Source organism: Lactuca virosa, chromosome 8 (genome assembly GCF_052849685.1).
Source record: "Lactuca virosa cultivar CGN04683 chromosome 8, Lactuca_virosa_CGN04683_v6, whole genome shotgun sequence".
In the NCBI taxonomy this organism is placed as follows: domain Eukaryota; kingdom Viridiplantae; phylum Streptophyta; class Magnoliopsida; order Asterales; family Asteraceae; genus Lactuca; species Lactuca virosa.
The window spans coordinates 109,626,019-109,698,107 of NC_136433.1; the positions used below are offsets into that span (position 1 = coordinate 109,626,019).

Genomic DNA, 72,089 nt, shown 5'->3' on the forward strand with positions numbered 1-72,089 from the left:
GATTTAATTGGGGGAAAATGCAATATTGTGTTGAATAATTATATACAATCTACTTTTCTCATTTAATTATCATCGTCTGCGCCGCTAAGCTTTTTTGTATGGTAAAGTTAATTCTTTTAAAGACTATATCCGAAGATCTAGGGGATATAACATTACTATGCATGATCTGTTGTACTCTATTAAGAAGCTCTACCGCATCCGGCGCAAGGAAACCAAACGTATCAAATGCAAATGGTATGAACACGTGTTGATTTTCCATGCACGATTTCTCATGTTTAGTGACTTTGCATGTAGCTGCTTTTAAAGCAGTCTGTCCCGCCGTGAAACCCCCAGCCCTCAAGCCCACGAGAGGGGATACCCCTATAAAGTCCACACATGCGTGTTTCCCTTCGACCCATATCTATAATTCTAAAAATATGTTGTTAATGTTATACATATGTATTTAACTGTATAAATACCTTTGATAATATATTTAAACGTTTCAAAAGCGTATTTATAAATGTAATTATACATTTAAAATGTATTTGGTATGAATCTTCCCTAATAAATAAAGAACTTTTTGCCACTTGTCAAATTTTTATGCATTTCGACACATGTAATTTTGTGGTTAATTCTTAGAAATTAATTTTCACTTGTCATTTTGTGATAATTTTTAATTTTCTTAATTAACTATCTAATTTTTAGGTTATAGAAAGTAATTAATGTGTTATTAATTTGTTTCCTTATATTTTCAAATTTTAATATGTTTCCTTCAATATATATAATTCAAAATTGTCATGATTCTTTTAAAATTTATTGTTATTTTAGACAAAATGGTCTCTATAAAAAAATAATCAAACTTTGTTGTTTTTTATTGACAAACTAAAAAAAAGTTATATGATCAAAATATAATTATTTTACTGTAGTTTATTTTATTAATATAAATTGAATTATTTATTTATTCATCATTTTGTTTGTATATATATTTTGAAATTTTATTTTAAAAAATACATAATGTTTACACTTTGATATTTAATGTTTTCTTAAAAAAAATATTTAAAGTTTATATCTTCATATATAACTTTTTTTAATCAACTCATGTAGCACACGGGTTTCACACCTAGTTTATATAATATATACGGAAAATACATATTTATGAGTTTTTGCATATAGAAATACATTTATACATAATAATACTTATTTAATATATGAATAATACAAATTTATACAATATACAAAGTTATATATATATATATATATATATATATATATATATATATATATATATATATATATATATAATGACAAAATCAATCCAAATATGAGACATTAATAGACACAAATAAACAACTTTGGGTAAAATCGTCAAAAAGTTGCAAACTTGAGGGCTTTTATGAAATTTTCCCTATATTTTATCACATTTGATCCTTACATTTAATAACATTTTATTTTATACCTTAATTATATAGATATTAGATTTTTTTATTAGTTGATCAACTGATTTATTAAAAAAAATATATAAATATATTTTATAAAAAATATCAAATATTATAAAACATTATAGTTACATAATATTTTATCGTTTTTGTTTTTCTATAACTATATATGTGATAATTTTATTATTTTTTATAGTTTCGTAAAAAAAATACCTGACAAAGTTATTTTTTTTAGTTTTATTATTTTTGGCATCAAGTGTCTATAAAATGATAAATATGACATATGTTAGTTGAACTATTAATACCCGACAAGTTTTTTTGGAAAAAATTACATGACAAACAAACGATAAATTAATATGAATAGACTTAATAAAATATTTAAGATAGATAAATGATAAATTAATTAATTTTAGAAGAAAAAAAACTTTTGAAAAAATTAACAATTTGGTATTTGATAAAAGTTTTTTGTTAGATTAAATTTAATAGAAAGTTAATGTGGCAAAAGCAATACGTTATTATGAGGCAACTCGTTAGTAATTATCCAACCTAAAAGCTAGCTTTTGAGCTAGTGTGTCACCAAGCAAGAAGGTGATGGATCTAGAGGGAGTCCATGTGGTACCTTTGGTAATTAGTTTTTAAAATCTTTTAGGAGCTTTTAGTTTTTTTTTTTTTTTTAAACTCAAATAAAGAAAATAAACATTGTTTGAGATTATGAATTTAAAACTTTTGTTTTATACAAGAACTTATTATTCAAAAATTACATAAACTAGCTTTTAATAGTTTTTAATTTTTTTCTTTTATGTTTTATGTTATTTCATATATTTCAAAAACTTACAAATATTTTTCTCAAATATTTATATACAAATAAAAGTTATGGCTTATGTTACAATCTCATACCGACCAAAAGTAAATTAAGTTGGTGACTTGTAAGTATAAGTGTCTCTTTCTCCTACAATGTAACACTTGGATATTGGTAAGTTTCTTATTTAGCCTCTTTTATCAAAAAGTTTGCAAAATGGTCCCTCAGCTAGTACGCAGGGCGTACTGGAGTGGTACGCTTAGCGTACTAGCCTTGCATGGACGCGGAGCTCATCCACGTACGTTGGGCGTACGTGGAGTACGCATGGCGTACGTGGGCAGATTTGAAACCCTAATTTTTGGGTTTGCACCCTATATAATCCATGTGATAGCCTCTTTTGGACATGTTTACTCAACCTCCTTGCCCTTAAAACCCTAATTCCGTCCCTTAGCCTTGTGTGTTGCCTTTGGAGCTCTTGTGAAGCATTTTTGGTGTGTTTTGTGCATTTTGAAGAGGATGGAGAAGGTTGAAGACTCATCCTTTGGATAAGAGCTTTGAGATCCAGCTTTAGCATCTCCATTTCGTGGCATTTGATGTATAAAGTTCAAAGCTTGTCAACTCATTTCATAGATCTATTCATTGGCTTGTTTTGGCTATTTTGGTACCTTTTGGTTTGCTCTTGTAAGCTAAGGTTGTTTATGGAGCTTAGCCTCTTAGATCTGGACATATTAAGGGTTCCTCAAGCTTAAAGGTGCAAACTTTATGGTTTTTATAGACTCACGCATGTGTTAAGTTTTTTATTAAGCTCTTTTCGAGCTCTAGAGCCCCATTAAGCCATGCATGCACGTAAAGTTGCCAACTTTACATGATAATCCACCTTAGGGAATTCAGATCTAAGTGTTGGAGTGAAGTCTTAATCGAATAAGTGTTGAATGAAGAAAAGTGGCTAAGCTGGGAGTACGTTGGGTGTACAAGCTGGTATGTCGAGCGTACAAGCCCCAAAGCAAGTATGCTTAGCGTACGAGCTGAGTACGCCCCGCGTACTCAACATATGGGCTTCGAATCGTTTAGGCTCACGGTATTGGGCCGTGTTTGGATTCTTGATGGTTAGGGCCTCGTTGGGCCATCATCATGTTGGTTTGAGCTAAGGATATTTATTGGACTCTTTGGTTGAAGGCCCATGAAGGGGTTTTGGGCCCAATTTGGAAAATTGGGCCATATTTTGGCCTTGGATGATTATTTTGGAAATTTGGGCTTTTGGACATTTGGTATAACACCCATAAAATTCAAGCCAAATTTAAACTTTTTAATACATTTTAAAACCATTAAGTTATTACAGTTTGTTTTCAAAATGGTTCAGACATCAGAGTATCCCCAGAATCAATCATGAAAATATGAGGAGGTGCACGATCACGCCTTCGCCTTCCCGCAATCATCAGAAGTGCCTGAAACAAATCAACAACTGTAAGCCCGAAGCTTAGTGAGTTTCCCCAAAATACCAACGCCATACAAACATAACCATATCATATAACCAATACAGAACAACATGCATAATGAGTCATCAGCCTGACTGGACCGCCTCACAGGCCTTCAGTCTATCTGGACTGCTCTTCGAGCCTTCAGCACGTCTGGACCGCCACGCAGGGCCTACAGCCTATCCGAACCGCTCGTCGGGTATGTTGGCCTACAGCACAAAGAAGGACCGCCTCAACCCAACCCCCAATCAAACCAACATGTGCACATAAATATCATACGCTAGCTCATTTCATATAACAGTCAAACCGATCTAACAAATCACCAATCATAGCAACATCCCAATAACAGGGATACAGACCTAACCGGTCACTAACATAGCATCATCCTATAACCAGGACAATCTTGTGCACATAGACATCATATAACACTAGCATGTATATATATATATATATATATATATATATATATATATATATATATAACAGTCAAACCGATCTAACAGATCATAAAGCATAACAACAATCCTATAACCAGGATATCGACCTAACATGTCACTAACATAGCATCATCCTATATACCAGGATACCGACCCAACCGGGTCACTAAAGCATAGCATATCACCATCCTAACTACCAGGATATAAATCAGTAAGCATAACATGCAATAATCCGAATACAATCCATAAAGGGCCGACCTTGGTGCCTTAGACCCTGTTGATATAGTGAGGAGAACTCACCTGGCACTGCTGAAGTCACGCCGATAAAAGTCCAGCTGCTGGTTGACAAATTTCCGAACTGTCAACATCAAACAACACCCAATTAATAATTGGGTTCCAAGCCCAAAGTCCAACTCACACACTAAAGGCTCAATAGTCAAGTAATGGGCCAAAGCCCAACATATGCCCCAATTTTCCAAATTGGGCCCACACCCTCATATGGGCCTTACCCTAAGCCCATCAACATATTCTAGTCCATTTGCTTGATCTTGGATGGCCCATTAAATAATCTAATCATCAAGGCCCAAGAGAAGGCCCAACAATAAACCCAAGTAAAATTAGGGTTTCTCATCAAATGGCGATTAGGGTTAAGTGTTTCTCACTTAACCCATTAAGGACTTAATCCATTAAGTCCATTATTGCCTTAGGTTAATTTACCAATGATTATTATTTAATATTTCAAGTTTATCAAATAATTCTCGCGTGTGTGTGTGTCCTGATCGATTTCCACAATTTAGGGTTTTATGCTCTTAGGGTTTTCCAACCCAATACTAGTTCATTAGTCCATTTGAGCCTTTAGGTCACATTGGGCCTTATTGGGCCCATTAGGGTTTGAGTAGATCAATTATGGTTTCCTTGGGCCCATTAGGGCTTCATTGGGCCCACTTTGGCCAAGCATTCCCCAAACGAGTCAATCACAACAAAGCAAGCACACCGCCACCCGACACGACGGCCGGTGGTGGTTAGGGTTTCTTTTCATTAACACAAATTCTAATTACACTTTACAAAGGCTGAATTTCAAATAAACACACACACAACCACTAAGAAACACACACCCATGGTGGTGCATGGCGGCAGCCACCACCTCACGGAGGTGGTGGTGGTTGTTCTTGGTTTTTCCCAGCCAGCAAATCCTTACACAACAAAACCATACACCTACATGCTCTTTATTTGCTCAAAAGGTCCAGGCACCATCCCCCCCACGGCTCACGGCGGCGACAGCAACACCAAAACGACAGTAGCAGCGGCGGCGACGACGATAGCCACCACCTCGCTGTGGTGGCGGCGTTTCCACCTGACCCCAACCCAACAGCACATCCACTCACACGATTACACGCCGGACTTGTGTCCAAACACAGCCACCTCCGCGGTGGTGCATGAAAATCGAAGAAAATGAAGAAGCAACCCCTCCCGATGGCGAAACCCGACTCCCGTCGTCTTCACGACGGCCTTCTGTTTACCCTCGACCTCCGGCAGCGAGGTGGTGATGGCGATGCTCGAACCCAACTGGCAGAGACGCAATCCTCCCTACTCGCGACTGAAATGGCGCACCTCATCGATTTTCGTCTTCAGCCTCCACTAAAAGATGACGGCAGTGGTTGTTGACATGGCCGTGGCTACGGTGGTTTCTGACTTCGACGCCAGCGATGCAACAATGGATCCGAGCTTGCGGTGGTTCACCATTAACGGTGGCTGGAGAGGGGTGTAAGGATGGTGAAGTTGGCGGCTGAAGTATTAAGGTAGGGTTAGGGTTTTAGGTGGTGACGGGTAAAGAGATTAAATACCTGATCCATTGAACCAATTTCCATAATAACACATTTAGTCCCTCTCTTCCCTTTTCTTTCAAAACAAAACCCTAATTTACCCTTTAAACCCTTGTTTCCAATAATCCTTTTCATTACAAGTCCAACATTTACAAAACAACCCCTTCCTCTATAAAATATTCTCAATTAAGATCTGTAAATTACCATTTAACCCCTCCTTCTGAAAATCCTTACAATCCAAGTCCAAAATGTTACCAATCAGCCCTTGACTTATGAAAATCTTTACAAATTAAGTCCCACAATCACACTTTAACCCCTAGAGATTCAAATCTTGTCGTTTGGCTTCCCGAAACCAACTCTCAGCTAATTATTATTTCTCGGGGTTCCCGAGTTTATTATTTAAATCCCTATATTTTAAACGGGATGTTACATTTGGATTGGGCTATGGCCTTGGGCCAAGTTAGGAAAGGGTAAAAAGGTCTTTTACCCTAGTTGGAACTCTTAGTGTGAGTCAGGATCCAATTATTAACTGGATGTTAATTTGTGATAGTGCAGGGATTTTAGCGGGCCAACAGCCATGGATTCTTTCTGTGAGATTCAGCAGTGCGAGGTGAGTTTCATCACCATGTTTAGCGGGTCTAAGGCACCAATGTCTGCCCATGATCAGTGAAGCTAGGATACTAGATGTTTGTGTGACTCTTGTATGTGTGTATGCTTATATGATTTGTATGTTGGGCGGGGCCCGTTATGCGAGTTTGGGCGGGCCCATTATACTCAGTGGGCGGGGCCTGTTATGCAAGTTTGGGCGGGGCCCGTTATGCGAGTGTGGGGGGCCCGATACACTCATTGGGTGGGGCCCATTAGGTGTTTATTTATGTATGGTATGTGAGTTTCCTCACCATGTTTAACGGGTCTAAGGCACCAATGCAGGCCCATGATCAGTGATGCTAGGATACTAGATGTATGTGTGACTCTTGTATGTGTGTATGCTTATATGATTTGTATGTTGGGCGGGGCCCGTTTTGCGAGTTTGGGAGGGGCCCGTTATACTTAGTGGGCGGGGCCCGTTATTCGAGTTCGGGCGAGGCCCGTTATACTCAGTGGGCGGGGCCCGTTATGCTAGTGTGAGCGGGGCCCGATACACTCATTGGACGGGGCCCATTAGGTCTTTATTTATGTATGGTATGTGGTATGTTGGGGAACTCACTAAGCTTTGTGCTTACGGTTTCATTTTATGTTTCAGGTAATTCTGGTTCCAAAGGGAAGAGCTCGGGATGATTGCAGAGCACACACCACTCGATTCCGCATTTTGTGACTTACTCTGATGATTGATGGTGTATTGATACAATTTGTTTACCTTAGTTTTATGACAATGATATGGTTACTATTTAATTAATCTAAAAATGAAAAAATTTCAGGTCTTATTTTGGGACGTTACATACAAGTTGATACATGGGAGTAAGTGTACACTTAAGTTTATGGCGTGATACAAACATAATATGAGATGAGTTTGTATTAGCTTCCAAATCAATTTTGCCAAACATAGGAATGTGTCATATTGTCTTATTCTTTAGATGGAAAGAGATATTATTCTTTCAATGGTAGTTTTGATTTGTTACCTTGGTTCATTTGATTGATGATATGCATGGGTGTTCCTTTTCAAAATGATGATTCATATTATAAAGAAATATAACTGAATAATCATATAGCTAATTCAAAGATGGGATATTTTCATATTATGGTAAATATTAACTTTTTATAAAAATGTTCTCTGTCAAAATATTATATTTTAAACATGTATTAAGGAAAAAAAATCAAAGAAAAAAAGTTTTCGTTGAACATTTAAAACTTGTTCTAAAATGACTTATAAGCCCAACGAAGTTTCCAAACCGTTAAAAAAATTTCAATTATGTTTTGTTTGTTCAAGAATACCCAACAAACTTAAGCTTTTGTCTAAAAAAAGCCCAACTAACTTACACTTTTGTTCAATTCTCATTATGGTCAACCGGCTAATGAAAGTCAACGTATGACATGGCATATGACGTGAAATTAAATATCGATAAAATGACTTGTAAGACCATCGAAGTTTCGAAACCGTTCAAAAAAGCCCCAATCATGTTTTGTATGTTCAAAAAAACCTCAATCATGTTTTGTATGTTCAAAAAAACCCAACAGACTTAACCTTTTGTCTAAAAAAGCTCAACGAACTTACGGTTTTGTTCAATTCTCATTAGAGGCAACCATATTCATTAGGTATACAATTAGTTGGAAAATGACATTAAATTATCTTTAATGACATGGAATAAATATATTAGAATTCCTTTTATATTTAGGGCTTGGAGAAGAGAAAAACGAACGACGTCTATGTTCGATCTCTTGTAATGGCTACTTCTTCTTTTTATTCTTCTTTTTCTTTTTCTTCTTCCTCTCAATCGTTGATGTCCAACTCAAGATCTACAATGAATATATTTTATTATGCAGACCCTTATGGATGTGGACGCCCTTCTCGGATTTGGACATCTAGAACGGAGGATCATCCAAAGAAAAAGTTCAAGGCTTATTTGAACAGATGGCTAAGTGTAATTGAAATCTCTATCATGTCCATCTTCTATCTATTTGTTTGTTTCCTTCAAAAACAAGAACTTATTAAGATAATCATCCAAATAGATAGAAGATGGACATGATAAAGCTTTCAATTACACTTATCCATTTGTTCGAACAAGCCCTGAAACTTTTTCTTTGGATGATCCTTCATTCTAGATGTCCAAATCTGAGAAGGGCGTCCACATCTACAAGGGTTTGCATCATCAAATATCTTCTTTGTAGATCTTGAGTTGGACATCAACGATTGAGAGGAAGAAGAAGAGGTAGCCATTACAAGAGATCGAACATAAACGTCGTTCGTTTTTCTCTTCTCCAAGCCCTGAATCGATATATAAAGGGCAATTCTAATATGTTTATTCCATGTCATTAAATATAATTCCATGTAATTTGCCAACTAGTTGTATACCTAATGAATTTGGTTGCCTCTAATGAGAATTAAACAAAAGCATAAGTTCGTTGGTTTTTTTAGACAAAACGTTACGTTCGTTAGGTTTTTTTGAACAAACAAAACATGATTTGAGTTTTTTGAATGGTTTTGAAACTTTGTTGATCTTATAAGTCATTTTCTCGATATTTAATTATACGTCATAATCCATGTCATTTGTTAACTTTCATTAGTCGGTTGACCCTAATGAGAATTGAACAAAAGTGTAAGTTAATTAGACTATTTTAGACAAAAGGTTAAGTCCGTTGGGTTTTCTTGAACAGACAAAACATAATTGAAGTTTTTTGAACGGTTTCGAAACTTCGTTGGACTTATAAGTCATTTTCCCTACGTTTTTTGGCTGAATTGAAAATATGTGATTGATTGAGGATGAAAAACAAAATTAACCATAAGGAGTATGAAATGTAAACATCTACTGATAATTAAGGACTAATATTATAAATTTACAAAAAGGAAGATTTGAAATCTCGCTCGTTATTGCTTACGGTTAGAAGGAACACACACCATATTCGTTTCATGCAACACAACAGACCGTTGGATTCCCGTCAGTTTCTCCGGTGTTATCATTGCCGAAAGATCGCCGGCCTAGCTACAACCCCAAAACACCAAGAAAAACGCGAAACATTACGAAGAAAACGAAGCGCACCATAGCTCCGCCTCCGCCCAGAAACCCTGTTCTTCTCGTCGTTGACCCTACAAGTCAACATAATTCAGAATGTCCGACGACAACTTCACGACGGGGGTCGAAGATGGCCTCAGGTTAGCAAAGCGTATATACTTTGGTAATGACCGGTCAGTGGCACCGCCCAAACATATAACGCCGATGGAGAAAGCTACACGATCGCTATACCCCACATCGCCTATGGTTTACGCCGTAATTTCCAACCCAGCCATCGTCGACAACCCTGACATGCCGAGTTACCAGCCTCACGTCCACGGAAGATGTAATCCGCCGGCGTTGATTCCTCTTCAGATGAACGGAATTTCGTTTGAGGTGGATTGTTATTTGGATACGGCGTTCGTGACAATGAGCGGTTCCTGGCGGGTTCATTGCGTCATGGGAGACGAAAACTGCAGTTGTCGAATTGCAGTTCCTATGGGAGAAGAGGTAATTAATTTTTCGACTTAGGGATTTCAATTAGGTTTTGGTTTGGTTGAATTAGGTTAATTTTGTACAATTCTGGAATAATATTATATGATTTGGCTAACAGGGTTCAATTCTAGGTGCGGAGGTGGAAGTACCAAGAATAACATACTCAACTCAACTAGCTCCAATGGAAGAAATTGGGGAAAGAGAAAGTGTAGCGCCACCTGAAGAAGGAGGCCTTCTGAAACCCCACATTTTTACTTTAACAGTGCCACATGTTGACGGTGGTTCGAATGTTTCGGTCAAAGTTCGATGGTCGCAAAAAGTAATGTATAAAGATGGTGAGTTCATATTAGATGTGCCTTATACCTTCCCGGAGTATGTCACCCCTGCCGGAAAAAAACTCCCAAAAAAGGAAAAGATACAACTCAGTATTAACTCTGGTCTCACAACCGAAGTTGTGTGTAACACAACTAGTCATCCACTAAAGGTATTATAGATTGTATCAATCTTTCATTATTCTATAATCCTACCATTAAACACTTGATTATTCTTTAATCCAGGAACGAAAGAGAGAACCAGGGAAGTTGGCTTTATTGTATGAAGCTGATGTTCTTTCATGGTCAGCTACAGATTTTGTATACAAATACCACGTAAGCTCGTCCACCTTGTATATTTTTATCATAAAAATAAAATCAAGTAACATGATATGTGTTTGTAATATGTTTTAGGTTTCTACAACGAATTCATTTGGTAGTGTCCTTCTGCAGTCTCCATCAACACTGGATATTGATCAAAGGGATATGTTTTCCTTGTACTTATTTGCAGGACCACATAAGGGTAAAAAGGTTGGTGATATATATAGTGAGAGTGGAAGTATATAATATAATAGTTGAGGTTAGAGTGGTGATTTTGTCCAATTTATATGATAGATGTGCAGGAAAGAAGTTGTTTTTGTTGTTGATACGAGTGAAAGCATGAAGGAAAACACAATTGAGGTTACAAAGAATGCAGTGATATCAGCAATCTCAAAGCTTGATGAAGAGGACCGTTTTGGTATAATGGCATTTAATGATGAGACTCATTTATATTCATCGAGTTTAGAGTTAGCAAATAAGGAATCGATTGGAAATGCAACCCAATGGATTGACAAGAATTTTGTGGCGGCTGGTGGTACAAACATTTCAATGGCTCTAAATCAGGTTATTGTTTCTTCACTTAATTGGGGTTGTTATTTGTTAATGATAATAATAAAAAAAAAAACCAGATTATCTGATTTCATGTTCATGTGATACTTGTTAGGCCATAGAGATGTTTTCCGGGAAAAGTAAATCAGTTCCAATGGTTTTCTTTATTACTGATGGATCTGTTGAAAATGAGAGACAAATCTGTGAAGTTCTAAAGAAACAACTACAAAACAAAGAATCAGAATTGGCCCCTCGTATTAACACGTTTGGTATAGGTATTGCTTCGCATTATGATTCCCTTCTTTACTATACATACTTATTTTATCTTTTTAATTGCAATTTAATTTTATTTACCTTTTTCTTAGATCCGAAAGATTTGATAAGCTTGCATGCCTTAATTGTGCAGGATCATACTGCAATCATTACTTCTTGCGAATGCTTGCAATGATTGGCAGGGGTCATTATGATGCTTCTTACGATGCAGGTACTTAATTCATATTTGTTTCAACACATTAAAATTTAAATGGAAGGGAAGCCAAGGCGTTTGTAGATATGCTTGCCTCAGCTGTTCCTCTTCTTTTTGTGTTCTATTCTTTTACCATGTGTATGAGAGCAACCTTGGCGTTTCAACCCTTACGGGTTTGGAGCATATCCACCAATCCCAAAATGGTTTACAGAACCCACAAAAGCCATATTAAATCACATAACCGGCTATACATTTCATTGTAAAACGATTTACAAAACCCGAAAACATATTTAGAGTATAAGATCATGCTAATTATCCAATCAAAATCCTCCACATTTGGACACCTTATGAGGAACCAAATATAGAAAACAGATATACACTCACAATGGAGATTCATTATATAAGTGACCAACATAAGGAAGTAGATTTATTTTGAACTTCACTACCAGTGGGATTATATTCATTAAAGTTAACAAACGAAATTAATACTCTTTGAGACGACAATGATGGTTTTTTGTTGGATTATATATGTGTTTGATTTTGATCAGAATCAATTGAAACTGGAATAAAGTCGTGGTTTTCCAAAGCTTCTTCTACCATGTTGACCAACATTGTAATCGACGGTCTAGATAGTCTTGATGATCTAGAAGTATGTTTCTCTGCATCTCTAATTTCCTCATTTTCTACTACAGTTCCTCATTTTCAATTACTCTATCTCTCTCTCTCTCTCTCTCTCTCTCTCTCTGTCTAAAATACCTAATTACAACTCCAACCCTACAGATCCACCCTTGTACAATTCCAGACCTTTCGTGTGAAAGGCCATTAATCCTATCAGGTCGATACAAAGGTGGTTTCCCTGAAACCCTAAAAGCCAGCGGCATTCTTCCCGATATGACCAACTTCACAATCGACATTCAAGGACAACGGGTCAACGACATACCTCTTCACAAAGTAGGTCTTTATTTACAATTTTACATCATCTCTTTCTAACCATGTCACTTACTTTGACCAGGTGTTGGCGAAAAAACAGATCGAATTCTACACAGCTCAGGCATGGCTTTCAAACGATACAGAGCTGGAGGTGAAGGTCAGTAAAATGAGCGTGGAGACTGGTATTGTGTCAGAATACACTCGTATGATCATGTTAAAAACAGGACCCCCTGCAAAAAAAATCGGGAAAAAGGACGCCGATCCTAAAACAGTAACGGAAAAAATTAAAGTTTTGCATCAATTAGGGCTTAAATTTGGCAACGTCACTGCGACAATTGAAAACATTCCTCCCGGTTTCTTACCAAAGTTGCCCACCCAAACGGAGATGCTGGCGGCAGCCGCCGGAAACTGCTGTGCAAATGTGTTTGGCAAGTGCTGTTGTATGTGCTGCGTTCAAGCTTGTTCGAGAATCAACAACCAATGCTCCATCGTTTTGACCCAATTTTGTGGTTTCGTAACGTGTTTTGGATGCTGTGGATGGTATGAGTAAACATGTTAATGAGAGTTTTACTCGCGAATTGATCTCAATTTGAACCTAAAACATGGTGTGCTTCATGTAAAAAAAAAATAGATGACATTGTAAAAATGTATACAGGCTAACATGTAGAAAAACAATCGGGATTGTAATATTCAAAGGTGTTGAGATTACTCTGCTAAAACAAAAGGTGGAGCAACTCCATCTCTTATAAAAGAGTCCCTAAGGCTTTGGTGTCGAAAGTGGAAAAATGGCCCCATCTATAATACAAGTTATTACAACACAATCACAAAGGTTGATTAATAACTTGGCTTTCTTTTAGAATTTGATACAGCATGCTTGTACTCTTCGATTGTAACTTCTGAATTTTCCCGGGTCAAATGAGTTCTCCCAAATTCTTCTTCGTCTTTTTCGACTCTTACTTCAAGCTTCTTGTCATCAGGCCCCACTTCTGTAACATCTTTTTTGTATTCATCAACTTCAACTTCTTGTTTCCCTTTCTCATCACCAACTGACAAATGATGGATCGTCTCTTGGATCTTTGTCATGCCTTTCCCAACAGGTTCGATTGCTTGATTTATAGTCAGTCTAACATCCTCTACAACCTAGAAAAAACCAGATAGTATAGGTTTTAGCGACGGGAAAGGGGATTTATTAGCGACGGTTTGAAAAGAGAACTTACATGTTGACCCCCTTCAACAACTATGTCCTGAACACTTTCTTTGACACTAGTCCCAGCAGCCTCAACCTGTGTCTCCATCTTCTCAATATGCGTGGGTTTCGGGTTTTCCTCATCTACTTCCACAACTTCTTTTGTTTTTTGGGTGGAAAGTTTTCCGTACTCGGATACTGACATATAATGATATTGTTTTGCTGAGAATACAAAAGTATGAGCCATGGCTGCAATGGCCATCTGCAATAAACAAATATAAATATAAAATCCAGACAGTTCATTCAGTTCAAAAAAGAGAAACACTGATATCATTTACTCATTCAACATAGATAAAAAAAAACGAGTTGAGTTGTAGCAAGGAAAGCTCACTTCAATACAAATCAAAAAGTCCTGCAATTCGGTTTGAAATCTTCCGCCATTAGGAAGAATTTCAAGGTAACATAACAAGGCAATCCCGACACCTTGCCACCAAGTTGCAAATACAATGGCTTTAAAACTGATGAACTTTGCAAGGGGTCTTATTGGTTTAAGTCTTTCATGAGTCACATGGTAGAATTTCACGAGACAGTATAACGCCCACATTTGGCTAAAGTTTATAACAAACGCAATATACGGGTACCTATACCAACAAGCCAACAACACAATATCCATTCTCATTTTTTTTCATCATTTTTTTTTAAATAAATAGAAACGTATTGAAATTTATACATACATACCCATAGTACAACTTGAACTCACCATCACCATATACACCAACAAGTGCTAGTATCATTGCCAAAAATGAACATAAGGTCTTCAATATCATCTAATGGAATTACACAGAAACAAGGATTATATTATCAAGGTATATACTAGTATATACTAAGCAATGGTTTTGTAACTCACGTATTGAACTAGTCCAAATTTCTCAATTTGTAACAATTCTTCCCCAAGGACACGTGGTTGTCTGAAGAATTTGCATAATGCTGTTCTATTTAAATCCAGTGTCACATCTTTCCCATCTAACAATGGCTTCTTCAGAAGCTTTTCTTTCTCATTTTCAAGTAATTCAACCACTCTTCTTTCACCACCTAACAAGATAATTATATTTAACACTTTGCACAAAAATTTAACAAAAAAGGATGGATTTTATGGTTAGTTGCTTACCAAGACAGGCAATCAAGTAACTTCCAAATGAATAAAGAGCAAATGCTTCATAGCAACTTCTTAAGATGTCACAAGCAAGAGCAAACTTGGGTTTCCACAATGACAGAATCTGATTAACAAGAAATCCAATTTTGGTCCTAAAGATGTGAATTGAATATGTAAGTTTGATCAAACTCATATTGACAGAAACAATTTACCGAGTCGGTGGCATAGACAGGAACCATAAAAAGAACTGCCACAATCCATTTTTGCTCCTGGAAATGATTTTTCTTTTAACAACATCCAAAATCTTGATATTATATATTACAAAATCAAAAATCAACTAACCTCTGGATTGGTATACCATTTGAGATGCTGAACAATTAGAACACTTGATAGAAGCAATGCTATTAGGACAAAACATGCTGCAATAATGACAGCTAGCGTGTGGGGGTCTTTATGTGTACTCTCATTCATATAACTACTCATCCCTTCTGCTAACATCTTCCTATACATCAAACACAGCTTCTGCAATTGTGTTTAGTTGTTATTGATTGTCAAATATCTAGTTCATAGATGATAAGTTCGGAACTCAGTTTCAGTGCCATGTAATCAGAATTAGGGCATAATGTTAGGTAATTAGATTAAAGTTCATACTCAATCAGCTTCCAGTTATAATTCTCACCAAGACTGCCTAAAATCGACTAACATAAAACAGTTCACCTAGCTAGTGTGTAGTATCCTCGTTTTGATTAGAACTGATACAAAATTGTTGTGATTTAGGGGAACCCGATAATAAACTAGTAACACACGAATAAAAGATGTGAAATTTGGCATCTCGAAAGAAATTGAATTCAAACATAAAAACTGACCGGGTATCGATTAAAGCGCGAAAAGCGGTATCTTCATGTTGTGGGAATTGAAACCCTATATTCAAAATGGAGAGTCTGTTAAGAACATCATTGTAGTAGGATATGCATCGAGTGAGGTACGAGGTAGTTCGACCTGAAATGGACGCGTATTGGCATGATGGGGATTGTGGAGGTGTGACACGTTGCGGTTATTTTGTCGTCTAAACCCACGAGGATGCCGAAGGCAGGTCCCATTGCATGCGTATACGTTTACGCTGTCGTCAGCACTTTTTATGAATATCAACGGGGAAAATGTGCAAAGAAGTGGCTAAAAGTTTAATTATAACCAAGTTTTTTAGTTTGACAAAAGTATTTTTGAACTTTACACTAAATTTATAGTCAAAATCGAGTGACATATAGTGGTTATTTGTTTTTGGTCATTTTGGTTGTATATGATATAAATGACAGCATTATAAATTTGCCTGATTTCGTTCGTTCTCATAGTTAGGTAGCCTATTCAATTACAAATAATAACAAATGGTTAAATACAAAAAAAGCAATGCATTTTCATTGTTTTGTTTATTATAGCATCACACTTCTATTTCTTCATACTACAACTTTAGGATATGGTATACAAGCACCAAAAGGAGAAGTGAGATGACGTGGCACCACGGTGGTGTGATGAACGGTGTGCAGTGAAACCCCCCACATGACTCCTTTGCCCCGTGCCTCTTTCTCCTTTCTCTTCCTCCAACGGCTATATTTCATTTTCTTTTTCTTTTTTTAATCTTTTACCACTATAAATATTCTTTTACTCCTCATTTCACACAACTTTCTACTATAACATTATTCAAACCTTCTTTTATCAAAACCAAACAACTCTCCCACCAATCTCACCGCAAGATCTGGTCGAAACAAATCGTATGGAAGTGGTTCAATGACACCAATTCAAAATGTTTTTTCCTTTCGATCCGCCGGTTTACTAGCCCCTCCTAATTTTTTCACCACTACCCTAATCACAACAATTTTCACTATCAAAATGTACCACAATATTACTCTGTGTTACCCGTAAATGCAACCTTATTTCACAATTTTGCCGCTCTCCCAGAATATGTTCCGGAAAGCCAACCCCCTTCCAAGCCAGAAATCGAGTTTGTTCGGGAAGCACAACCAAACTCACCTGAAGTCGTAGCCAAACCCATTGAGTGGATGAGAGGTGATCGAGGGAAACTAAAATACGATCAGTTGGCAGAGAAAAAAAATGAGAGGAGTTGATATGCCACACTCCTAGGCCTTTTGGCCTTATATAAGTTATATCTAAGAAAAATCTTCTACTGTTTATAGCAATATCATCCAAATACAAAACAATTTTCATTGCTACAATTAGATTGATTGTTCTCTTATTTTCATTGCTACAATTAGATTGATTCTTCAAAGAACGTCCTAGCAAGAATTAAAAAATTGAACACTATGAATAGATTTCTCAAAATACAATGTATTTATAAGGAAAAAAATTCAAAAGTACAATGTTGTAATAGAAATAATTGAAAGTAAGATGCTAGAATACACAAATAGATTTCTGTCATCAAATGTTGTTTGCCTTTATGAAGTCTGATAAATAACAGGCATTGCCAACACATTTTAAAAGACATATTACACGATTCAACCATAGATAACTCGTTATTCATAATACCACATAACACAAACAACATACAGATTTCATAAAAACTTGAAAAGAAAGAGGAAATCTCAAACAAAATCGTACTCAAATACATGGTGTCATCGACAACAACCAATTTACCGAATCATGCAAAAACTACATGGAATGGAATCACATCATCCTAATCTTCAAATGCAATCAAAGTGATGAGGGATTCATGAGAAGGAAAACGAGAAACAAGGTCAGAACGTTTAGCTAACACAAAGTCCTCAAACTGGAACGCAGGTGCAACAGTGCACCCCACAAGAGAAAAATGTTCCTCTGCATCTCTGGGTGGATTCTTCACAACAACATTATCTGTTGATGATGATATCTCATAATCTTTTGTAGGAAACGCTCCAAACCACACATTTGGTGGGACAGTATACTGCAACAGTTGGTTTTCACCAATATCTTGTCCGATGCATGTTAACTTTAAACTCCCATCTTTCTCATCTATTTCCAGTATCTTTTTGGCAGAAAAACTGGTGTTAAAAACTCAAATCTAAACCCAAATAACCATGAAAGGCCATATAATAAGCATACCGTGAGAGGTTCGCCTAAATAGAAGTGCCATGTTTCTGCACTTGGGATACGATGGAGATGTGAGACGCTCCCAGATGGAAGTAAGAAGTATATCGCTGTACTGATGGGACGATCAACTTTATCTGTTGTTCGTAACATAAAATCATGTAGCAGAATTAGAAAAAATACTTCTTGAATCTTTCGATTGTAAGAAAATGTTGAATCTTGAATCCCCTTTTGTGATTTGCTCATTTCAAACTAGGGTTCCCATTTAGTTTCAAATCACACTATACATATTTTCAAAAACAACTAGCGATGGGTCGAAATCGATTCAGATCAAGTTTCTGAAAGAACTGGTGAAGGGTCAAATTGGGTTCATTGTTAATTTTCTTTTATAGAACTTGTGACTGGTCAAAATTGATTTAACTACGGCTTCAGAAAGAAGTGAATCTTGAATTTATAAGTTAAAGCGATGCGAAGGTGATGTAATCTTTCATAAAGAGGGTGGCATTATACGATCAAGGAACATGATAACATACAGACTCGGATTAGTGTGAAAAGGTGAAGAGATACTTACATTCAGGGGGAAGTTGAGAAGTGGAAAGGGTAATGGAAGTGTCTCTGAATGTCTCCGAGAAAAAACCACCTTCTGGATGTGGTTTCAGGTTTAACTTTCCGACGACTTCTGATGCCGTTGGAGCCATCTTGCTGTTGCTCTTCTTCAACTTTCAGGCGCGCTATATATTTCTTGAACCCACCAACCCCTTGAATACCGATGTGACTTATCCACTCGCGTTGGCCTATTCGTTTCATTTTCGCAGGGGGGACATGGATTTATAGTTTATAATAATAATAATATGGATTTACAGTTTTTTCCGTACACAACAATTTGTTCATTAAAGTGTTGTATTGTACAACTCCATAAGGCATAAATTGTTATGTATGTAGAAAAATTGTTGTGTACAAATCACTTCCCTTTCACAAAAGACAAAATTATGAAAATGTTTTTTTTTTTTTTTATAAATAATCTCAGGTTCAAGAACAGTTTTGTTAAATGTTTATTTGAATTGATACTTTTTTTTTTTTAATTATAGCTCTTATATGTGATTGGAGTATTATAATAAACAAATTAAAACCGCATGTATCCATTGTGTTTCCTCAAGAGATTTGTAAACCCATATCAACCGATGAAGCTTCATCAAACCAATACGATTATTTTTTTCGCACCTTCGTATGTTTGTGATTGATTATGTTACAGAAACTTTATTTTTTCTATTTTTCTTGGAAAGGGAACTTCCCTAACGAGGGTTTCCGGGCCAGCTTTCGCGCACCGACTAATCCCCGCTGCAAACATGAGGCTTTGCCTCATGCCCTGGAGTCACTGCAGGCGAACCTCCATGGCCACAAGGGCTGAGTAGTGCCAGGATTTGAACATGGGTCAATAGGTTATCCACCATATCTTCCACATGCCTTACCAAGTCACCACAACCCAAATGGTTTATTTTTTTTTGGAGGTATTGTGTTGCAGTTGTACCAAATCCTCTAACTTATTGTGATGGCATGTCAGTTAGTTAGAGCAATTAAAATTGATTTTGTTTCTATGGATTTTTAGGGTGTGTTTGATACAGAGCGTTTGAGAGCTTCTATCTTCTAGCGTTTGACAAAACGCTTTGTTTCGAACAGAAAGCATTGTTTGACACTACAAGCTTCTAGTGTTTAGTTTAAACAAAACGATCGAAATCCAAATGATATTTCATGTAGCGTTTAACAAAACGTACCCAACTACAAGTTACCCGCTACCAACTATTTTTGCCGAACGCGCCTTATATGCAGAGTTAGGGTGGAGATGAGGTGAAGAGTTTTGCAATGGTAGAACCATGACATGATACCCTCCGACCTTAAATTACGGAGAAGAATATAAAGTAGTAAGTTTTAACAAAGCTAAAAAGTTGATATTTTTTTAGCAAAACTTGTTTTTTTTTAAAAAGCAACTTCAAGAATAAAAACAATAAATATCCATTTTTTTTCCATCTTCACATTTTTAAAATTTTCTTCATTTCTTTTCTAAACTTAGACTTGTTTACAACAATAGTAGTTCTTGAGGTACCTTACTATCTTTCAACTTTGTAAATGTTTGAAAAATGATAGTTTTGTACCTGAATATCAAATTTAGGGTCGATCCACTAAAAATCATATTTTGTTTTTCTTTCAAACATTAACTTTAGAGACCTTAAAACATCCTTCCTTGGTTCAACATCTTCCAAGATGTCCTTTTCGTTGAGGCTAAACCACAAGCACAAAGAGTATAAGGGTTGTACCGAGCTTCAACATCCATAATAAGGTTGAAAAATAGGATCTTGATGACTTTCTGCAAGTCAATCCTTTATTTGCTGCTCAAAATCGGTTTCTTGCTATTGGAACACGATTTTGAATTTTGATAATCATATCTTGGAAGCATGAATACTTCTATGGCCGCTATAAAAGGTTGTATCTTTTTTTGGGGGCTCGAATTAGGTTTTTGGAAAAATATAGTATATAAATGGAATATAATGGTATTTTTAAACCACTTAAGTAAGTTTAATCAAGTTTGGGCCAAAACAACATTGTTTTAGACAAGTCACCAAACGTGCGTGAAAACCATAAATAACTTTTTATTGCGGAGGTATTTAATGTTGGGTAATCTTGATGGGTAAAATCAGGATATAGTATGGGTTAATTGTAACATCCCAAAATCCAAGACCAAAAATTTCATTTTTAATTTAATAATCCATAAAACACATTACTGAAAACATCATGAAGTTATCTCATATCATAAAAACCCATAAGTCATATGTCTCAAAACATGTCATAAGGTAATAATGTCAGAGTACAAATCCCAAGAACATCATAGTGCGGAAAATCGTGGTGTGATACGCTGCTATCGTGTCGGCTCCTTTCCCTTCGAAGAAGAAGGACCTGAAACAAAAACTAAAAACCGTAAGCACAAAGCTTAGTGAGTACCCCCATCATACCACATATCATACAATAAACATATTGTCTAACATGACCGGGTACTGGCCTACCCCTTCGGTCTCTTTCAACCGGTAACTTGCCTAGCATATCAGGGTGCTGGCCTACCCCATCGGTCTCTTTCAACCGCTAAACTTGCCTAGCATATCAGGGTGCTGGCCTGCCCCTTCGGTCCTTTCGACCGGTACCTTGTCTAGCATATCAGGGTGCTGGCCTACCCCTTCGGTCCTTTTGACCGGTACTGGGGACTATTTCAACGATATTACTGAGAAGTCCCACGGAGATCCGAAGCTTTCTGGGATTAGCAGGATATTACCGAAGGTTTATCCAAGGCTTTTCTTCGATCGCTACTCCACTAACAGCTTTGACCCACAAGGGAGCTACTTATGCTTGGAGTGATAAGCACATAGAAGCATTCGAGTTGCTAAAGAAGAAGCTATGTGAAGCACCGATTCTTTCTCTACCCGATGGAGTTGAAGACTTCGCTGTCTATAGTGATGCGTCTGGTGTTGGGTTGGGTTGTGTTTTGACCCAAAGAGAAAAGGTGATAGCATATGCGTCTCGACAGCTGAAAGAGCATGAAAAGAACTACCCCACTCATGATTTGGAGTTGGCAGCGGTAGTATTTGCTCTGAAAATATGGAGGAATTACCTCTATGGCTCGAAGTGCAAACTTTTCACTAATCATAAGAGTCTCCAATATATCTTTAATCAGAAAGAATTGAATATGAGGCAAAGACGCTGGCTAGAGTTACTTAAGGACTACGACTGTGAGATACTTTACCACCCTGGTAAAGCAAATGTTGTCGCTGATGCTCTCAGTCGGAAAGTCAATATTGAAAGAAAAAGGCCAAGAGCGTTGAGAATAGAAGTTGTCTCGACAATTGTGGAGAGTATAAAGAAAGCTCAAGAGGAAGCTTCTGAAAAGAATGACCGGAAAGAGGAACGTTTGGGCAAAACGTTAGTGTTTGGTACAAACGGTCATGGACTGAAGGTATTCCAAGATCGTATTTGGGTACCTAAGTCAAGAGGAGTAAGAGATCTTCTGATGGAAGAAGCTCACAAAACCATGTACTCAATTTATCCTGGCAGCACTAAAATGTATAGGGACCTAAAACCCTACTACTGGTGGCCGACGATGAAGCTTGATATTGCAAAGTACGTGGCCGAGTGTGTGACATGTGCGAGGGTCAAGGCACAACATCAGAAACCATACATGAGTTTAGAACCTTTGCATGTACCTATGGGTAAATGGGAAGACATTGCTATGGATTTTGTCACTAAACTGCCCAGAACAAAGAATGGTCACGACATGATTTGGGTAGTCGTTGATCGCTTCACTAAGAGTGCGCATTTCATAGCAGCCAATGAGAAATGGTCTATGGATAAACTTGCGAATTCTTATGTGAAGGAAATTGCGAGGCTTCACGGTGTTCCGTTAACGATTGTGTCAGATCGTGACAGCCGTTTCACCTCGCGATTTTGGAAAAGTCTACAAGAGGAATTGGGTACCAAGTTGTGTTTGAGTACAGCTTACCATCCACAGACTGATGGTCAGAGCGAACGAACGATACAAACACTTGAAGATATGCTGAGAGCATGTACCCTGGAATTCCAAGGTAACTGGGATGAACATTTACCTTTGGTAGAATTTTCCTACAATAATAGTTTCCACTCGAGCATAAATACGGCACCTTATCAAGCTTTGTACGGACAGAAGTGTCGTACGCCGTCTTGTTGGCTTGAGGCTGGGGAAAAGCAGTTTATGGGACCGGAGATAGTCCATCAAACCGTTGAAAAGTTGAAAATAATCAGGGATAGAATGTTAGCAGCTCAGGATCGTCAAAAGAGCTATGCTGACAGCAAGCGACGACCGATGACTTTTGAAGTTGGAGATTCGGTTTTGCTTAAAGTCTCGTCGTGGAAGGGACTTATAAGATTTGGTAAAAGGGGAAAGTTAAGTCCAAGATTTTGTAACGCCCCATTTCTGGTATGTAATTTTAATTAAGTATCTCCATTTCTTAAGGGGTACTCGACAAGTCTGTAGCCCGACTCGTCGAGTAGAAGCGGGATGAGTTCGCGATTTAAGTTGGCTACTCGGCGAGTCCATATGTTGGGACTCGGTGAGTCTGCCTGTCTGGATGAAGCCCTAATTTCAAGGGTTTGTACCCTATTTTAACGTCATCATAGCCTCCCACCCCAGCCTCCAGCACCTTTAGAGCATTTCCCCTGTAAACCCTAGCCCCTATTGTTGAACTTGAGTGTGTTTGTGCTAGTTTGGAAGCTTTGGAAGGGAAGGAAGGAAAGAAGGTCCATAGAAGAGAAAAGAGATCCAAGAGTTAGTTTCCATCTGTTTCTCATTCAGGTAATAAAGTTATTACCTTGTGTATTCCTCCATTAAACCCTCTTTTATGCTTGTTATGTCTTCCTTGGAGCCTTATATGATTCAAAACTTGAGATATGGACTTTCCTTTGGATGGAAACCTTAGATTTGGACGTTATTGAACTCCAGGAGCTCATTATAGCCACCTTTATGAAATCTGGGCCTTGTTCCAAACCCTAAGAGCCTAGTATTTGATGATTTTGGGTATTTTAGCCTCATACCTTTATGCATGCACGTAAAGTTGGAAACTTTACGTGTAAAACCAATCCTAGAAGCTCAGATCTATGATTTGGAAGCACTGAAATAGATTAGAATCGAATGTATTGTAATAGCATGCTTGGGACTCGACGAGTTGTTCTTCAACTCAGCGAGTTGTTCTTCAGACTCGACGAGTTGTTCATACGACTCGGCGAGCCTCAGACTGGACGTGTTCATATGATGAAGGAGAACTCGACGAGTTGTTCATACAACTCGGCGAGTCGGATGAAGTTAGACTCGATGTTAGTATCGAAGAAGAACTCGTCGAGTCTTTGCCAAACTCGACGAGTAGAAGCGGGTAGAGGATTAGATTGGATGATAGGGACTCGGCGAGTTGGCGGCCCAACTCGGCGAGTCCGGTCAACTGGAAGTTGACTTTGACAAGGAAGTTGACTTTGACCAGGAAGTTGACTTGACCAGGGGTAAATAGTCATTTCACCCTGAGATTAGTTATCAGTATTTGATTTAGTGTTTATGGGATTTGTAGCCGGGGAGTTCCGGAGCAGCAATCAGGCAGTTTCAGATTTAGCATCTCGGCAACCAGCGTTACCAGGTGAGTTTCCTTCCAGTAGGAATGGGTCTACGGCCACAATGCCGGCCCGTTTAGATAGCAGTAGCTCCGGACTTTGGTCCGATGCAGTAGTGCAGTATGCTTGATGTCTTTGTGATTCAGGCTTATTTATGTGTTAGTTAGTCCGGACCTCGGTCCGATGCAGTATGCAGTATATGTAGTATGCTAGTAGTTATGATTATGTTATGCTATGTTCAGTTAGTCCGGACTTCGGTCCGATGCAGGGGGCAAGGCCCCAGTTAGTCCGGACTTCGGTCCGATGCAGGGGGCAAGGCCCCAGTTAGTCCGGACTTCGGTCCGATGCAGGGGGCAAGGCCCCAGTTAGTCCGAATTTTGGTCCGATGCAGGGGGCAAGGCCCCAGTTAGTCCGAATTTCGGTCCGATGCAGGGGGCAAGGCCCCAGTTAGTCCGGACTTCGGTCCGATGCAGTGGGCAAGGCCCAGTATGTGCTTTATATGTTATTGTATGGTATGTGGTAGTTTGGGGGAGCTCACTAAGCTTCGTGCTTACAGTTTTCAATTTTGGTTTCAGGTACTCAGTTTTTAAAAGAGGAGCTCGGGAAGATTGCAGTGCACACACCATTTGTTCAGCCTGGGATGTTTATACTCTGATATACTTGACAGTTGTTATAATATTTTGGGATACATTGCTTATGATTTTTATATGAGGCTTATCGACTACGGTTTTTATTATTAAATTAAACGAAATTTTCAGACTCTGTTTTTGGGATGTTACAAGTTGGTATCAGAGCCTTGGTTTGAGGGATTCGGGCACACTTTCGGGTGTGTCTGAACTCAAACTAAGGAAGTGATATAAAGTTTTCAAGAGAAAAACCATGTTTACAAAAGGATTTTGAGAAAAGAAAACAAATTTTAGAAAAAGTATAAAGAAAAGAGTTTTAGAAAAAGCAAAAAGAATTTTGAAAAAAGAAAAGGGTGTGGTGCATCCCATTTTTATAACGAACGGTGAGTGCGGAAGAAAGATATCTCGAGATTAATCGTGTTTTTGTAAGTATGAACACGAAGAACATATTAGGAGTTCGTTGAAGAAGACTAAGAACAAGAGAGAATAAAAATATTATTCATGAAGATCATGGTGGGAGAGAGAAACTCTCCCTTGGTGGGAGAGATCCCACCAATTCTCTCTCTCTAGGATTACATTGTAAGAAAAGTAATCTCTAATCTAAGAAAAAGTGAGCTAGCTAAAGTAATAAATGACCAACTCTCCCTTTATATAGGATGGAGAGTATTTACACCATAAATACAATATAGGGAAAATACAACCAAATAAACACTCATTATTTGTGGAGCATTTCCATGCACCAACATTCTCTCCCTAAATGCTTACAAATGATGAGAGATCCAATAAGTGATACAAGGCTATAATACAGTAATCCGACTAGCAAGTGTGGTAATAAAATGAAATCAAGTGCTGAAATGTCTCTGAAACTCTGAAGTGTCTGTGAAGTCTGAAACTGGCCATGAATCTCTAACAATGAAGGTCTTCGGGCTTCAAAGCACAACCAATGAAGCATAAAAAATAAGATCCAAATCTTCAAACCAGTTATAATCACCCGAAGAAGGAGGTCACCATGAGCAAGTAGAAGATCCAATAAAAGAAACACTTCGGCTTCAAAATTCTGAAAAACATCTCGACTTCTCGAATCATAATACACCGAAATTCTTCAAAGAATAACCTGCTAAAAATGTGAAGCATCCATAAAATGAAGTCCGGATAAAAATAATGTGAGTCCAAAAACATGGTCCTACAATGTCGAAAATTTGATCCAAGGACCAAAAATAAGTGCCACGTCACATTGCCAAAATAATCTTCGTCTTCAACATATCACAAATCCAAACTCGTGAAACCATAAAATCTGAACCGGATGCGAACACAAAATCATCATATGGTAGAGTCCGAATAATAAATAATCTGAATCGGAAAACATCGAGTAATGCCAAAAATTTGATCCGTAAAGACCAAAAAGAAGTGCCACATCGCATCACTAAATAAATAATCGTCTTCAGAAGTCTTCAAAAATCCAAACTCAAACAATCATAATAACCAAATCCAGATGATATTCTCTCCCTATTTTTGATAACCAATGACCGGATATCAAAAATCAACAAATCGTCGGATGGAGAGTGTCGGATACCAAGAGCTAATAGAGTAGCTCTCCCTAGATGTATGAAGGGTCTCGATAGGAAACGAGACAAAGTAAAAGAGATACTCTTGCGGTCATGAGGAGGCGGGTGACATAGTTGTTGAAGCTGTGCTGAGAATAATCTGTTGTGCCAAAAATATATCCAAATATCCAAACTGTGGTGCCGGAACACTTGAAGTGGTCTTCAATAGAGAATAAAGTCCATATGCTCAAGATAAATGATTCGTCAACCAAAAATCAAGAGCGACAAGTCATAAAATCCCATAAAGTGAAGAATGCGAAACAACTTTGTTGATCAATCGCCGTTGCGGTGCAAGCATCACAAAAATAATATGAAGTCCGACTGCGGTAGGAGTATTCTTCCAATAATAATAACCGGCATGAAATGAACCAATGTGACAATCCAAGGTTCGGTTGTGGCAAAAATTGGTGTTAAAAAAATTGGTGTAAAAAATAATAATTGGTTTTAATAAAAAAAAATTGGTTTTAATAAAAAAAAATTGGCTAAATAAAAAAAATGGTGTTAAAAAAAAATTGGTGTTAAAAAAAATAATAATCGTTAAAAAAAATTAACTGAAAAAAAAATAATACAAAAAAAAAACTGAATAAATAAAAAAAATGAGGCTTAAAAAAAATAAGAAGGCTAAAAAGAAAAAAAAAAAAGGGGGGGGGGGGCTGATGAGAGGGGAGGAAAAAAAGGAGGGGAGGAGGGGGGAGGAATAAGGAAGGAGAAGGAAGAAGGAGGAAGAGAGGGGAGGAGGGGAGGGGCTGAAGGAGGGTGGAGAAGGGAGGAGGGAAGGTCTGGTCGAAGGAAGGAGGAGGATGCTGATGGAGGGTGGTTGCGGGTCTAGTAGCTTGCGGATGAGAGGAGGTGGTTTGGGTGGGAGGTGATTGCGGATGAAGGGTAAGCAGGTGGGGTCTTGGGTGCGGATGGAAGAGCTGGTCGCGGATGGAGCTGGTCGCGGATGGAGAAGTGGCTAGGCTGACTGCAGTAGCTGGGATGCGGTGCCAAGGAAGTAAGCTAGACGCGGTTCGAACTGCAGTGGAGCGCCTGCGGTCTGGTGCTGCGGTCCGAGGGAAGAAGCAAGATCCTAGGTTGCGGTCTTGAGAGACTTCGGTCAGCAGGATAAGGTAGGGGAGGGTTGCGGTTTTTCGGCTGCTGACCTCGGCTGCGGATAGAAGCTAAGATGACCTCGGATCAAGGCTAAGAAGTGGCTGCGGGTAGGCTTCTAAGGGGACTCCGGTAGGCTGTTTTTGGCTGCGGTCCGGGGGGCTGAGAAGGGCTGAACAGGCGACGAAAAATGCTATTTTTTCATGAAAAATGGTACCGCAAAGGCCATTTATTCATATTTTAATAAGGGAATCTTTTTATAATGCATTTTAAGTCAACATGTGGTCTTGGGAAGGCAAAAGGAAGAGTGTGCAGGGGGTTTTTAGGGACAAAAGGTGATGGGATTGGACAATGTCACATGGTTTTTGTCTTTTTGAGGGAGCAAATAGTGGAATACTCTTTACCCAAAAGAGTAACAAGGACAAGGTGCTTTATACAAACACACATTACGTCCATATTTCTTCAAATTAAGATTCACAACAAGAATAAAGAGGAATAAAAGCTTCATACCTCCAGAAGATTTCCAAGCTCCTGGGTAAAAAAAAAGAGCACCACTTCAAAGAAAATAAGCCCATTAATTGTGTCTTCTCATCCAAGAATAAAAGAACTTCTGGAGCAAATTATTCAACAATTTGGAGACCACAAAATTAATTTCTCTTCCCATTTTTCTTCATTTCTTCAACAGCAAAAATAATAAACTTTTAAGAACATCTTCTTCCAGCAATAAATAGAACGAGCAGCAGCAGCAACAATTTATTTATTAAGATAGAATCACCCAGAAAATAGAGCTAAGAACGAACTCATAAAAAAAATTCCGGTAAGAAACCCGAAAAAATTTTCTTGCAGAAACACGGAAAAATCACAAGATAATCACCGAATGGGAGTCGTTCCCTTGAAATAATCGTGAGATCTTCAAGGTACGGCTCTGATACCAATTGTTGAGACCCATTTTTATAACGAACGGTGAGTGCGGAAGAAAGATATCTCGAGATTAATCGTGTTTTTGTAAGTATGAACACGAAGAACATATTATGAGTTCGTTGAAGAAGACTAAGAACAAGAGACAATAAAAATATTATTCATAAAGATCATGGTGGGAGAGAGAAACTCTCCCTTGGTGGGAGAGATCCCACCAATTCTCTCTCTCTAGGATTACATTGTAATAAAAGTAATCTCTAATCTAAGAAAAAGTGAGCTAGCTAAAGTAATAAATGACCAACTCTCCCTTTATATAGGAGGGAGAGTATTTACACCATAAATACAATATAGGGAAAATACAACCAAATAAACACTCATTATTTGTGGAGCATTTCCATGCACCAACAGTGCATGCAATCAGCCGAGCTCAAGTAAGTACTCCCAAATTACCCATACAAGTTTATGTTATGATTATCAGTTTCAGTTTCAGTAGAACAACATGCTAGAATAGGACTAAGGATCTAGGAGGATGCCTTATGTGCCTGCTATATGTGTTTCAGCTTTATGAGAATTGCATGCTAGTATTGAGTAGACAATAGTAGGATAGCCTGTTTAGGTTATGCCTGATAGTTTGAGCTTAGCATTGAATGCTAGTACAGTTTCTCGTTATAAGAATAGATTTGCTTGAGTAGTTTCCTGTGTCCGAATGCTGCTTGCTTTGTGCTTTGTAGGATTCCGAGTGATGGGAGTTAGCCATCAGGTGAATACGTCACGTCACATGTGATCAGGGTTGAATAATCTCAGAGTGCTGGATCTGGCCCTATTGCGCAGCTCTCGTCTGAGTCTAACCGTTGTAGGGACGAGTCTTTTACTCGAAGGATTATCTGAACCTCATCACATGTGATGGTATTCAGGTGGTGGCTAATTGGCATTACAAGGAGGCCTTCAGCAGCTGAGGATTGGTTTGGGTGGAGTCTAGGGCAAGCCTAGGATGAGAGTAGCAGAGATCAGTAGCAGTAGAAGGGACTTGGTAGAGTTAAGGCAGCTCTTGAAGAAAGTACGGATAGATGTAGAAGGTAGTATGGGCCCGTACTACTGAAAGCAGAGGATCCGTACTTGATTCCAGAGGGGCCAAGACAAAGCCAGGGAACTTGTAGTGTGTATGTGTAATCCCTCAGCAGTGAAGTGTATTTTTATAGTTATTGTTATATGCTTTCAGCATGGTGACGTTGCGTGAAAGGCCAGTGGGCGGATCAGGCGCCAGAGAGGGATCAGGCTCGGGTTTAGGGACCGGGCAGCTCGAGGAGCGTATGAGAGAGTTTGTATCAGCTGAGATCACGCGCGGTATCTTAGACCAGACTCATGTGATCTTTGGCACAGTCAAGGAGGGTATACTAGAGATTTTGGATGAGAGGCTTGGAGCCTTTCGCGCAGAGATGATGGCTTTGCTAGGAGCGCGTACGTTGACATTTCGAGAGTTTAGAGCTTGTGGAGCACCAGATTATCATGGGGATAGGGACCCCATTGCTAGCAGCAGATGGTTGGCAGATGTTGCCAACGCTTTCCGCACGAGCCAGTGTCCCGAGGGGGACAAGGTCAGACTCGCCTCCTGTCTTCTGAAGGGCAGAGCGCGGGATTGGTGGGAGGAGGTTGTTCATGCCTTGGGGGATGATGCCGCGTTGGACGTGATGTCATGGGGTGATTTCTCGGCTAGGTTCAGGGCTGAGTTTGCACCAGCTATTGAGGTGCAGCAGTTCGCACGTGAGTTCCAGGATCTTCAGCAGACTACTGAGACGGTGGCGGAGATCACCGCCAAGTTCAGGGAGAGGGCTCTCTTGGTTCCGCAGTATGTGGCGGACGAGGAGATGAAGAAAGCTCGATATCATGAAATGCTGAGATATGACATCAGGCAGTTTGTGAGCAGGTCCAGCTGCAAAACGCTGGAGGACATGATTGTTCGGGCCAGAGAGAGGGAAATTGATCTGGAGCAGATCAAGAAGAGGAAGCCGGAAGAAGTTCAGGTAACCACGGGTTCGGGCAAAAGGCCCAAGGGGTCAGATGCGAGATCGAGGGATCATCAGAGTCGCAGCCGATGCGGAAAGTCGGGCAGGACGCACGAGGGTGCGTGTAGGAGTGGTAGTGGTGGTGATTCTGGCTGCTTCCGGTGCGGCCGGACTGGTCATTTTAGCAGAGATTGTACCGTTACCACCACTCAGGGGTCAGATCTGATATGTTTCCTTTGCAGTCAGTGGGGCCACAGGAAGGCCCAGTGTCCGAGTTTGTTTCCGGCAGTACAGATGATATCACCTGTCCCTGCCACTTTTAGGATCACCGACGGCCATTAGGACCGGGTAGAGGCGCCTGCGGTGGGAAGCAGGGCTTTTCAGTTGTCTGCAGTGGAGTCGCGAGCAGTACGCGAAGAACTACCCGACAATATTGGGCTAACAGCTAAGCTTCAGGGTCAGTTAGCGACTACTCAATCGATTAATGAGGTAGTCGGGGTAGCTCGGGAGAAGGAGATTGGTTTGGATGGGCAGCGCGGTAAAAGGAAGCGAGCACTTATTTCAGGACAACTGGGAAGAAGTGAAGAGTCATACTCAGCTGACTTGGGTGTTGGAAATCGGGAAGACCTTGAGGTGTGTGGTAAGTGTGGAGGAACTCATGGGTTTGCTTGTCACAAGTTCAGGTGTTTCAAGTGCGGGGAAAGGGGGCATGTGTATCGGGATTGTAAGAAGGATCAGATATGTTTTCATTGCCACCAGCCTGGTCATTTCAAGTCTTGCTGTCCTGTTTTGGTGGTGGAGAGAGTCTAGGATTCAGGCGCCCATTGTTCCGCAGGAAGTCAAGATCGAGCCGCACTAGATCGCAGGTATGTCGTTTGAATTCTCCCTTTTGTAATAATTTTATTGTTAAGGTTCTGCATCGGTAATGATAATGACACTTCGGAATTTTGTGGCCTGCTTGGGATTGAGTAATATGCTATCTGCGTATCTTGGATTTTAGAATGATAGTTGGAGGACATCACCTGTAGAGCAGGTTACTTCGGATGCTGTAGCGGTAGCAAGTATGTGTGAGACTCGGTAGCATCTCACTACCTTCGGGAAGGTGTTGTTCGGGTATAGGTGGGTTACATTCCAGCACGGGGAGCACCTGAGAGAGGTGTTAGAGACTATGAGGAGGGAGCGACTTTTGCAAAGTACTCCAAATGTGAGTTCTGGTTGTGCGAGGTGCAATTGCTTGGGTACCTTGTCAATCAGAAGGGTAATCTAGTCGTTTTGTCTAAGATAGAAGCTGTGATGCAATGGGAGTTTCCGAGGTCTCCAATTGGGATTCGAAGCTTCCTGGGTCTAGCGGGTTATCACCAGAAATGTATTCAGATTCCTGGAAGTGGTGTGATCTTTTGGATTGGTTAGTAGTGACACACTAGCAATGGCAAACGTGGTTTTCAGCAGATTGATCATAGAATGGTAAGAAGGATTGAGGATCCTTCCAGCATTGTGTGCTGTAAGACGTTAGTTGAATCAAACTGGGGGAGAATCATCCAAGGATTCAGAAGTAGGAGCAGTTTTGAAACTGGGATAAGTTTCGCATCCTTATCAGAAAGGAAGACAGTCCAGACAGATGTGTGGTTTGAGGATAGTGTGAGATGGAAGTTTGGAAAAAACTTGCCAGTAAGGAGATCGCATTCCCGTAATGTTTGCCAGCAAGCCTTAGGGAATCAGGTTGGGGATTCCAGTCAGGACATGGGTTCAGTCTTGAATGATAGGTAGTATGTATACTGTGACATCCCCTTTTCACGGCCAGAAAAGACCAATTTTGTTTATGCTTTATAAAAACCAGAGTACTTCTTTTAATAAAAATGTTGCGGAATTTGTTCCCAGAAAAACATGATAAATACGTTATCAAAGCATTTTCGAAGAAATGTATTTTTATTCATTTAAAACATTTGGGATGTCATCGTCAATACAGAAACATAAGCATAAACAGAACTTACATTCATTTACACTAGTGATCTACATCTCTTTTAAATCTCTCAGTGCAAAGTAGCTTCGTATCGACACCTGTGATACAAATAAGCTGGAGTGGGTCAGGTTGGGAAACCTGGTGAGTACATAGGGTTTTCAACCCACAATAATATAATTATTATATTTAAACATCAAACAATCAACCCGATTACCCATCCCCGTTATCTTCTTTAATATTCCTTAAAGAATTATCTTAAGGGTCATCTCCTATATCATATTTACCTCTCATCTTTTTACCTCACATTTCCTTATATGCTCGTTCCTAAGGCATGAATACGTAGTTACAACGTCGCCTGAACTCGTAATTCATAGTAAGGGTTAGAGTATCATCACATGAATATACAGTCACAACATCACCTGGACTCGTAATTCATCACATACAGGTTATAAGTCTGCTGGTGTTTCCACGGGTTGTCTAGAATAGTCTGTGGTCGCCATCTATACTCTAGTAGATGACTACATCTCCAAATTGCCGGACAAGGTTATAGTATCTTTCATCCTACATTACCGATTCATCATCACCTATCCATCACCTAATTATCATCACCTATCTCTCATCATTTTATTTCATCACACACCAACTATTTCATCTACCCATGTTTTATCGCAACATATTTGTAGATATAAAATAAATATATATTTAAATCATTTAAAACATGTATAAAATCATTCATCCATCATAGACAACAAGTATTCAGATAATATGCACACATAGCACGTAATTTATATAAAATACTTCATATCTATGTGTAAGATGAAAGGGACCATGCACTCACTTGAAAAGGTGGTGATTCCGAACTCAGACAGCGCTTCGCTTCTTAAAAAAATAATTTCCTTCGACGAAACCTAGTATTATTACCACTAGAGTTTAGTCTATTATTCGCCGAGACTAATTAATAGTCTAGCTATTATTACTATTATATAAGCGTTAAACTATACTTATATAACCCATAATAATAGCCCAAGTACTTATTATAAGTTTCTAATAACGTTACTATAATTAAATAAAAGCTATATTAAAAATAGCGTAGGCGTAGCTCACTTACAAAGGGTTTTATAGAAAACCGGGCTTTGCTTGGAGCAGCGTTCCCGAGCCGAAAAGCTCTTCTTCTCGGAGTCGCCGAGCATTCTGGGGCTTCCGCCTCATGCTAGGGAGGTTCCTTAGGCTTTTCGGGGGGTTTCGGGGCTAGAGAGAGGTTCTAGAGAGAGAGTAAAGAGAAGAAAGAATGGGAAAGGTGTGAAGAAAATGAGGGTGGGAGAGGTTCTATTTATAGGGTGAAAAATGGCTGAGCTTGGTGCCACATGTCACCATCTAGTGGCAAAACTTGGGGAGAAAGCAATGACCAAGATTGTGCCACATCACCCATTTTCGCACAGCACACTTCCGACTTCTAAAATCCGTAACTTTCACATACGAGCTCTGTTTTCGACGTTATTTATATCCACGCGTAGGTAAAAATAAGATCTACAACTTTCATTTTGACTCTGTCGGCTAATTCTCGACCGATCTTAAATTTAACAGTACGAGGAGATTATACTGTTAAATGTCCGCGTAAAATTCATAACTTCTACATACGGACTCTGTTTTCGTCTGTCTTTTTACCGTTGAGTTCCTATTCATGAGATCTTCAATTCTAATTTAGGTCGCGTAGGCCAAAAACCGCTCGATCTAAAATTCGAGTTTCGGGCTGTGCACTGCTAAGCCAAATCTTAGAAAATTCATAACTTCCTAACACGAAGTCAGATTTGGGCGTTCTTTTTTTGTATGTTCTCGGTTTAACGTATTCTACGACTTTTGTTTAGATTGCTAAGGCTAAAAGTCGCTCTACCGTAAATTCACTATTTACGCTTCCCGGTATCGTGCCGGTTCCGCCGCGAAACTTCGACGAGTCATAACTTCTTCGTTATAACTCGGATTTTGGCGTTCTTTATATGTACGGAATCCTTGAGAAATATTCTACAACTTGGTTAAGATTATTTATTCTAAATAATCATTTGTCGAAAAGTCGTTTTCGGCCCCTATTATCTCTAAATTGACTAGCCCGGATCTACGGGCGTTACATATACTCGTCCTCGGATGTGTTCGGATCAGTAACCAACGAATGAGATAGTGTTAGAGTGTTGTAAGTCTACGGGTGTAGCCGTAGCATTCACTACCAGCCAGATAGTGTTAGAGTGTTGTAAGTCTACGGGTGTAGCCGTAGCATTCACTAGCAGCCAGATAGTGTTAGAGTGTTGTAAGTCTACGGGTGTAGCCGTAGCATTCACTAGCAGCCAGATAGTGTTAGAGTGTTGTAAGTCTGCGGGTGTAGGCGTAGCATTCACTAGCAGCCAGATAGTGTTAGAGTGTTGTAAGTTTGCGGGTGTAGCCGTAGCATTCACTAGTAGCCAGATAGTGTTAGAGTGTTGTAAGTATGCGGGTGTAGCCGTAGCATTCACTAGCAGTTAGGTAGTGCTAGAGTGTTGTGAGACTGCGGGCGTAGCCGTGGAATACACTTGGCTGGTAGACAGAATGAGCGCGTTGTTAGGACGCGGAAGGAACATTAGCCCCCCCTATTTCGGGCGTAGCAGTGAGGATGTGGAAATCCACGAAGTGGATTTCAGAATTGTCTGGATGGATTAGACCTAGTTGAACCAGTGATAAGACTGTAGGAATGCCACTGCAGTTGTGAGATCGAGGAAGCAATGGATTGCTTCAGGTTACTTGTTATATAAGGCTACAATTGGTCATGTAGCAATCGCGTTTAGCTGTGGGTTGGTAACCTCAGGATTCGACGTGTGGAATCGGGCAGTTAGATCAGAAGGCCGCTAGGGCCACAGTGACAAGATAACTAGTAGTTGTTAGTTTCAGAGAAGGATTTCGTTCAGAAGTTATGTGAGGCGACTAAGTAGGGAGTCCTTGGGGCTCCGCAGACGGGCGGGAACCCAGTATTTCAGATGAATGACGAATGAATTGAGACCAGGAAGGTCTCGATAGATGTTGTAAAACAGCCATGTAGCAACATGTTGTTTCAGGCAGTTCAGTGTTCAGGCAGTTCAGTGTTCAGGCAGTTCAGTGTTTCCAGGCAGATCAGTGTTTCAGACAGTGTTGGGTCTCCAGCGGTAATGGTATTTTGGATCCAGCAGGTCCGTAGCAGATTGCAGACTACGCAGAGTCAACAGAAGAGTTACGTCGACAGGAGGCGTTCGGACTTGGAGTTTCAGGTGGGCGATATGGTCCTCCTGAAGGTATCACCCTGGAAGGGTGTTATCAGGTTCCGGAAGAGGGGCAAGCTGGGCCCTAGGTTCATTGGTCCTTTTAAGGTTTTGGCCCGGGTGGGTCAGGTTGCTTATCGGATGGACCTCCAGCAGAGCTTAGCCAGAACCACAACACTTTCCATGTTTCTCAGTTAAGGAAGTGTTTGGTGGACGAGTCAGCAGTTGTATCCTTAGAGGATATTCAGGTTGATAGCAGCCTGAATTATATCGAAAGACCAGTTGCGATCTTGGATCGGAAGACGAAGACCTTGAGGAACAAGGTGGTTCAGTTAGTGAAGGTGCAGTGGCAGCACCGAAAGGGTTCAGAGTGGACGTGGGAGACCGAGGGGGGAGATGAGGGAGCATTATCCTGAGTTATTTTCGGATGGAGAGTGTCGGATACCAAGAGCTAATAGAGATGCTCTCCCTAGATGTATGAAGGGTCTCGATAAGAAACGAGACAAAGTAAAAGAGATACTCTTGCGGTCATGAGGAGGCGGGTGACATAGTTGCTGAAGCTGTGCTGAGAATAATCTGTTGTGCCAAAAATATATCCAAATATCCAAACTGCGGTGCCGGAACACTTGAAGTGGTCTTCAATAGAGAATAAAGTCCACATGCTCAAGATACATGATTCGTCAACCAAAAATCAAGAGCGACAAGTCATAAAATCCCATAAAGTGAAGAATGCGAAACAACTTTGTTGATCAATCGCCGTTGCGGTGCAAGCATCACAAAAATAATATGAAGTCCGACTGCGGTAGGAGTATTCTTCCAATAATAATAACCGGCATGAAATGAACCAATGTGACAATCCAAGGTTCGGTTGTGGCAAAAATTGGTGTTAAAAAAAATTGGTGTACAAAAGAATAATTGGTTTTAATAAAAATAAATTGGTTTTAATAAAAAAAATTGGCTAAATAAAAAAAATGGTGTTAAAAAAAAATTGGTGTTAAAAAAAATAATAATCGTTAAAAAAAATTAACTGAAAAAAAAAATAATACAAAAAATAAAAAACTGAATAAATAAAAAAAATGAGGCTTAAAAAAAATAAGAAGGCTAAAAAGAAAAAGGGGGGGGGGGCTGATGAGAGGGGAGGAAAAAAAAGGAGGGGAGGAGGGGGGAGGAATAAGGAAGGAGAAGGAAGAAGGAGGAAGAGAGGGGAGGAGGGGAGGGGCTGAAGGAGGGTGGAGAAGGGAGGAGGGAAGGTCTGGTCGAAGGAAGGAGGAGGGTGCTGATGGAGGGTGGTTGCGGGTCTAGTAGCTTGCGGATAAGAGGAGGTGGTTTGGGTGGGAGGTGATTGCGGATGAAGGGTAAGCAGGTGGGGTCTTGGGTGCGGATGGAAGAGCTGGTCGCGGATGGAGAAGTGGCTAGGCTGACTGCAGTAGCTGGGATGCGGTGCCAAGGAAGTAAGCTAGCCGCGGTTCGAACTGCAGTGGAGCGCATGCGGTCCGGTGCTGCGGTCCGAGGCTGCGGTCCGAGGGAAGAAGCAGGATCCTAGGTTGCGGTCTTGAGAGACTTCGGTCAACAGGATAAGGTAGGGGAGGGATGCGGTTTTTCGGCTGCTGACCTCGGCTGCGGATAGAAGCTAAGATGACCTCGGATCAAGGCTAAGAAGTGGCTGCGGGTAGGCTTCTAAGGGGACTCCGGTAGGCTGTTTTTGGCTGCGGTCCGGGGGGCTGAGAAGGGCTGAACAGGCGACGAAAAATGCTATTTTTTCATGAAAAATGGTACCGCAAAGGCCATTTATTCATATTTTAATAAGGGAATCTTTTTATAATGCATTTTAAGTCAACATGTGGTCTTGGGAAGGCAAAAGGAAGAGTGTGCAGGGGGTTTTTAGGGACAAAAGGTGATGGGATTGGACAATGTCACATGGTTTTTGTCTTTTTGAGGGAGCAAATAGTGGAATACTCTTTACCCAAAAGAGTAACAAGGACAAGGTGCTTTATACAAACACATATTACATCCATATTTCTTCAAATTAAGATTCACAACAAGAATAAAGAGGAATAAAAGCTTCATACCTCCAGAAGATTTCCAAGCTCCTGGGTAAAAAAAAAAAGAGCACCACTTCAAAGAAAATAAGCCCATTAATTGTGTCTTCTCATCCAAGAATAAAAGAACTTCTGGAGCAAATTATTCAACAATTTGGAGACCACAAAATTAATTTCTCTTCCCATTTTTCTTCATTTCTTCAACAGCAAAAATAATAAACTTTTAAGAACATCTTCTTCCAGCAATAAATAGAACGAGCAGCAGCAGCAACAATTTATTTATTAAGATAGAATCACCCATAAAATAGAGCTAAGAACGAACTCATAAAAAAAATTCCGGTAAGAAACCCGAAAAAATTTTCTTGCAGAAACACGGAAAAATCACAAGATAATCACCGAACGGGAGTCGTTCCCTTGAAATAATCATGAGATCTTCAAGGTACGGATCTGATACCAATTGTTGAGACCCATTTTTATAACGAACGGTGAGTGCGGAAGAAAGATATCTCGAGATTAATCGTGTTTTTGTAAGTATGAACACGAAGAACATATTATGAGTTCGTTGAAGAAGACTAAGAACAAGAGAGAATAGAAATATTATTCATGAAGATCATGGTGGGAGAGAGAAACTCTCCCTTGGTGGGAGAGATCCCACCAATTCTCTCTCTCTAGGATTACATTGTAAGAAAAGTAATCTCTAATCTAAGAAAAAGTGAGCTAGCTAAAGTAATAAATGACCAACTCTCCCTTTATATAGGAGGGAAAGTATTTACACCATAAATACAATAAAGGGAAAATACAACCAAAAAAACACTCATTATTTGTGGAGCATTTCCATGCACCAATAGTGCATGCAATCAGCCGAGCTCAAGTAAGTACTCCCAAATTACCCATACAAGTTTATGTTATGATTATCAGTTTCAGTTTCAGTAGAACAACATGCTAGAATAGGACTAAGGATCTAGGAGGATGCCTTATGTGCCTGCTATATGTGTTTCAGCTTTATGAGAATTGCATGCTAGTATTGAGTAGACAATAGTAGGATAGCCTGTTTAGGTTATGCCTGATAGTAGGAGCTTAACATTGTATGCTAGTACAGTTTCTCGTTATGAGAATAGATTTGCTTGAGTAGTTTCTTGTGTCCGAATGCTGCTTGCTTTGTGCTTTGTAGGACTCCGAGTGATGGGAGTTAGCCATCAGGTGAATACGTCACGTCACATGTGATCAGGGTTGAATAATCTCAGAGTGCTGGATCTGGCCCTATTGCGCAGCTCTCGTCTGAGTCTAACCGTTGTAGGGACGAGTCTTTTACTCGAAGGATTATCTGAACCTCGTCACATGTGATGGTATTCAGGTGGTGGCTAATTGGCATTACAAGGAGGCCTTCAGCAGCTGAGGATTGGTTTGGGTGGAGTCAGAGATTTTCCCTAGGGCAAGCCTAGGATGAGAGTAGCAGAGATCAGTAGCAGTAGAAGGGACTTGGTAGAGTCAAGGCAGCTCTTGAAGAAAGTATGGATAGATGTGGAAGGTAGTATGGGCCCGTACTACTGAAAGCAGAGGATCCGTACTTGATTCCAGAGGGGCCAAGACAAAGCCAGGGAACTTGTAGTGTGTATGTGTAATCCCTCAGCAGTGAAGTGTATTTTTATAGTTATTGTGATATGCTTTCAGCATGGTGACGTTGCGTGAAAGGCCAGTGGGCGGATCAGGCGCCAGAGAGGGATCAGGCTCGGGTTTAGGGACCGGGCAGCTCGAGGAGCGTATGAGAGAGTTTGTATCAGCTGAGATCACGTGCGGTATCTTAGAACAGACTCATGTGATCTTTGGCACGGTCAAGGAGGGTATACTAGAGATTTTGGATGAGAGGCTTAGAGCCTTTCGCGCAGAGATGATGGCTTTGCTAGGAGCGCGTACGTTGACATTTCGAGAGTTTAGAGCTTGTGGAGCACCAGATTATCATGGGGATAGGGACCCCATTGCTAGCAGCAGATGGTTGGCAGATGTTGCCAATGCTTTCCGCGCGAGCCAGTGTCCCGAGGGAGACAAGGTCAGACTCGCCTCCTGTCTTCTGAAGGGCAGAGCGCGGGATTGGTGGGAGGAGGTTGTTCATGCCTTGGGGGATGATGCCGCGTTGGACGTGATTTCATGGAGTGATTTCTCGGCTAGGTTCAGGGCTGAGTTTGCACCAGCTATTGAGGTGCAGCAGTTCGCACGAGAGTTCCAGGATCTTCAGTAGACTACTGAGACGGTGGCGGAGATCACCGCCAAGTTCAGGGAGAGAGCTCTCTTGGTTCCGCAGTATGTGGCGGACGAGGAGATGAAGAAAGCTCGATATCATGAAATGCTAAGATATGACATCAGGCAGTTTGTGAGCAGGTCCAGCTGCAAAACGCTGGAGGACATGATTGTTCGGGCCAGAGTGAGGGAAATTGATCTGGAGCAGATCAAGAAGAGGAAGCCGGAAGAAGTTCAGGTAACCACGGGTTCGGACAAAAGGCCCAAGGGGTCAGATGCGAGATCGAGGGATCATCAGAGTCGCAGCCGATGCGGAAAGTCGGGCAGGACGCATGAGGGTGCGTGTAGGAGTGGTAGTGGTGGTGATTCTGGCTGCTTCCGGTGCGGCCGGACTGGTCATTTTAGCAGAGATTGTACCGTTACCACCACTCAGGGGTCAGATCTAATATGTTTCCTTTGCAGTCAGTGGGGCCACAGGAAGGCCCAGTGTCCGAGTTTGTTTCCGGCAGTACATATGATATCACCTGTCCCTGCCACTTTAAGGATCACCGACGACCGTTAGGACCGGGTAGAGGCGCCTGTGGTGGGAAGCAGGGCTTTTCAGTTGTCTGTAGTGGAGTCGCGAGCAGTACGCGAAGAACTACCCGACAATATTGGGCTAACAGCTAAGCTTCAGGGTCAGTTAGCGACTACTCAATCGATTAATGAGGTAGTCGGGGTAGCTCGGGAGAAGGAGATTGGTTTGGATGGGCAGCGCGGTAAAAGGAAGCGAGCACTTATTTCAGGACAACTGGGAAGAAGTGAAGAGTCATACTCAGCTGACTTGGGTGTTGGAAATCGGGAAGACCTTGAGGTGTGTGGTAAGTATGGAGGAACTCATGGGTTTGCTTGTCACAAGTTCAGGTGTTTCAAGTGCGGGGAAATGGGGCATGTGTATCGGGATTGTAAGAAGGATCAGATATGTTTTCATTGCCATCAGCCTGGTCATTTCAAGTCTTGCTGTCCTGTTTTGGTGGTGGAGAGAGTCCAGGATTCAGGCGCCCATTGTTCCGCAGGAAGTCAAGATCGAGCCGCACTAGATCGCAGGTATGTCGTTTGAATTCTCCCTTTTGTAATAATTTTATTGTTAAGGTTCTGCATCGGTAATGATAATGATACTTCGGAATTTTGTGGCCTGCTTGGGATTGAGTAATATGCTATCTGCATATCTTGGATTTTAGAATGATAGTTGGAGGACATCACCTGTAGAGCAGGTTACTTCGGATGCAGTAGCGGTAGCAAGTATGTGTGAGACTCGGTAGCATATCACTACCATCGGGAAGGTGTTGTTCGGGTATAGGTGGGTTACATTCCAGCACGGGGAGCACCTGAGAGAGGTGCTAGAGACTATGAGGAGGGAGCGACTTTTGCAAAGTACTCCAAATGTGAGTTCTGGTTGTGCGAGGTGCAATTGCTTGGGTACCTTGTCAATCAGAAGGGTAATCTAGTCGTTTCGTCTAAGATAGAAGCCGTGATGCAATGGGAGTTTCCGAGGTCTCCAATTGGGATTCGAAGCTTCCTGGGTCTAGCGGGTTATCATCAGAAATGTATTCAGATTCCTGGAAGTGGTGTGATCTTTTGGATTGGTTAGTAGTGACACACTAGCAATGGCAAACATGGTTTTTAGCAGATTGAGCATAGAATGGTAAGAAGGATTGAGGATCCTTCCAGCATTGTGTGTTGTAAGACGTTAGTTGAATCGAAGTGGGGGAGAATCATCCAAGGATTCAGAAGTAGGAGCAGTTTTGAAACTGGGATAAGTTTCGCATCCTTATCAGAAAGGAAGACAGTCCAGACAGATGTGTGGTTTGAGGATAGTGTGAGATGGAAGTTTGGAAAAAACTTGCCAGTAAGGAGATCGCATTCCCGTAATGTTTGCCAGCAAGCCTTAGGGAATCAGGTTGGGGATTCCATTCAGGACATGGGTTCAGTCTTGAATGATAGGTAGTATGTATACTGTGACATCCCCTTTTCACGGCCAGAAAAGACCAATTTTGTTTATGCTTTATAAAAACCAGAGTACTTCTTTTAATAAAAATGTTGCGGAATTTGTTCGCAGAAAAACATGATAAATACGTTATCAAAGCATTTTCGAAGAAATGTATTTTTATTCATTTAAAACATTTGGGATGTCATCGTCAATACAGAAACATAAGCATAAACAGAACTTACATTCATTTACACTAGTGATCTACATCTCTTTTAAATCTCTCAGTGCAAAGTAGCTTCGTATCGACACCTGTGATACAAATAAGCTGGAGTGGGTCAGGTTGGGAAACCTGGTGAGTACATAGGGTTTTCAACCCACAATAATATAATTATTATATTTAAACATCAAACAATCAACCCGATTACCCATCCCCGTTATCTTCTTTAATATTCCTTAAAGAATTATCTTAAGGGTCATCTCCTATATCATATTTACCTCTCATCTTTTTACCTCACATTTCCTTATATGCTCGTTCCTAAGGCATGAATACGTAGTTACAACGTCGCCTGAACTCGTAATTCATAGTAAGGGTTAGAGTATCATCACATGAATATACAGTCACAACATCACCTGGACTCGTAATTCATCACATACAGGTTATTTATATCCACGCGTAGGTAAAAATAAGATCTACAACTTTCATTTTGACTCTGTCGGCTAATTCTCGACCGATCTTAAATTTAACAGTACGAGGAGATTATACTGTTAAATGTCCGCGTAAAATTCATAACTTCTACATACGGACTCTGTTTTCGTCTGTCTTTTTACCGTTGAGTTCCTATTAATGAGATCTTCAATTCTCATTTAGGTCGCGTAGGCCAAAAACCGCTCGATCTAAAATTCGAGTTTCGGGCTGTGCACTGCTAAGCCAAATCTTAGAAAATTCATAACTTCCTAACACGAAGTCAGATTTGGGCGTTCTTTTTTTGTATGTTCTTGGTTTAACGTATTCTACGACTTTTGTTTAGATCGCTAAGGCTAAAAGTCGCTCTACCGTAAATTCACTATTTACGCTTCCCGGTATCGTGCCGTTCCGCCGTGAAACTTCGACGGGTCATAACTTCTTCGTTATAACTCGGATTTCGGCGTTCTTTATATGTACGGAATCCTTGAAAAATATTCTACAACTTGGTTAAGATTATTTATTCTAAATAATCTTTTGTCGAAAAATCGTTTTCGACCCCTATTATCTCTAAATTGACTAGCCCGGATCTACGGGCGTTACATATACTCGTCCTCGGATGTGTTCGGATCAGTAACCAACGAATGAGATAGTGTTAGAGTGTTGTAAGTCTGCGGGTGTAGCCGTAGCATTCACTACCAGCCAGATAGTATTAGAGTGTTGTAAGTCTGCGGGTGTAGCCGTAGCATTCACTAGCAGCCAGATAGTGTTAGAGTGTTGTAAGTCTACGGGTGTAGCCGTAGCATTCACTAGCAGCCAGATAGTGTTAGATTGTTGTAAGTCTGCGGGTGTAGGCGTAGCATTCACTAGCAGCCAGATAGTGTTAGAGTGTTGTAAGTTTGCGGGTGTAGCCGTAGCATTCACTAGTAGCCAGATAGTGTTAGAGTGTTGTAAGTATGCGGGTGTAGCCGTAGCATTCACTAGCAGTTAGGTAGTGCTAGAGTGTTGTGAGACTGCGGGCGTAGCCGTGGAATACACTTGGCTGGTAGACAGAATGAGCGCGTTGTTAGGACGCGGAAGGAACATTAGCCCCCCTAGTTCAGGCGTAGCAGTGAGGATGTGGAAATCCACGAAGTGGATTTCGGAATTGTCTGGATGGATTAGACCTAGTTGAACCAGTGATAAGACTGTAGGAATGCCACTGCAGTTGTGAGATCGAGGAAGCAATGGATTGCTTCAGGTTACTTGTTATATAAGGCTACAATTGGTCATGTAGCAATCGCATTTAGCTGTGGGTTGGTAACCTCAGGATTCGACGTGTGGAATCGGGCAGTTAGATCAGAAGGCCGCTAGGGCCACAGTGACAAGATAACTAGTAGTTGTTAGTTTCAGAGAAGGATTTCATTCAGAAGTTGTGTGAGGCGACTACGTAGGGAGTCCTTAGGGCTCCGCAGACGGGCGGGAACCCAATATTTCAGATGAATGACGAATAAATTGAGACCAGGAAGGTCTCGATAGATGTTGGAAAACAGCCATGTAGCAACATGTTGTTTCAGGCAGTTCAGTGTTCAGGCAGTTCAGTGTTTCCAGGCAGATCAGTGTTTCAGACAGTGTTGGGTCTCCAGCGGTAATGGTATTTTGGATCCAGCAGGTCCGTAGCAGATTGCAGACTACGCAGAGTCAACAGAAGAGTTACGCCGACAGGAGGCGTTCGGACTTGGAGTTTCAGGTGGGCGATATGGTCCTCCTGAAGGTATCACCCTGGAAGGGTGTTATCAGGTTCCGGAAGAGGGGCAAGCTGGGCCCCATGTTCATTGGTCCTTTTAAGGTTTTGGCCCGGGTGGGTCGGGTTGCTTATCGGATGGACCTTCCAGCAGAGCTTAGCCAGAACCACAACACTTTCCATGTTTCTCAGTTGAGGAAGTGTTTGGTGGACGAGTCAGCAGTTGTACCCTTAGAGGATATTCAGGTTGATAGCAGCCTGAATTATATCGAGAGACCAGTTGCGATCTTGGATCGGAAGACGAAGACCTTGAGGAACAAGGTGGTTCAGTTAGTGAAGGTGCAGTGGCAGCACCGAAAGGGTTCAGAGTGGACGTGGGAGACCGAGGGGGGAGATGAGGGAGCATTATCCTGAGTTATTTTCGGATTCAGCGGCAGCAGACTTCGAGGACGAAGTCTAAGATAAGTGGGGGAGAGTTGTAACGCCCCATTTCTGGTATGTAATTTTAATTAAGTATCTCCATTTCTTAAGGGGTACTCGACGAGTCTGTAGCCCGACTCGTCGAGTAGAAGCGGGATGAGTTCGCGATTTAAGTTGGCTACTCGGCGAGTCCATATGTTGGGACTCGGCGAGTCTGCCTGTCTGGATGAAGCCCTAATTTCAAGGGTTTGTACCCTATTTAAACATCATTATAGCCTCCCACCCCAGCCTCCAGCACCTTTAGAGCATTTCCCCTGTAAACCCTAGCCCCCATTGTTGAACTTGAGTGTGTTTGTGCTAGTTTGGAAGCTTTGGAAGGGAAGGAAGGAAATAAGGTCCATAGAAGAGAAAGGAGATCCAAGAGTTAGTTTCCATCTGTTTCTCATTCAGGTAATAAAGTTATTACCTTGTGTATTCCTCCATTAAACCCTCTTTTATGCTTGTTATGTCTTCCTTGGAGCCTTATATGATTCAAAACTTGAGATATGGACTTTCCTTTGGATGGAAACCTTAGATCTGGACGTTATTGAACTCCAGGAGCTCATTATAGCCACCTTTATGAAATCTGGGCCTTGTTCCAAACCCTAGGATCCTAGTATTTGATGATTTTGGGTATTTTAGCCTCATACCCTTGTGCATGCACGTAAAGTTGGAAACTTTACGTGTAAAACCAGTCCTAGAAGCTCAGATCTATAATTTGGAAGCACTGAAATAGATTAGAATCGACTGTATTGTAATAGCATGCTTGGGACTTGACGAGTTGTTCTTCAACTCGGCGAGTTGTTCTTCAGACTCGACGAGTTGTTCATACGACTCGGCGAGCCTCAGACTGGACGTGTTCATATGATGAAGGAGAACTCGACGAGTTGTTCATACAACTCAGCGAGTCGGATGAAGTTAGACTCGATGTTAGTATCGAAGAAGAACTCATCGAGTCTTTCCCAAACTCGACGAGTAGAAGCGGGTAGAGGATTAGAATGGATGATAGGGACTCGGCGTGTTGGCGGCCCAACTCGGCGAGTCCGGTCAACTGGAAGTTGACTTTGACAAGGAAGTTGACTTTGACCAGGAAGTTGACTTGACCAGGGGTAAATAGTCATTTCACCCTGAGATTAGTTATCAGTATTTGATTTAGTGTTTATGGGATTTGTAGCCGGGGAGTTCCGGAGCAGCAGTCAGGCAGTTTCAGATTTAGCATCTCGGCAACCAGCGTTACCAGGTGAGTTTCCTTCCAGTAGGAACGGGTCTACGGCCACAATGCCGGCCCGTTTAGATAGCAGTAGCTCCGGACTTTGGTCCGATGCAGTAGTGCAGTATGCTTGATGTCTTTGTGATTCAGGCTTATTTATGTGTTAGTTAGTCCGGACCTCGGTCCGATGTAGTATGTAGTATATGTGATCATGCTAGTAGTTATGATTATGTTATGCTATGTTCAGTTAGTCCGGACTTCGGTCCGATGCAGGGGCAAGGCCCCAGTTAGTTCGGATTTCGGTCCGATGCAGGGGGCAAGGCCCCAGTTAGTTCGGATTTCGGTCCGATGCAGGGGGCAAGGCCCCAGTTAGTCCGGACTTCGGTCCGATGCAGTGGGCAAGGCCCAGTATGTGCTTTATATGTTATTGTATGGTATGTGGTAGTTTGGGGAGCTCACTAAGCTTCGTGCTTACAGTTTTCAGTTTTGGTTTCAGGTACTTAGTTTTTAAAAGAGGAGCTCGGGGAGATTGCAGTGCACACACCATTTGTTCAGCCTGGGATGTTTATACTCTGATATACTTGACAGTTGTTATAATATTTTGGGATACATTGCTTATGATTTTTATATGAGGCTTATCGACTACGGTTTTTATTATTAAATTAAACGAAATTTTCAGACTATGTTTTTGGGATGTTAGAGATTTATTGGACCGTTTAAAGTTCTTCAGAGGATTGGGAACCAAGCTTACAAGCTGGAATTACCCGAAGAACTGAATGGAATTCATAACACTTTCCATGTGTGTTATTTGAGGAAGTTCACGGGAGAAGTTCCCAATATAATTCCAATTTCTGAGTTAAGAATTGATGAAAATAAGAGGTTAATTGAAGAACCAGAGGCAATCGTTGACCGTAAGACTAAGAAGTTACACCGCAAGATGGTCGAATTAGTGCTTGTCCGATGGAAACATACGAATGGGCCAAATCTCACCTGGGAGACGGAGAGTGACATGATGAGTCGCTATCCGCATTTGTTTGTTGATGTGTGATTCCGGGGATAAAATCATCCTAAGGGGGAGAGAATTGTAACGCCCGTGTTTCTAGGCTAGGTATTAATGATGATGTAATATTCTAGGTTAACCTTTGTAACCCGTCTTGAAATAATAAAGATGTATTATTTGAGTATTATGTGTTTTGTGCTTAATTGTGTAACTTAAATGAATTAAGGATAAAAATAAGCGTCAAAATGAAATGTTAGATAAACCCGATATCTATGAAGGATGTGGTAGTGGTCGTGACGAGGTTTCCGAATATATAAAGAATGCCGAAATCCGAGTTATAACGAAGAAGTTATGACCTGTCGAAGTTTCGCGACAGAACCGGCACGACGCTGTATGACGTAAAATATGAATTTAAGATAGAGCGATATCTAGCCTTAGTGATCTAAACGAAAGCCGTAGAATATGTTAAACCGAGAGTGTGCATAAAAAGAACGTCTAAATCTGACTTCGTATGAGGAAGTTATGATTTTTCGAAGTTTCGACTTAGCGGTATGCAGCTCAAAGTTCGAATATGAGATCGAGTGATTTTTAGCCGAAACAATCTAAACGAGAATCGAAGATCTCATCGATAGTAGTCCAACGGAAGAAAGACAGACGAAAACGGACGTCAGATGAAGAAGTTATGAATTTCTAACGGAGTTTTCCTGTCCCGGCCTACTAAAAATAATGTAATAAAAATATAATAAAAATAAAGTCAAAATTAGCCGACGAAGTCTAAACGAGAGTTGTATAGCATAATCTCACCTACGCGTGCATATAAAAAACGTCGAAAACGAAGCTCGTATGCGAAAGATATGAATTTCTGAAGTTCAGGGCACGAAACCCGATACTGTGTTAGAGTTCACGACGTGAACACTGTGTTCACAACGTGAACCCAGAAATGACGTCACCTGGACTCTGCCAGACCCCAGTTGTGATGACGCATGCAGTGACGATCAAGCCCACGACGTGGGAGTACTGTTCACGACGTGAATTTCCAGAAAACAACCCTATAAATAAAGTTGAAGGGGCAGTCGGCCAAGGTTGCTAATTCACTGATCTCTCTCCCATATTACCTCGATTTACGTGCAAAGAAATACCCCCGAAGCCCCGGTATCATCCCGAGACCCGAAGCAAGTGCCGAAGCCCAAACATTCCGAGAAGAAAAGAGTTTCCGAGTCGAAGCTCTGCCTGCGAGAAGCCCGGTGTGTGAAGATCTTCCAGTTTCACCGAAGAAATACTACTTTTAAAGTCGTAGTGCTGACCGATCATCTTCTGATCAAGTGAGTGTATATTCCCTTTCTTCTAACACATAGATATGAAGTATCTCTTATAGAATACGTGTTATGTGTGTATAAATATACGTGTATATGTATGTTATCTGTTTATTTGGAACGAGTATTGAATGAGTATCTTATCAGTTTTTAAGTTGCATATGAATGCATGTGTATGTTGTTATCTACAAAAATGTTGGGTAGAACTTGGGTAGATAGTTGACGTGTGATAAACTGATGAGAGGCCTCGATGTGATTGTGATCTATTCATTCAACAGAATATGGATGACGACCACAGACTTTTCTAGACAGTTCTGTGGAATGCTGGCAGGCTCATAACCTGTAGGTGTTGGTGAACTTGGGTGTTCATTCGCTGTATTCTGTCCCCCTCATGGTTGCCTTAGGACATTCATTGATGAGGAAACCCCTTTGCAGTAGTGTCCGTCCCGATGAAAATCCTAGATTAGGTCCCTTGTAATAGTTGTTGTCATAGGGACGTAAAGTGAGGATAACGGGAATGGGTAATCGGGTTATTGTTGGTTGGTGAAATTAAATATAATTATTTATTGTGGGTTGAAAACCCTATATGCTCACCAGGCTCCCAAGCCTGACCCACTCAGTTTCTTTGTATTACAGGTAGTGGCGCGAGAGCATAAGTTGGAGAACTTGCGAAGATGTTTTTGTTTATAGACCTGTAGTTGTATATAACTGTGTAAGGTCTATGTTTTATTGTTTATGCTTTTGTGTCTGTATCGGAACATGACATCCCGAGTTTTGTTATATAATTAAAATACATTTCTTTAAGAAATGCTTTGATAAACCTTATTTTATCATGTATTGTTTTGGGGACAAATTCCGCAACTCTTTTAAATCAATGGATTTACTCTGAAATTATTTTAAAAGCATAAATGAAACCGGTCTTTTCTGGCCGTGATTTTGGGGATGTCACAAATACCCTGAACGGTCTGATGTACCTGGGGCCCAACTTGCCCCGGTTCCTGAATCGGATGACACCTTTCCAAGGTGACACCTTCAGGAGGACCATCTCTCCTACCTGAAACTCCAGGTCTGATCGTCGTTTGTCGGCGTAGCTCTTCTTCCGACTCTGGGTCGTCTGGAGTCTACTCCGGACCTGTTGGATCTTCTCTGTCGTCTTGACCACCCATTCGGTACTCTCCATTACCATCTGTCCTACTTCACCCCAACATATCGGGGTTCTGCACTTCCTCCCATAAAGCATCTCGAAGGGAGGACGGTCGATGCTCGCGTGGTAGGTATTGTTGTAGGAAAACTTTGCCAAGGGAAGGTAGGTATCCCAGCTACTACCGAAGTCTAAGACACCTGCTCGTAGCATATCCTCCAAGGTCTGGACGGTCCGCTCACTCTGACCATCCGTCTGCGGGTGAAAAGTCGTGCTAAAGTGCAGACGAGTACCCAACTCGTCATGAAATTTCTTCCAGAATCTGGAAGTGAACCGTATGTCTCGGTCAGAAATCACAAAAACTGGCACCCCGCGACGAGCTACTACCTCTCTGATGTAGATGTCGGCCAGCTTCTCGGTCGATATGCTCTCCTGAATCGGTATGAAATGGGCACTCTTGGTCAACCGATCCACGATGACCCAAATCGAATCCACTCCCCGTGCGGTCCTGCGAAGCTTTGTGATGAAATCCATAGTAATATCCTCATATTTCCACACAGGGATATCCAACGGATGCGTCTTGCCGTGAGGCCTCTGGTGCTCGACCTTGACTGAAACATCCCAAAAATATGGTCCAAAAATTTCGTTTTTAAATTAATAAAACCATAAATATCATCATATAAAATCATAAACCATGTATCCCAAAATATAGTAATATCTGTCAACATATCAAAATCTCATATCAAATATCAGAGTAAATCTCTCAGGCTAGGAAACCGTGGTGTGTGCCATGCGATCATCCCGAGCCCTTCCCCTTGCTAGTGGAAGTACCTGAAACCAAAACTGAAAACCGTAAGCACGAAGTTTAGCGAGTCTCCCCAAACTACCACATAACATACACGTAACATATAACATAACTTTGGGACCCCGCCCAGCTACATCGGGACGAACCCGACATCAGACCGCGTCTGGCATCGGACCCTGTCCGGAATCGGGCTTGCCCCGGCATACATACATCATATCATATATCATAACACATAACATAAATACATAGACTTTCATCGGGTTTGCCCCAACATCGGACCGAAGCCCGACACGCATAACCCATAACATATAAGCTAATATACATCGGGCTTGCCCCGGCATCGGACCGAAGCCCGAAACGCATAACAATTAACATATAAACTTACATACATCGGGCTCGCCCCGACATCGGACCGAAGCCCGGAACACATAACACATAACATGCAAGAATCACAAAGACATCAAGCATACATAAACATTCCTCGGGACCGCCCCGACATCGGATCGTAATCCGGAAAGCATATAACCTACATCGGGCCATGCCCGACATCGGGCCGTAGCCCGAAACTAATAACATCTAAACGAGCCGGCATTTTGGCCTTAAACTCGTTCCTACTGGAGAAAACTCACCTCGTACTGCTGAAGTCCCGCAGACGAAACCCTAGCTGCTGGATGACAGATTCCCGAATCTGTCAACATCAAAATAACACCCAATTAATAATTGGGTCCTCAACACATATCCATAAATCCATGCTTGGGGTAAAAGACTACTTTACCCCTAACTTAGCTTGACTCAAGTCCAAGGCCTGATCCAAAGGCCCAAAAGTCTAATAATGAACCAAGGACCAACTATGGCCAAATTTTCCAAATTGGGCCCAAACCTCTACATGGTCTTGCCTTATGGCCCATCCATTTATTCTTAGTCCAACACTTGACATTCTGATGGTCCAATATCTCATAATCATCAAGGCCCAAAATATGGCCTATCTATGGCCCAAATTTCCAAATTGGGCCCAAACCTTTCCAATGGGCCTTATCCTTAAGCCCAATCCAAGTGTTCTAGTCCATTTACTTGTTAATAGTTGGCCCATCAAGAGTCCAGACATCTAGGCCCAACAGAAAGGCCCAACTCTAAACCCAACACAATTAGGGTTTTCACATGAAATGACGATTAGGGTTAAGTGTTTCTCACTTAACCCATTAAGTCCATCACTATACTAGATAAAATCATATGGTGTGATTGGGTGTAATTCAGAATTCCATTCCAATGGCCCAAATGTGGGTCCCGATAAGTGCAAGGCCCATATATCCAAAATTAGGTTTTTCTAAACCCTAATTAGGGTTTCCAACCCAATAGGCCCAAAAGCTAAGTCCTTAGATCCATTAGGGTTTTATTAGGCCCGTTAGGGTTTCACTAGGCCCATTAGGGTTTCGCTAGTCGGGCACCACCCACTTCCACCTCGGGTAGGTGGTGGTGGTCAACGGTGGCTCAGGGCGGCGGCCACCACCTCGCGGTGGTGGTTAGGGTTCTAGTCCAATCGAGTCCAAGCATCCCAAAAGTAATCCGAACACATGCAAATCACACCGCCACCCAACACGTCGGCTGATGGCGGCAGGAGGCGGCAGCCACCACCCTACGGTGGTGGTTTTGAGTATTCTTTTGATTATTCTTACCCGATTATAATTTTACAATACAAAATCTCAAATAACACACACTAAGCTAAGCTAAGCTAAACACACACATACACACACAGCCACCTTGTGGTGGCCGGTGGTGGTACATGGTGGCAACCACCATGGCTGGCGGCCATGGTGGTTAACTCCTTAGTTTCCGGCCAAACAAACCCCACATACACGAAATAACACACACACTATACGAACTTGAAACTGCAGCACTCTCATACTCACATGAAACACGAACACGGAAACCCTTCAGGTGGCGAAGATGATCAGAGCAACAGAAACTAGCCGCACGGCGGCAGAGGTCGCGACTGAGAAATAGCAACAGGTGAACGGGTGAGGAGGATGAGCAGAGAGAACTGTGAAACGAAGCAACGCCGACAACAAGAAATAGAGAAGAGAGGTGGCGATCCAATAGCGAAGGAGCGGCGACAGCGGGCTCGGCAGTGCAGCGGCAGACGATCTCGGCTGGGCGGCGGCTGAAGAGATTTCACAGCCCTCATGTTGACGTTCCTCGCTCCATATTTGGTCGCCAATGAATCTCCCGGTCAGTAGGAGGAGGCACGGAGCATCGAAGGAGCTGAACGACGTCCCACCGAGACGGAAAGGGCGTCGGCTGATAGTGGTGATCGTTCGGAGACGTGACTGGTCGGAGAAACGCAAACAAATGGCGACGGCGGCTGGGATGCTCACACATGGCGGCTGAGATGCTCACAGGAGGTGGTGACGGCTGCATTCAACATTAGGGTTAGGGTTTGGCTATGCAACAGGAGGATAGAGAGCTTATCGGGTTTAAATCTCACTCCCATACAACTTATAACGAAAATGGCAAAATCGATCCCTCCCATTCACAATTTCTTCAAACATAGTCCATGATTTACGATTTAAACCCTGCCCTCTGAATTTCCTTTCAAATCAAGTCCGGATTTTACCTAACAGCCCTCAGTTTTCAAAATCCTTTCATGATAAGTCCAATACTTACCAAACACCCCCGTCTTCTAAAAATCTTTACAAAATAAGTCCCGAAATTACACTTTAACTCTCGAATAATCCAAATTATAACCTTTGGATTCCCAAAACCAACACCTCACTAAATATTATGGATTTTAGGGCTACTATTCATATAAATTTTTATCCATTTAGTTATTTAATAAACGGGGTGTTACAACTCTCCCCCACTTAAATTAGATTTCGTCCTCAAAATCTTTCCTTACAATTCCTTACACGCCAACCCACTCAAGTAACATGGCCACAACCGCGGGCACACTCTAGCCTTCCCGGGGTAACCATAACCAACCCTCGCAGGGTTCTAAAATCCGCAGATAACGAGTTCATTGCCACAAGATCACATCTACTCCGTCTGAAGTCTGCAGTCTTGAGGTTCCCACTAGAAAACAGAATCATTGGCCGAATTATCCCTGCAGATCACTTATACTTGGCCAAGGCTCAGATAATCCTGCTGTGAGTGACTTACCACTTCCCAATCAACCAGTTATTTCGTCCGTACTTGCAACCTAAACGCAAATACTAACACTGCCCAAACACTGAAACTTCCTGAAACAGCATGTTGCTACATGACTGCTTTCCAAAATCTATCGAGACCTTCCTGGTCTCAATTCATTCTTCAGTAATCTGAAATACCGAGTTCCGGCCCGACTGCGGAACCAAAGGACTCCCACATAGTCGCCTCACACAACTTTAGAACGAAATCCTCCTCTATCAATAATTTTCACTGGTTATCTTGCCACTGTGGCTTTAACGACCTTCTGATCTAACTGATCGAGTCCATACGTCGAGTCCTGATGTCACCAACTCCAAGGCTAAAAGTGATTGCTACCTGACCAATGGTAGCCTTATAAAAATCACAAACGACCTGAAGTAGTCCATTGCTTCCTTGATCTCATAACTGTAGTGGCGTTCCGACAGTCTTATCCCTGGATCCATCAGGTCTAATCCCTCTGGGGAAATCCATAAACCAATCCGTGGATTTGCCACGCCCTCACTGCTACACCCGAACTGGTGGGTACTACTGTTCCTTACGCGATCTAATAACACTCCCATGCTATCTACCAACCTAGTGAATGTTACGGCTACAACTGCTTTCTTACAACACTCTAGCACCATGTTCCAACCTTGTGAATGCTACGGCTACGCCTGCAGACTTACAACACTCTATCACTATGTGCCAACCTTGTGAATGCTACAGCTACACCCGCAGACTTACAACACTCTATCACTATCTGCCAACCTTGTGAATGTTACGGCTACACCCGCATACTTACAACACTCTAACACTGTCTGCCAACCTTGTGAATGCTATAGCTACACCCACAGACTTACAACACACTAACACTATTTGTCAACCTTGTGAATGCTACGACTACACTCGCAGACTTACAACACTTTCTCACACTATCTGGCTGCTAGTGAATGCTACGGCTATCCAGCAGTCTTACAACACTTCCCATACTGGGTCGAACACGCGCTTGACCTAACACTCAACTGAACTCATGTCCTGACTAGAATCCCCAACCTGATTCCCTAAGGCATGCCATCACGTGCCCCGCTGCATCAGTACCGCACCCATGCTCGCGATCGAAGCGTCACAGTAAACTACGAAATCATCTACACCCTCTGGCAAGGTAAAAATCAGTGCCTCGCACAACTGCTGTCTGAGAGTCTCGAAAGCTGCCTGTTGCTCAGGCCCCCAGCAGAAGGCCACCGACTTCTTGGTCAGTCGGGTCAAAAGAACTGCAACCTTGGAGAAGTCCCAAATAAATCTCCGGTACTAACCCGCTAGACCCAGGAAGCTCCGAATCTCATTTGGAGACCTCGGAATCTCCCACTGCATCACGGCCTCTATCTTGGACGGATCGACCAGAATACCCTTCTGGTTGACAAGGTGCCCAAGAAATTGCACCTCGCGCAACCAGAACTCACATTTGGAGAACCTTGAAAAAAGTCTCTCCCTCCTCAAAGTCTCTAGCACCTCCCTCAGGTGCTCTTCGTGCTGCTCATCATTCTTGGAATAAACCAAGATGACATTGTACTCTCCCAATCTCGCAGTTTAAGAAATGATCTACTGCTATCCGCTAATAATTCTCGGTATACAATTTGCATATGACATCTCTTGAAAATATAATTCAAACACAAATAGAGGATAACCCAGAGTTACACTTACTCAAACCCTTGGAACAAAAGGCTCCACCGTGTAGTTTCCCGCACGTGTTGCACTGAATCTGGCCCTACTGGCCTCTCAAAAGCTGATCTGAAATCTTGGGTCTCCTTCCGAGACCCTTCAATATAAGCAATTGATCTGGTTCCCTCTTCCCAATGTGCTCAAAGTCAACATCTCGTTCTCGGGCTCTAGAAGTCATATCATTCAGGGTCTTGCACCCCGAGACACTCACGATCTTCCTGTTATCATTCTACAGTTTGTCACGATACCTCACCTTCTTTGTTTCCTCATCTGTTGCATACTGCGGTACCAAATAGCTCCCTCCCGAGACTTGGCAGTGATCTATGCCACAGTCTCAATAGTCTAGCGGAGATCTACTAACTCTTGCGCCAACTGCTACGCCTCAGTCGTCTGGGCAAACTTTGCCCGGAATCTGGTCGAAAAGTCATCCCATGACATAGCATCGACCGCATCATCACCCAAATCACTACCAACCTCTTCCCATCGATCACGTTCCCTGTCTTTCAGGAGGCAGGAAGCAAGTCGGTCCTTGCCCCCTTTCGAGACTACGGCTGGTACGAAAATATTAGCGAAATCTACCAATCACCTGCTGCTAGCAATGGGGTCCCTAGCCCCATGATAATCTGGAGCTTCTCAAGCTCTGAACTCCCGAATCATCAGCGTACGCATCCCTATCATGGCTGCTATCTCAGTGCAGAATGCACTCAGCCTCTCATCACAAATCTCTAAAATGCCCTCCTTGATCATACTGAAGATCACAAGAGTTTGGTCAATGATACTGCGCGTACTCTCAGATGGAATGAACTCCCTTATCTGACCATCAAGTTGCCCGGCTCCAGAGTCCGAGCCTGATCCCTCGCCGGCACCAGAACTGCCATCTGGTCTACCACGTAGCGTCACTATACTCGGTAATATACCATCACTAACATCATAATACTCATCATAACTCGAGGGATCTCACACACTACAATTTTCCTGGATTCATCTCAGCCTTCCTTGATTCGAGTACGGATCCTCTGCTTTCAGTAGTACGGGCCCATACTACCTTCCACATCTATCTGTAATTTCCTCAAGAACTGCCTTGACTCCACCAAATCCCTTCTACTACTACTGCTGATCTCATGCTAACTTCATCCTAGGCTTTCCCTAGGTTAATCACTAACCCACTCTCCGCTATCAGCTGAATAAGAAGTCCCTATCTCCCCCTAACTAGCTTGCAAATACTATTACATATCACTAAGACTAGATAATTCTTCGAATGAGAGGCTCTACCCTACAACGGTTAGACTCAAACGAGAGCTGCGAAATAAGGCTAAACCTAACCTTCTAAAATTATTTAGTCCTCGCAATATGTAACTTAACATATTTGTTTGCTAGTTAGTAAAAGATAACTAGAACTCCTAAAATCACAAAGCAAGCAGCATTCGAGCATCGAGTACACATAATCAAGCATATCACATTCAGGCCATCACTGACTAATCTGTACTAGCATGCGGTTCATAAAGTTGAGATACATATAACAGGCATATAAGACATCCTTCCTAGATCCTTAGTCCTAAACTAGCATTCAATTCTCATAAAGCTGATACACATATAATAGGAACATAATGCATCCTTCCTAGATCCTTAGTCCTAATCTAGCATGCAGTTCTCATAAACATATCATAACATAAACTTGTAAGGGTAATTTGGGAGTACTTACTTGAGCTCGGCTGATTGCATGCACCACACCTTTTTTTTCTTTTCAAAATTCTTTTCTCTTTTAAAATTCTTTTGTAAAAATGATTTTCTTTCGAAAATTTTCATACCATGTCCTTAGTTTGAGTTCAGACACACCCGAGAGTGTGCCCGAATCCCACAAACCAAGGCTCTGATACCAACTTGAAATGTCCTAAAAATACGGTCCAAAAATTTCGTTTTTAAATTAATAAAGCCATAATATCATCATATAAAATCTTAAACCATGTATCTCAAAATATAGTAATATCTGTCAACATATCAAAATCTCATATCAAATATCAGAGTAAATCTCCCAGGCTAGGAAACTGTGGTGTGTGCCATGCGATCATCCCGAGCCCTTCCCCTTGCTAGTGGAAGTACCTGAAACCAAAACTGAAAACCGTAAGCACGAAGCTTAGTGAGTCTCCCCAAACTACCACATAACGTACACACAACAAATAACATAAATTTGGGACCCCGCTCAGCTACATCGGGACGAACCCGACATCGGCTCACCCGGCATCGGGCCCCGTCCGGCATCAGACCGCGTCTGGCATCGGACCCCGTCCGGCATCAGGCTTGTGCCGACATACATACATCATATCATATATCATAACACATAACATAAGCACATAGACATTCATCGGGTTTGCTCCGACATCGGACCAAAGCCTGGCACGCATAACACATAACATATAAGCTAATATACATCGGGCTTGCCCCGACATCGGACCGAAGCCCGAAACACATAACAATTAACATATAAACTAACATACATCGGGCTCGCCCCGACAATATGACCGAAGCCCGGAACACATAACACATAACATGAAAGAATCACAAAGACATCAAGCATACATAAACATTCCTCGGGACCACCCCGACATCGGATCGTAATCCGGATCATTGCCAGGGTCCCTGATACATTGGGCCGTTTGGGATCATTTTCAGGGTTGGAAAGGTGGCATATAGACTCGAGTTACCAGAGGAGCTTAGTCAGATCCACAATACCTTCCACGTCTCGCAATTGCGGAAGTGTGTTCTGGGTGAGGAGGCGGTGGTGTCATTAGGCGATATTTAGATCGATGAGCGCCTGAATTATGTCGAGAGGCCGGTAGCAGTTCTGGAAAGGAAAGTGAAGGTTTTACGGAACATGGAAGTACCTTTGGTAAAGGTACAATGGGAGCACCGGAGGGGATCCGAGTGGACTTGGGAGCCGAAGGCTGAGATGCAGGAGCATTATCCAGAGTTGTTCACCGCAGCAGACTTCGAGGACGAAGTCTAGGTCAAGTGGGGGAGAATTGTAACGCCCCGAATCTCAGGTATTAATTTTATGGCTTTAATTTTCATAAAATTGCAAGGTCTACTCGACGAGTTGGATGCCCTGGCTCGTTGAGTAGGAGCGGGTTTGGCCACGTGTTAAGTGACCGACTCGCCGAGTCCAAGATAGGACTCGACGAGTAGGACCTGGGGGATGAAACCCTAATTTCCGGGGTTTTGCACCCTATTTAAAGGATAGTTAGCCTCCTTTAGCCCCTTATAGGCTCTTGAGAGTCCAACAAACCCTAATCTATGTGTGTGCTTCATTCTTGTGTATTTTAAGCTTTGGAAGGTGGATCTTAGTGAGAAAAGCTTGGAGAAACAAGTGGGTAGAAGCAAGGAGCACGTGGGGATCTGAAATCTACCTCAGTTAGCATCTTCTGAAGGTATCAATTCGTTACCTTGACCTCATTTCCTTCTAGATATCATTTGGCTAAAGATTAGGGATTTTCTAGCATATTAGGAAGCTATTTTTGGGTATGAGCTAAGATCTGAAGTTGCAACTTCAGATCTGAACTCTCTTGGGTCTCTAAGTCCATAAAGCTTCTAGATTTAGCAAGTATGAACCTCTCCTCGGGGGTAAAACTCCATTACAAGCTTCGTTTTGACATTATAAGTCTTTAGAGCCTTGCATGCACGTAAAGTTTGCAACTTTACGTGATAAACATGCCTTGGGAAGCTGGATCTGTAATATGGAACCTTAAAATGGATTAAAAAGCATCTGAATGGATAATGGACTGAAGGGACTCGGCGAGTTGCATGGCCAACTCGGCGAGTCCGATGAAGATTGTCGTGCAAGGACTTCTGCATGGACTCGGCGAGTCAGTGGGGTGACTCGGCGAGTCAACTAGGGTTTTCCCGACTTTTGGACACGCATAGACTCGACGAGTTGGTCGGAAACTCGGTGAGTCAGTGAAGGTTTTATGACCTTCTGAACTCTTAAGGAACTCGACGAGTTGCTAGCTGCACTCGACGAGTTGGGTCAACATGGACCGTTGACTTTGACTTGGACCAAGGGTTGACCAGTTTGACCTCTGGGGGCATTTTGGTAATTTGGGAATTTATGGAAATGGTTTTATGGTAACTATAGGTGGTGGAGTTCGTGTTGGTGATTCAAGAGTTGAGCATATCACTTCAATGCGACATTTGTGAGGTGAGTTATCCTCACTATACTAAGGGGTCTAAGGCACCAAGGCCAGCCCATTGGATTCGATATCCCAGTAGTTGATTATGTATTGAATAGGAGATGATTATGCATGCTAGTTTGCTATGCCAGTTAGGTAGATCTGTAGGACTACCTGTGTTACTGTTCGATTATCAGTATGCGTTATTAGCTGTATAAGTGGACATGTTGTGTGGGTAGAGTTGAGGTTGCACTGTCTTGTGCAGTGACCAACAAACCCTGGAGTATGCCAGATATGAGATGAGGGCCGGGAAGGCATACCAGACTCATACTGAGGACTCATTAGCATACCAGATACGAGCTGAGGACTAAGTGGTATGCTAGACTCATACTGAGGGCAAGTCAGATATGTTCCAGTTGTAGGACTGCAGGGGGCAAGCCAGATGTGAGCTGTGGGCCGGAAGGCAAGCCAGACTCACACTGTGGGCTCAGGGGGTAATCCAGTATGTAGAGCTGTGGACCCAGTACATGCTGTTATTTGTATATGTGTTATGTGCAGTGTATCGGTATTTTGGGGGAACTCACTAAGCCTCGGGCTTACAGTTTCAGTTTATTGTTTCAGGTACATAAGGGGATCGCGGCAAGGCAAAGGCGTGATCATACAACTCCTCATATTTATGTTGATGTTTAAGGGATACTCTGATATTATACATTTTAAAAACAAGTTTTGTAATGATTAATGGTTTTGAAATGTTTTAAAAGTTTAAATTTGGCACGATTTTTATGGGTGTTACAAGTTGGTATCAGAGCCTTGGTTTGAGTGAATTGAAGGAACACTCGTGTGAATCCAGTCTCAAATCAAGGAAAGGATTTTCAAAATGATTTTTTACGGTTTTCAAAATACTAAAGGAGGATGCAGAGTGTACGATCAACCGGAGCCAGTAAGTAGATCCCAAAATACCATATAGTTATTTGATATTATGATATGTTAGAACAGCATGCTAGTACTAGGCTAGGGATCTTCATGAATTGCATGATAGAATTGTCTGATTACATGATGCCTGCTAGCCTAGGGTTTTCTCTATATGAAATTGACATCATTACTGTAGTTGCTTAGTGTATGCATTACGGTCGTACATAACTAAGATCTTATAGCCCGAGATTGTTTGGTTTGGCCTTATTTCCTATTCTTGTTTGATGAAGGGCTTAGGGTAGGATCAGGTATTCGAAAGTCTATAGGGTCCAGCGTTATGTATGACTAGCATACACTAGTGCTGCAGGTTGGTGGAAATTTCATGGGTGGTTGAGTTGTGCGAGGTCAGTAGACCAGTCATGAGATAGTTAGTTTTCCTCTAGGAGTGAGGATTAATTGATCACCATGCATGTGTATGTTGTTAGGGTATTGTGATGATACTTGAGACAAATATGGGTAGGTGTGGAAGGTAGTATGGGCCCGTACTACTAAAAGCACAGGACCCATACACGTAACAAGGAAGTCACAATCCCTAGGGCTTAGTTGGGAGTTGGTTCCCTGTTATTTATGCGGATTATCTGATATATTCCTGGTATATTTTCAGTATGGTGGTTACGAGGCGTTTTGTGACCGGATCCGGATCGGGATCAGGGCAGGGTGATCAGGGTGCTCCAACAGAGCCCGAGGTTATCGGCCAGGGTGGGCCAGCGTTGACAGAGGATCGTGTCAGGGAGATCATCCGCGAGGAGGTGGTCGGGATTGTTCGGGGTCAGATTTCGGAGATGTTTGGGTCTATTAAGACCGCTATGATGGAGTATTTTGACGACATATATGAAACCCTAGCTGAGACGGCTGCCGCACCAGCTACAACGGCTATAACAGCGGCAGGGGAGGAGCTGGCAGAGCTTTTCAGTATCGGGACTTTGATAACACGAAGCCCCCGACATTTGATGGTACTCAGGATCCGATCAGAGCCATGAGGTGGCTGTCTGACGTGGAGGGTTGTTTCTTCACATGCTCATGTCCTACTGACCAAAGGTCAGATATGCCCTGAACCTGCTGAGGTCCAAGGCAAAGGACTGGTGGAGACTGATGACGGGGTCTTATTTAGGGCCACCAGTAAATGGGGTGTTATATTGACCTTCCTGTAGGTCAAGCACCTCTCAATTTACCAGGCTACATCCCACTTCATGCAGGACCACCAGTAACCAGGACGAAGATCTCTATGCATCTTCGTCGCCCTGAGATGGATGGAAAATCTGGACTTGTGCGCCTCCTCCAAAAGGATCTAGCGCACACCGCTTGCATACAGAACCACACTCTGCGGTAAAGTGTCAACAGCCCATGACTATCATAGTCGAAGGAGGAAATTTTGGCCCACTATACGCTCACTCTTCCGGTGTTCCTCCTTCATAGCCTCCTGCTGGGCCTCCCGGATCTTCTCTAGAAGCGGAGTCACTATTGTCATCCTCAGACAAATGTCTCTGATCAGGGCTGCGAATGCCTTGCGGCTAAGTGCATCTGCCACAACATTGGCCTTCCCCGAGTGGTAAAGGATCTCATAGTCGTAATCCTTTACCACATCTAACCACTGGCGCTGCCACATGTTCAGGTTCGGCTGATTATGAGGTACCTCCAGCTCTTGTGGTCTGTGTAAATGGTACAACGGACCCCATAGAGGTAATGTCGCCAAATCTTGAGGGCGAAAACAACCGCCCCCAACTCCAGGTCGTGCGTCGGGTAGTTTTCCTCGTAAGGCTTCAGCTGCCTCGAGGCGTAGGCAATAACTGTTGGATAAGGTGTCTAAGTCCATAACTATTTCTGGTATGTACTTGACCCGACCTGACATGGTCCATTTGGGTTGCATGGCACCATGCAATTGGATAAACTAAAATGAGAGAAATAACACTTATGGTTTATTAATATATTATAAGTTCTAATATATTAATAATATTATTTAATTAGTTTGATCAAGAATTAATTTAGAATTAATTAAGTGATCAAAAGATAACTAATTAAATATATGGGTAGATTATGTAAATCTTCCATATCTTATATAGTGGGCTAAGAGGCTCCATGGATTATCAAGTTGGGTTCCACCCATAGGATGCTCCATGGAGTTAACCCATGGATCATGAAATGAAGAGTCATGTTACATTAGGGTTTACCTAATGCAACACACTATATAAACAAAGGTGTTCTCCCCAAAATCGGTGACACTAAGAAACAAGAGGGCTAGAGCCGATTTTGCAAGTGTAAGATTCTCTCAAAGTTTACTCCTTTGCATTTGGTGTTGTGTGAAGCATTTGAGGCATCACACTTGGGGTGCTAGGCTCACAAGGTTTCAAGGATCATAATCAACAACAAGGTAAGTTATTCTATCTTTCATTCAAGTTATAAATGTTCCCCATGTATGCTAGATAGGAATATAACCTTGGAATTCAACTTTGCATGATAATTAGACAAACATAGATCCAAGGTTATTAGGGTTGCATGTACACTTTGGAAGTGTTAGAATGCTCAAACCCCATCAGTGGTATCAGAGCCTAGGCTTGTTTGTTGATTTTTTGTGCAAACTGCTTAAAAAAAATCGATTTTCTGTTTTCTGCTCGTATGAACTCGCCGAGTCCATGGGGGGACTCGACGAGTCCATGAGCAAATGCAAGCTACTCGTCGAGTCTGTTCTTGCACTCGACGAGTAGAGGCTGCAGTTTTCAGAATTTCGACATTTGTTGCTGGAAATGGACTAGAAACATTACCCTAAACTGTTTTGGTGTTTTAAAACTTATTTTAGATGGTGTAATGTTTATGCTAATCCATTTACAATGGCAATTATCAAAATTACAAGTTTTTTAAGTGTAATTTTTGATTCTTGAAAGTGTTCATATTCATGTTCTTGAACTTATGAAGATTAGATGATCATAGGAATTGTTTATAACCTTCATGGTAGTTTAATTCATGATCATAATGTGTTTTAATGGAGTCCATAACTTGTCCTCAAGTTATGGAAAACCAAAAGTCTCACTTTTATTAAAGCCATTAAAAGAACACAAGAGTTATAAAATGAAGAGTCTTCATTTTTATTACTCAATTAATTCATAAGTTATAAGAAATGAAAAGTTTTGGAAGTTTAAAAAAGTTGCCCTCAAGTTTTGGAACAAGTAAAGTCTTGATTAACACTTTAGTTCCAACCCTTAGAATTTTAAAAGTTAAAATTCAACCCTTATACTTTATAATATTATAAGTTACTAATATATATATGCATAAGATCAAGTCGTCTTACCGCTAGTACGCCTCATTCACGAAGCCGGTCTATAAGGGGGGTATAAGGTTGTTGCCTATAAAATGGCAACTTAATGGGTGTCCACTCTCACCCACCGCTTCCTTGATCGGTGGAGGGTCGTTAGCCGAACGGGTAGGACAAGGACTTATAAATTCTTATTAAAAGTATGATGAATATTATAAAGTAACTAAATGCTTTTATTAAATTCCCAATCTTAGTTACTTTAGGAAAATGTGAATAAGGTGCTAATCCATGAAATTACACTTTACACTTTGTTTAAGTCATTAGTGGAGCTCGTGTGGTTAACCGGCACACTAACTTGGACTTAACAAGGTAGGTAAAGGGTGACTTAAAGTTTATTATAGGTCGGTGGAGCTCGTGTGGTTAACCGGCACATCGATTGAGTAATAAACATTGAGTGTACCAAGTGATTTGCATGGTTACTTCACACCTCGTTTTGTGATCCTCGGTATCCCAGTCACAAAACTTGGAGGGCACACTCGAGATTGAAACATGCCTTTGAAAAGTTCATTGAATCTCAAAAGAATCTAGGAATTTCTAAGAACCAATTAAAAACCTAATATCTATATTTCGTTTTTCATGGTGGAAATTGGTGAATCGTCATTCACCTACCTTTCAAATATGTTATAGCTTGGATTACGACATACCTCTTCTAAGTTATAATATATTGTGATTGGATCCTAGCCATAATATTACATTTGGGTGTTTTATTAAGGACTCTCTTAATATCTAAACTAATCTTGTTCTCTTCTTTCAGATGTCTTCAAACAATGCTGCTTCTGGCTCTAATCCTAGTGGCTCCTTTACCCTTATGAACTAGTGTGGGAAAGTCATTTTTGATGGATCCAACTTCAATGAATGGATCAGAAACATCAGGATGATTACCCGCTACGAGGACAAAGAATATGTCCTTGACAAGGAGCTTAAGGAGATTGATGAGACCACTACAACTCCCCAGGAGATCGCTGACTTCCGGGCACATGAAAGGGATGCTACAAAAGTGGCATGCATCATGTTGGCCACCATGACAGCGGAACTCCAAAAAGTCCTATGAGGACTTCTACCCTTTTGAAATGCACCAAGATCTGATGGAAAGATACCATCGAAGTGCACGACAAGAGAGGTATGAAATCATATGCTCTATCATAACAACCATGATGAAGGACGGGGAATCCGTCACGAGCCACATGCAGAAAATGCAAAGGTATGTGGATCGGTTGCTGAAGCTTAATGTGAACTTCCCTGAGGAGCTTGCAATAGATATCATTTTGCACTCCTTACCATCGTGCTATGATCAATTCCACATGACATATCACATGGATAAGGAAGAGGTCACACTCAGCAAACTTCAGGGACTCCTCAAGACCGCAGAAACAGGTCTTAAGGGTAAGTCGGTTGTTAACACTCCTACTCCAAACTCCGCCCCGGTTTTGGCAATCGGGAAAGGTCGAAGGAAGAAGAGGAAGAGCTCTTCGAAGGGTACCAAGTCTAGGACCCTTGATGGCTCTTCTTCAAGTGGAACCAAGAAAGGTTTCGTCACTCCTTCTTCTGACCCAAAAGAGGCTGAATGCTTCTATTGCCATGAAAAATCACATTGGAAGCGGAACTGCCCAAAGTACCAGCAAGATGTAAAGGATGGGAAAGTTAAACCCAACCATGCATGTATTTACACTATCTTATCTAATAACTCACCCCATTCTAACTCTTGGGTCCTTGATACCGGTTGTGGTATTCATATCTGTTCTGATTTGCAGGGACTAAGAAGAAGTGAGAATGTGGAGCATGGAAGAATAAACTTAATCATGGGGAATAAGAAAGCTTTACCTGTCACCAAGATTGGAGTTTATACTTTATCGCTAAGTAGTGGGTTTAGTTTAGATTTGAATAAATGTTGTTATTCGCCAGAAATGGCAAGAAATATTATTTCCTTTCATGCATTGTATAAACAAGGTTTCAACTTTTCATTTGATAATGAAGTTGGTTCGATTAATGCTTTCTTTAATAATGTTCTTTATTTTAAAGCATTACCTTGTGATGGTGTGTATGAAACTGTATCTGTGGTTGATAACTTAGGAAATAATGTATTGTGTATTGATTCTGTTAATGATAATAACTTGGATAAAGCATCATTATGGCATTGTCGTCTTGGACATATAAGCAAGAAACACATAGGCCAACTCCAAAAGGATGGAGTATTGGAGTCATTTGACCTAAAGTCAGATGATAGTTGCGAATCATGCTTACTTGGAAAAATGACAAAGTCACCCTTCACAGGTTCTTGTGAGAGGGGTGAAGGTTTGTTGGATCTTATACACACGGATGTGTGTGGGCCCTTCAAACATGCCACAAGGGATGCTAATCGTTATTATTTGACTTTTACTGATGATTACAGTAGATATGGATATGTCTACTTAATCAAGCATCAGTCAGAGACTTTTGAGAGGTTTAAAGAGTTTAAACAGGAAGTCGAGAATCAACTGGGCAGGAACATTAAGATGCTTCGATCCGATCGAGGTGGTGAATATCTTAGTTCAGAGTTCCTCGACTATCTTAGGGAATGTGGGATTGTCTCACAATTGACACCTCCCAGGACACCGCAGTTGAATGGTGTAGCTGAGAGGCGTAATTGAACCTTGTTGGATATGGTTCGTTCCATGATGAGTCGAGCTTCGCTACCAATCTCATTTTGGGGGTATGCCTTAGAGACTGCCGCCCATATCCTTAATCTAGTCCCTACAAAGAAAGTTGCCAAAACTCCTCATGAGATGTGGACTGGTAAAGTACCCAAACTAGACCACATCAAGATTTGGGGTTGCGAGGCTTTCGTGAGACGCGAGACTCATGATAAGCTTGAACCTCGAAGTGAGAGGTGTATTTTCATCGGCTACCCACATAAATCCTTTGGTTACCTCTTCTACAGACCTAGTGAGAATGTGGTCTTTGTAGCTAGGAGGGCTTTCTTTCGAGAGAGAGAGAGTTCATAAGCCAAGGAGACAGTGGGAGGCAAGTTGACCTTGAAGAAATTCAAGAGTCAAGTGGTGAAGGAACTTTAAACCCTAGCACTCAACTTGAGGAGGAAACTCCTGTTGAGCCAATTGACAAGTTTGTACCTCTGAGGCGTTCCACAAGGGTTAGGAATGCACCTGAGCATTACTATGGATTCCATATTACTGTGGAAGGTGATACACTTATCAGTGATGAAACACTGATAGGTCTGGATGAACCTAACAGTTACGCGGAAGCCATGGCAGGCCCTGAGTCAGCCAAGTAGAAAGAGGCAATGGACAGCGAGATACAGTCCATGTATGTCAATCAAGTTTGGAACTTGGTTGAGAATGTACCAGGTCGTAAGACTGTAGGGTGCAAATGGATCTTCAAGAAGAAGACCGACATGGATGGTAATGTACACACTTATAAGGCACGACTGGTTGCAAAGGGTTTCTCACAAACTCCGGGAGTTGATTATGATGAGACCTTTTCTCCAGTGGCCAAGATTAAGTCTATTAGGGTTCTGTTAGCCATAGCTGCATTTCATGACTATGAAATATGGCAAATGGATGTCAAAACCACTTTCCTTAATGGAAAGTTGGCTGAGGATGTTTACATGAGTCAGCCAGAGGGTTTTGTCAATACAGAGTACCCTAATAGAGTGTGTAAGCTTGAGAAATCCATTTATGGGTTAAAGCAAGTACCTCACAGATGGAATCTTTGCTTTGATGAGAAAGTCAAAAAATTTGGCTTTTCTAGGAGTGAAGATGAATCTTGTGTATATGTCAAGGCTAGTGGGAGTATAGTTAGCTTTTTGGTATTGTATGTGGATGACATACTACTCATAGGAAATGACATCCCAACTCTGCAGGAAGTTAAGTCCTGGCTTGGGAAGTGTTTCTCTATGAAGGGCCTAGGAGAAGCTGCCTATATTCTAGGGATAAGGATCTTGAGAGACCGGAGTAAAAGACAAATTGGACTTAGTCAGAGTACCTACTTGGATAAGGTGCTGAAGAGATTCGGCATGCAGGACTCCAAGAAAGGAGAGTTACCCATCCAGAGTAACGCCAGATTGAGTAAGACACAAAGCCCTAGTATTGAGGCTGAGATAGCAGAAATGAGTCGAATACCTTATGCTTCGACTGTAGGATCGATCATGTATGCTATGACATGTACTCGACCTGATGTAGCCTTTGCTTTGAGCATGGTTAGCAGGTATCAGGGGAACCCTGGCAAGGCACACTGGACTGCGGTAAAGAATATCCTCAAGTACCTACGGAGGATTAAGGACTGGGTCCTTACCCTCGGTGGGAGTGAAGACTTGAGAGTTGTAGGGTATAGTGATGCTAGCTTTCAGACTGATAGGGATAATTTCCGCTCTCAGTCAGGCTGGGTCTTTACCTTAAACGGAGGAGCAATTTCTTGGAAGAGTTCCAAGCAAGAGACAGTGGCTGATTCAACTTGCGAATCAGAGTATATAGCAACTAGCGAGGCAGCAAAGGAGGCAATATGGCTGAAGAACTTCATTGGAGACCTTGGAGTTGTACCAGCTATTAAAGAGCCAATGGAAATTTTCTGTGATAGTGAAAGTGCAGTTGCCTTAGCCAAGGAACCAAGGGATCACAGGAGATCCAGACACATCGACAGAAAATACCATTTCATCAGACATCGAATAGAAGAAGGACTCCTCATGGCAAAGAGGGTATCGTCGGATGAGAATCCAGCAGATCCCCTCACGAAGGGACTGACTCGGGTTAAGCATCTCCAGCATGCTCGGAGCATAGGGCTGAAGGATGATATTAGATTTAGTAGTTAGATAACCTTGAAATTTGTAAAGTGTAATTGACATTAGATGATGAATAAAAGGTGTTTTATTTATGAGTAAAGTGTTGCTATCTCTTGTCGATCGTTTACTATATTTCTTTTGCATGTTTTGACTTCCAGAATAATTATGTTTGGTATATCATATTATTCGAACCTCCACAGTCGGTCATATGTCGGAAGTAGGTATGAATCAAGACTGTCATGATTGGTTGCAGAGGTCTAAGTTGTTGGACATGGCTACAACATTCATGAGTGCTCATAAGTTCTGAGCATTGGACTCAACCCACGCTCACTGGAATCACTTCATGGAATTTATCTCGAGTGATCGTGAGACGGTAATATCATATAAGTCTTCAAACCTAGATATATGATTTGTTACTTATGAGTTGGTTATGCATTGATTGTACGAAAACGCATTGGTAACTCGATGTTATAAAACGTGCTCTTGTGTATAATCCAATGAGTAGTAGAACAAACATATGAGTCGAAGTTTATCTGCTCCTTCTTGGATTAGAAGCTGATATCTGGGCCCCTCGATGATTTTGTTTTTACCTATGTACCGGGCCCGGTCAGAACTAAGTTGATGTGTTCAATTAAGTTCTTTGTCAAACAAATCGGAAATCGGGAAACAAACTGCTGGACAATAAGTAAGACATTGTTCCATGTATTTGTCCGGCTGATATCTAGAACAGAGGATTATATGATCACTTATCTTAAATGGCGTATCATCATCTTCTCAGTTCCGAGAGACCTTGAAAGAGCTACGAGTGCCGATCGGTTCCTGAAGTATTGCAGTTATAGTTATTAGACTTATCCAAGTGGGAGACTGTTGGATAAGGTGTCTAAGTCCATAACTATTTCTGGTATGTACTTGACCCGACCCGACATGGTCCATTTGGGTTGCATGGCACCATGCAATTGGATAAACTAAAATGAGAGAAATAACACTTATGGTTAATTAATATATTATAAGTTCTAATATATTAATAATATTATTTAATTAGTTTGATCAAGAATTAATTTAGAATTAATTAAGTGATCAAAAGATAACTAATTAAATATATGGGTAGATTATGTAAATCTTCCATATCTTATATAGTGGGCTAAGAGGCTCCATGGATTATCAAGTTGGGTTCCACCCATAGGATGCTCCATGGAGTTAACCCATGGATCATGAAATGAAGAGTCATGTTACATTAGGGTTTACCTAATGCAACACACTATATAAACAAAGGTGTTCTCCCCAAAATCGGTGACACTAAGAAACAAGAGGGCTAGAGCCGATTTTGCAAGTGTAAGATTCTCTCAAAGTTTACTCCTTTGCATTTGGTGTTGTGTGAAGCATTTGAGGCATCACACTTGGGGTGCTAGGCTCACAAGGTTTCAAGGATCATAATCAACAACAAGGTAAGTTATTCTATCTTTCATTCAAGTTATAAATGTTCCCCATGTATGCTAGATAGGAATATAACCTTGGAATTCAACTTTGCATGATAATTAGACAAACATAGATCCAAGGTTATTAGGGTTGCATGTACACTTAAGAAGTGTTAGAATGCTCAAACCCCATCAATAACGTGGCCCCTCTGCATCAACACTGCACCCAAACCCGAGATGGACGGATCGCAGTATACTACAAAATCCTCAATGCCCTCTGGCATGGCTAAAATTGGCGCCTCACACAACTTTTGCGTCAACGTCTCGAACGCTGCCTGCTGCTCAGGCCCCCAGCGAAATACAACGGTCTTCTTCGTCAGCCTGGTCAAGGGTACTGCTATCTTGGAGAAGTCCTATATAAAATCTCCGGTAATAGCCTGCTTACCCGACGAAACTCCGAATCTCAGATGGAGACTTCGGAACCTCCCATTCCATCACGGCCTCCACTTTGGCTGGGTCGACCAAAAGACCGTTCTGGTTGACAAGGTGCCCTAGAAACTGCACCTCGTGCAACCATAACTCACACTTGGAGAACTTGGCGTACAAGCTCTCCCTCCTCAGGGTATCCAACACCTCTCGCAAGTGCTCCTCGTGCTGCTCCTGCGTCTTGGAGTAAACCAAGATGTCATCAATAAAGACTATCACAGACCGATCCAACGTCGGTCTGTATACGCGTTTCATGAGGTCCATGAACGTGGCAGCGACATTGGTGAGCCCAAAGGGCATCACCACGAACTAATAGTGGCTGTAGCGAGTCCGGAAAGCAGTCTTCTGTACGTCCTCATCTCTAAATCTCATCTGGTGGTAGTCTGAATGCAAATCTATCTTGGAAAACCAAGATGCCCCCTGTAGCTGGTTGAAGAGATCATCAATCCTCGGGAGTGGGTAACGGTTCTTCACCATTACCTTGTTCAGCTCCCGGTAGTCTATACACATCTGATGCGACCCGTCCTTCTTCTTCATGAACAGGATCAGGGCTCCCCAAGGCGAACTGCTTGGCCTAATGAACCCCTTGTCTAACAGCTCCTGCAGCTGTGTAGACAACTCCTGCATCTCGAGAGGAGCCAACCGATATGGTTCCTTGGCTATCGGAGCCGCACAAGGGATTGGTTCGATCCTGAACTCCAGTTGTCTCTCCGGAGGTATCCCAGGCAACTCCTCTAGGAATACGTCCGGGTACTCTCGCACTACTAGCACATTTCTCACGGTCGCCTCCCCCGCCTCCTGGGTATCCATAATGTAGGCGACATACCCTGCGCAACCCTGCTGAAGATAACGCTTAGCCCTCGCTGCTGAGCAAAAAGTTGGTCCATGATGCGGCCTCTCGCTCTGAATCACCAACTCTCCCCCACTTGGGGTCCTGACACGTACCAACTGCTATGCACAATCAATCACCGCCCCATTAGGGCTCAACCAATCCATGCCTATAATGACCTTGTTCCCACGCAAAGGAATGGGAACCAAATCCACGAGGTAACGCCCATCATACATCCTCAAAACACAATCTCTGTAGACCTCCAATGCCCGGACAGATCGGTCGTCAGCAATCTCAGCCTCTAAAGGACAATCCAACATGCCCGAAGACTCAAAAAACCTCTTGCTAAGTGCAAGAAAGACAAATGATTGGGTAGCCCCCAAATCAAATAACACATGTACTGGGATACCGTTCACATGGAACGATCCTAAGCAAAACACATAAACATAGAACATAAATATCATAACCGACATGTAATAAGATTTAGGGAGAAGAAAACATACCTGTCACCACATCCGGTGCGGCACACGCCTCCTTGGCGGTCAGCTGGAAGGCTCGACTCCTCACCACTGGAGCATTTGTCTTGCCCTGTCGGCCATCCGTGATCCGCAGGGTCGCTGGAGTTGGCTCCGCCACTGGCGCTCTTGATGTCAACCTCGGGCAGTTAGCCTTTTTGTGGCCCTTCTGATTGCAATGAAAGAAAATCGGGTTTGATTTCTGAAGGGTGGGGGTAGGGGCAGTACAATCCCTGCCAAAGTGCCCAAGCTTGCCGCACTTATAGCAGCCCAATGACCCTAATCTACAAACCCCCTCATGCGTCTTGCCGCATTTCCCACAGCGGCTCCGGCCCTAATGGCCCTTCGACCTAGAGTCGGATGCCTTGGGTTTCTTCACCGAAACCCCAATCACCTGCCGAGTCTCCAAATTCCTTTTCCGGATGTGCTTTATATCAATCTCCCTCTCTCTCGCCCTGGCTATCATA

The 72,089-nt window shown here is 41.6% G+C and overlaps 3 protein-coding genes across 6 annotated transcripts; 1 reads left to right on the forward strand and 2 right to left on the reverse strand.

Annotated features, from left to right (window-relative positions):
• Nucleotides 1-9,528: 9,528 nt before the first annotated feature.
• LOC145134529 (uncharacterized) lies at nt 9,529-13,376 on the forward strand. The gene is made up of 10 exons (XM_079069364.1): nt 9,529-10,106; nt 10,210-10,575; nt 10,649-10,738; nt 10,817-10,933; nt 11,018-11,287; nt 11,388-11,547; nt 11,679-11,756; nt 12,287-12,387; nt 12,519-12,689; nt 12,751-13,376. The coding sequence occupies exons 1-10, from the start codon at nt 9,714-9,716 to the stop codon at nt 13,216-13,218; spliced, it is 2,214 nt and encodes a 737-aa protein (XP_078925490.1). The 5' UTR covers nt 9,529-9,713; the 3' UTR covers nt 13,219-13,376.
• LOC145134530 (organic solute transporter ostalpha protein (DUF300)) lies at nt 12,418-16,144 on the reverse strand. Of its 4 annotated transcripts, none has more exons than XM_079069367.1 (10): nt 16,007-16,144; nt 15,874-15,928; nt 15,350-15,509; nt 15,220-15,276; nt 15,023-15,131; nt 14,762-14,946; nt 14,593-14,681; nt 14,246-14,495; nt 13,886-14,116; nt 12,418-13,808 (listed from the first exon to the last, which is right to left on the reverse strand). In XM_079069367.1, the coding sequence occupies exons 3-10, from the start codon at nt 15,503-15,505 to the stop codon at nt 13,503-13,505; spliced, it is 1,383 nt and encodes a 460-aa protein (XP_078925493.1). In that variant the 5' UTR covers nt 15,506-15,509; nt 15,874-15,928; nt 16,007-16,144; the 3' UTR covers nt 12,418-13,502. The 4 variants fall into 4 exon arrangements, with proteins under 4 accessions (XP_078925493.1, XP_078925492.1, XP_078925494.1 ...); XM_079069366.1 differs by having other exon boundaries at nt 15,350-15,529; XM_079069368.1 differs by lacking the exon at nt 16,007-16,144 and having other exon boundaries at nt 15,874-15,998.
• A 1,347-nt stretch (nt 16,145-17,491) lies between these two features.
• LOC145128789 (RmlC-like jelly roll fold protein) lies at nt 17,492-18,880 on the reverse strand. The gene is made up of 3 exons (XM_079063594.1): nt 18,654-18,880; nt 18,098-18,219; nt 17,492-18,020 (listed from the first exon to the last, which is right to left on the reverse strand). Exons 1-3 carry the CDS (start codon nt 18,778-18,780, stop codon nt 17,694-17,696), a joined length of 576 nt encoding a protein of 191 aa, XP_078919720.1. The 5' UTR covers nt 18,781-18,880; the 3' UTR covers nt 17,492-17,693.
• Between the last annotated feature and the right edge of the window lie 53,209 nt (nt 18,881-72,089).

Bases quoted from the DNA above. Each gene is read 5' to 3' on its own strand.
- LOC145134529 (XM_079069364.1), top strand. From the start codon at position 9,714: ATGTCCGACGACAACTTCACGACGGGGGTCGAAGATGGCCTCAGGTTA. The intron at 10,934-11,017 runs GTTGGTGATATA...TTTATATGATAG, and splicing joins GACCACATAAGGGTAAAAAG to ATGTGCAGGAAAGAAGTTGT. The intron at 12,388-12,518 runs GTATGTTTCTCT...CCAACCCTACAG, and splicing joins ATAGTCTTGATGATCTAGAA to ATCCACCCTTGTACAATTCC.
- LOC145134530 (XM_079069366.1), bottom strand. From the start codon at position 15,517: ATGTATAGGAAGATGTTAGCAGAAGGGATGAGTAGTTATATGAATGAG. The intron at 14,682-14,761 runs GTGAGTTACAAA...TAATTCCATTAG, and splicing joins AATTTGGACTAGTTCAATAC to ATGATATTGAAGACCTTATG. The intron at 13,809-13,885 runs GTAAGTTCTCTT...GGTTTTTTCTAG, and splicing joins TTGTTGAAGGGGGTCAACAT to GTTGTAGAGGATGTTAGACT.
- LOC145128789 (XM_079063594.1), bottom strand. From the start codon at position 18,780: ATGGCTCCAACGGCATCAGAAGTCGTCGGAAAGTTAAACCTGAAACCA. The intron at 18,220-18,653 runs GTAAGTATCTCT...TACGAACAACAG, and splicing joins TTCTCAACTTCCCCCTGAAT to ATAAAGTTGATCGTCCCATC. The intron at 18,021-18,097 runs GTATGCTTATTA...TCTGCCAAAAAG, and splicing joins ATTTAGGCGAACCTCTCACG to ATACTGGAAATAGATGAGAA.